At 36.7% G+C, this 56,669-nt stretch overlaps 1 protein-coding gene and 1 long non-coding RNA gene across 4 annotated transcripts; one reads left to right on the top strand and one right to left on the bottom strand.

Annotated features, from left to right (window-relative positions):
- Window positions 1-1,612: 1,612 nt before the first annotated feature.
- On the bottom strand, window positions 1,613-49,525 carry LOC140003103 (noelin-3-like). 3 transcript variants are annotated; one of them, XM_072041912.1, is made up of 4 exons: window positions 14,387-14,532; window positions 9,612-9,758; window positions 6,635-6,790; window positions 1,987-2,777 (listed from the first exon to the last, which is right to left on the bottom strand). In XM_072041912.1, the coding sequence occupies exons 1-4, from the start codon at window positions 14,504-14,506 to the stop codon at window positions 2,529-2,531; spliced, it is 672 nt and encodes a 223-aa protein (XP_071898013.1). In that variant the 5' UTR covers window positions 14,507-14,532; the 3' UTR covers window positions 1,987-2,528. The 3 variants fall into 3 exon arrangements, with proteins under 3 accessions (XP_071898015.1, XP_071898013.1, XP_071898014.1); XM_072041913.1 differs by lacking the exon at window positions 14,387-14,532 and adding an exon at window positions 49,294-49,525 and having other exon boundaries at window positions 1,999-2,777; XM_072041914.1 differs by lacking the exon at window positions 6,635-6,790 and having other exon boundaries at window positions 1,613-2,777; window positions 14,387-14,547.
- Window positions 49,526-49,601: 76 nt separating this feature from the next.
- On the top strand, window positions 49,602-55,036 carry LOC140003104 (uncharacterized). Its single transcript, XR_011811084.1, has 3 exons — window positions 49,602-49,734; window positions 50,606-50,703; window positions 53,974-55,036. It is a non-coding gene; the product is annotated as an uncharacterized lncRNA (long non-coding RNA).
- Window positions 55,037-56,669: the final 1,633 nt, after the last annotated feature.

Genomic DNA, 56,669 nt, shown 5'->3' with positions numbered 1-56,669 from the left:
GCAAGGTGTCCACTGGAGGTAATGAATCCTGCTGAGAGGCATTGCATTGCGTTATGCAAACATTCTTACAAGCAAAGTGTCCAAGTTTGTCTAGTAACAAACATCAAGAGAAGGAAACTGTAGATGATGCTAATACTGATACCTAGCATAATGTTCCCCCAGCTAGAAACACTATCACCACTAAGCTGGGCAATCCTAAATGTAGGTTACTTGGCTTCTGCATCAAGCCAAGGAGTCCAATAGCATTGTAGTGATTTACGTTATATTAAGGTCTGGTTTTAAGTTTCATCTCCAGTGTTCTGCTACTTCCAAAGTATGTATCAAAATATTACCCACCAGATTGGAAAGGGCAACTTGTCATCTTAGCTACAAAGCTGTATAAAAATTAGGAAGTACGAACATAGCCAACACCATATCTATTTCTCAGCTGCCCTCCTACTTTGACACAATCTGAACAACAGAAAGACTTGTTAAAATTCAGAGGTATACCTTTTCTAAAAATGATGTATGTCTCTGTTGTCTATTACAGTGAAAACTTGGCTGACCTGTCAGTGCCTTGTGGTTGTTGTGAAAACTTATTTATTATTAAACATTCAACATGAAAAAGCCAATGTTAACTCATCAGATACTGCTGTTTTTTTGTTTGTTTGTTGTTTGTTTATCTATCTATCTATATGTATGTAGGTATATCCATTGCTTGTTTTAAAAGTTGCAATCTCAGGTACTGATTCTTCTAATTGTTTCTGTAAATATTAAATTTAAAGCACATTTTACACTGCTTGCAGAGGCCATATTTATGAAACCTCAAAGGCAATTAAACATTCAATTGATATTTATGTCTTTGAAAATATTATCAAAAGCCATTCAATGAACACTTAATTGTAACACTGAAAATTTCCTACTGATTTCACTGAATTGCTATTTCATTCATTATTGGACATGGCATTTTGGGAGTCTTTTCAGTTCCTTTTGGCAAGATGTTGTTGAGGTGCTTGCTATTTTTATATTTCAATATTTAAGTAAAATTGCCATAAACTGTGAGGTAACTTAAATATGTTAGTAGAGTTTTTCAGATTTTCTTGATTTTCTACTCCTTTTGTCAGAAATACCCTTCTTTAAAAATACTATAAAATATATTTTGAACAGCAACGAAATTCATAATTAAGGTAATAAATATTCAAAATAACACATTTTCACTTTTATGAACAAAAATACTTTTCCTTAATGACCAATTTAAGTATTATCACTAGAATTTAATTGAAATAAGTGTAATAGAATTACCATGGAATATTATATATAAGAAAGAAAAAATTACTCCTCGATAGTTCATTATTACCATGAGAACTGCATTACTTGATAAAAGAAATTCCTAATTTCTCAGTGATACTTCATACAATTAGCATTTTGGTCCACATACATAAAAGACAATCAGAATCAGAAAAATAATTCCTCTCTTTAAGCTAATTTATTTTTATCAGGTTTCTCAAAGTCAGTGCGTGCATTCTGAGGGCAGACTTTGCATCATGGCTGCAAAGTGGGTGGGTACCAATTACCCTGCTTGCGTAATGGAAGTTAAGGTTGACACTTAACGATACTTCAGACTTTTAGTTTTGGTAGCTAATACTGAGCTAGTGCTGATTTTTGGAGATGCTGAACATCAACTTTTTCTAACAAAAGCCAGCAACATGAGCAATAAAGATGGAGGCTGCCTGATGTAAATCTAGTGCAGTGCTCATGATGGATTTTTGCTGTGTTTTCAAAAAAAAAAATCATGCTTCACTCCACTAAATTAGATATAATGCTAATTTTGTTGTGTTCCAGATGGGAAAGTGGCATATCTGTCTTAATGCTGGTATTACAGGTCTAAAGACAGTGCAGTTGGAGTGGGCTCTCAGGTGTCATAGCAAGATTTGTATCATGGACAGTGCCAAACTGATTCCAGTCTACTTCTGACTATTGTTTTTTTCACACTGATTAACCAAAAATGACTTAAATAGAAAAGCCCGTCTGAACTTTTTAGAAAGAACCTTTGTATCTCCCCAATGAGTTGTAAGTCTCTTAGATTTAAAGTTGCTATCTTTTATAATTTTCCATCTCAGTTCCTTTTGTATAAAGTAGGGTAGGTAATTATCTAAAATACGTTGGCGCAAATTTTGAGGGGTATGACTAACCTTAAGAGGAGTTACTCTTGACATTTTTTAGGGTAGCACAGATCAGAGTATGGAATTAGAGAGTCATTGAGATTGGAAAAGCCCTCTAAGATCATCTAGTCTAACCTTTTACCTAGCACTACCAAGTCCACCGTTAAACCATGCCAGTAAGCACCACATCTACACATTTTTTGAATACCTTCAGGGATGGTGACTCAACTACTACCCTGGCCAGCATGTTCCAATGCTTCACAACCCTTTTGGTGAAGAATTTTTTCCTAAATGTTTTCTTAATTTTCCTGAATATAGCTCAGACTTTCATCAAAAAAGAAAACTTCATCCTGCTATAGAGAAAACCAAAAATGTACAGCTGTGGGATCAAATCTGACAAGAAACAGTAAACTTACTGAGCTTTTTCATGCAGTCTCGAAGCCTGGTTTCTAAACTGAGCACCCGCTGGTGTAGTTCCTCATAGTCATAAGCACCAATCTCTTCTTGAATCCCAGTGAGTACAGTAGACAGATTCCTAATTTCTTCCTTGAACTGGGTGATTAGTTTGGCATCAGTTTTGTATTGTTCCAGAACTGGGATCAGTGGCAGGAGCTCATCCATCTTTTCTTTCAACTCCTGTTAAAGGTAATCAAATGCGTATTAGAGCAGTTTAAAGGAATTAAATCCTCTTATTCCCTGTTATGTAATATTTATGCCTGATTATTAAAATGACTCAAAAATGACTATTGATTTTAGTTAGAGCTATTATTTCAGTGTACTGTGAAAGTCTTAGAAATCTCAGAATTAATGGCAGTAAGCAGTAGACAAAATGTGTGAGATGATAGTTTATTTCTACTGAGGTATATGATTACCTTCCAGTGATCTGAACCAGACCTGTTGAGGGTCTGACTTTCCATCCAGAGGATATAAACCCCCATGGACTGTATCTTCCTGAGAAAAGGCGATTAGACCTGAACACCTGGTGACAGTCAAAAACATCACACCTGATCTATAGTGGGTAAGCTGTTCATTTTTATTTCACTCCTTAGAAATACTGAGTTCATTTTTTCCTAAATATCTGTTGGACCCTGTTTAGTTCTGATCTGGACACAGTGATATATACCTCTTTCTTCTGAAGTGAAAAATCCATGGTTCTTAAACTGTTTTGTACTTGTGGTACTTCTACATCACTAGGTGCCTTTGAACTTCCTCAGGCGTTCTTTGTTCTGGACTGTAGCAAATCATTTTATTGCTATGTGCAATTGGTATTTTGTCACCACTCCTGTTCCTAAATATCAATTAAGGAAAGCAAGGCTCCACTTGGGAATTCTTGGTTGCCCCTTTCTCAGACTTTTGTCATGTACATTGAGAATTTCTCTTTGTAACTTATAAAGACTGCTTATATTTTGTTTTTGTAATAATTCTTTTAAATGCAGTAAACTTAATCTTTACTAAATTAGTCTAGATTTAGGTTATTTTTTTCTTTCTTTTTATTTTTATTTTATTATTATTTTTTTTCTGTAGATAACCTCAATAATCCTTGCAATCAAAAGGTTTTGCTTTATGAAAAGCTTGTAGGTTTGCCCTTGATTTGCATATCTGTTTATATTTTGAGAAAACAGCAGGACTTCTGTGAGCAAATGCCAGAGGCATGAGGAGATGCAAGCCTGGACAAAACAAGAAAAAGGGTGGAAATAGAGACTTGTTAGGCACTAATATTAGGTGATAGTAGAGACTGAGAATGGATGAGGACACACAGGGAGAGGCTATTGAAGAGATTAGAAAATGGAGTCCTGAAGGAATAGATGGAATAGTCAGCAGATTAAAAGGGAAAGCAGAAGAGAACTAAATGGATGCCCAAGCACAAAGAAGAGGTGCAGAAGCAAATGTGGTCATTAGTTAGTATAGTCAATGAGATGCACGGAGATACGTACAGTTTGTTACATCACTCGTATAAATGGATGCAATAAGCATGGTAAAACATTTTCAAAATAAATAACATAATGTCAAACAGAATGCTTTTCTACTGAGGAGATGTGAAAGAAGCTGATAGTCAGGGTTGGCATTAGATTTGCTTGAAGATCTGCCTCTGAGTTTTTACCTCTCAAACGTGTTCTAGAACAGCTTGAGAGTTTTACGTCTCTTCAGTGCTCAGCTCATCCATGCAGTTTTAACAATGGTTTTCATATTGGAATTATTATTTGCTCAAAATAAAGGCCTATATGTGGAGTTGGAAAGAATAGTTTGCATGCAGGTTATCTTAATATCTAGGAAGTGGCATTTTAAATTACAAAGAGATATGTTGTTATAAATGGATTAGAAACCATCAGAAGTTTTCTTTGTATCTTTGGCTCTGTTCTCAAAGGGTCTTCCAATTATAGAATATTAGCAGAATTATTGAGGTGGACAGGAAGAAATGAAGAGTTTTTGTCTACAGTTAAAACTATTTTTTATTTGACTATCCTTATTAAAAATTCATCTTGAGCCTAATATATCTGTAAAAAACAAACAGTTGTGTCTTTCTTGATAACGAGACTAGGTTTTGTGATGTGGAATGCACAAAAAGCCAAAAGTTTATATTTGATTTTGAAATGATGAACTTAGGCTTTGGTTCTAGGGGCAGTAAGCAGTCAAAAATCATGGGTAAATCATGGATGGAAAAACAAAACTCAGCAAGATGATGAGTTTAGGAGAATTAGTGGAGGTAACTTATTCCTGACAGAATTTATGTCAGATGAGGTATCATTTGAGCAAACTGCTGTAACTTTTTTGGGGGGGACCAAATATCTTTTGCCTGGCATGAATGCTGATTTGACAGAAATATGACCATATTCTCAAGTGTGACCTGGATCAAATTTGTTCTATTTGGCTCTCAGAAACATGGAACCATAGCATAAAACATCCCGCTTCAGTAAATGATATAAAGATGTTTTTGGCGTTTTCATGAAAAACAAAACAAAACCAAAACCATAGTGTTTGCTGACGTTCCTAACTTGTTGCTGTGATCCGTGGCACAGGAACTAAATTGTACTGCAAAATGAATGGGTGGTAGGCATATTCTGGTGCTTTGCACCTGCTGGTGTGAGGGGTTTTGTTATATCAAGAAGTTCCTGTGTCTCAGGTAAGATAAAGCACTGGAATTTTAGTAGGCTGAATTTCAGAAAGCCAGCAGCATGTTGTGTGATGTTGACCTTCTAAATTCCTCTATCATTTGATTGGCTGGAAATCTGCTTTATGCTCCTGGCAAACTATCAAACTGAGGTTAAATGTCTGACCAATATAAATGCTGAATATTTAAAAGGTTAGAATACTGCAGGAGTCTGCTACCTTTGACATCACATATCAGACAGTCAAATTTTGATATTTTGTTCAAGAAAAACTATTATGAGGATAAAGAATATATAATGGCATTATAGAAATGTGTTGTAGCAATGAGTGATAAAAGGAAAAATTGCAGAGCTTTACTACCTGAAAATTACTAGAAGAATGTGTTCAGCCTCCTATATGAAGAGTGATGACAAAGAATAATGTTTGGTAGTCAGATCATTAAAGTATTTAATTCCTGATGCTATTAAGTCCAGAATATTCAGTGTCTCTGGAAAATAAATTAGCTATGTAATTGTTTAGGTATGTAACTTTAATGCTGATTAGAAAAGTATGTCCATTTTGTGTTTCATGAAGGGTTTAAATATAAATTTTGTTAATGTAAGCTTTGTAATATATTTTTTAGATTCTACCTTGCTGTCTTGCAACCTGAAATACTGTTTATCAGACTTGATATTTGAAGAACTTAACTATGTTTTTGTAAATTTTTCTCCTTAAAAGTACTTCAAATAGGTGTTTTGTTTTTTTTTTTTTTTCCTCTCAGAATACACAAAGCTGTTTTGTAATCTTTGCAACTCTCCTTCCTCACAAAAAGATTGGCTTGTGTTTTTTTCTTGTCATTAAAATTCCTTAGAAGTCTTTTTTTAATCATACAGATGCGACTGGGAATGATTGCCCTCCTCCCCTATCCCAAACTCAGAATAGCAAACCTTCAGACACGAAATTAGATCTTAATTCTACTGGATAAAAATTACAACAACCTGATTTATTATAGGCTTTCTTCCCTTCAACTGCAGTGAATGTCAGGCAGCAGTAAAAGTGCAGAACTCTCTAGTTACTTGCTATTAATTCCATTGGATCTGCCCATTTATCACTGGAGCTTGAATGAATATAAATTTCTCAGTATGACATGCACAATGATACAGGAAAAACAGGAATCTGTTTCTAGTGACATATCTCCAATATCTTAATAATTAATGGTTACTTCCTAGTACAATTAAATTGAACAGAGCAAAAGATTATTATCATAAAGGAAATCTTATTACGCTTTTCATTTTAATGTTGCTCTTGTATGAACATTTCAAGCTGAGATCTTAGCAGTCCATGCATTGCTGCTTAGTACATCGCTTCCAGCAGGCTTTCAAAGTTATTGTTAAAATAAAACCTACTTGAAAATGCTTTGTCATTAATGTCTTCCGATCATCTTCAATTTGCCGAAACTTGGCCTTCAGCCCTTTCATTTGTGTTTCCATTTTTAAAACATACTGGAAATCCCTCTGAGTCCGTAGATTTAAAACTTCAATAGATTGGGACATATTCTGAACCTGTTAAAGAAGAACACTCTCTAAATGCACTTTTTGTTGCTTTACTTTTTTTTTTTTTTTTTTTTCCCTGCTCAGATAGTTAAATGTCAGGCAATAAAATGTACTTATGTCAAGGCTTTAGCTGTGAGCCATTTATACCACAGTATAGGTTTTAAATTCCATAACTGCATGACAGTACAAAAATTGGGGAACAGCGCTAACAGAGGGCTAGCGGGACTGAGATCTTAGAGCCACAGAGTATTTGGATAGTTTCTTTGAGGTAGAGAGGGGGATCCTTTCAGCACCATTTTCAATGGGCTGGAAAAATGCTGTTAATTGTTAGAGGCTACTTTGTCTTTTGTAGTAGATGCTGCCTGTTCTTCAGGATGCTCCATGCACCATGTGTTTCCTCCTCCACTTGAGGAACAGGACTAAGATTAGGAGAAAATTTCTGGGCTGTTACGAAGAGTGTGATTTTCATACCTAGTAGGCATTGGTATAATAATTCACTATAAGGAATACATGAGACTGTCCAGAGATAAGCTGGGATGGGGCCATCATTAAATTGGGATTTGCTTGTGGTTTTACAAGTATAAAATTAGAAACTTCAGCCAATTGTTTTAATAGTAGAAAATCATTTTTTATAGATAAGTGACTGTTCAGGAAACTGTAGTACTGCAAGTGACCTCATTTAGCACTTTCACTAAAATGAGGCAAGGACTTTTCATCTGGAGTTAATTATATATCTATATAATATATATGGATATATATATCTATATATAGATAATTATAATTATCTAGCAGTGCCTATTATAAAAGCAATGTTTTTCCCAGTCATAAACATGACACATTTTGCAAATGCAGTTATTATTTGACAGTAAGTGTTCCGTCCACTAAAACGGGAAAAAAGTGGACTATGAAAAAAAAAAAAAAGAATATTAAGTGCTGTATTGAAGTTTTGTCTCAAAAAAAAAAATTGACCTTCCTAATAAACCACAAAAGTAGCAGTACTCCTGTTGTCTGCAAGAGCATGTAAAATTTAAACTAATATTTGTATTTGAAATTAATATGTTGTAACCTACAGACTGCGGGGATTCAGAAAAATATATACTTAAAATAGTACAAATCAGCTTTTGGACGGTTACCATTGGCAGTTCCTAGAAGTATTTTTAAGTGAAAAAGTAACGTTTTTATTTCTTCTTTGCTTTCCAACTGTTGAGCAAGCAAGTAGTTCTTCGGTTTTGTGGTGACACACATGGTCCACAGGTCTGTAGGTATTTTTGTTGACACACAAAGCCACAGGTTTTTCTCTGTGACTTCATTTTGTACCTGTTCTCAAGCTGCATCTGCTGAGTACCATGAAATCTGTAGGAATGGTGAGTAAGAGGGCAGGCTTGTTGTTAAAGATGAAAAACATTAATTAGGCTTAAAAATTACTGGCTGTTTGGCGGTCATAGCTAACACGTTTACTGAATTAGGTCTTATCCTGAATTTTGATCGTTCCTACCTCCTGTCATAGATGGTAAGTGGAAAGCCAACTAATTGAGTTTGGCTGGGATTTTTATCAGTTTTGGAACAATATGAAGGTGGTGTGAACCCCATTCTAGGAGACTCTACCCTCACCAACGTATTTAGCTTGGAAAAATTCTGATGTTTTATTTCCTTGGGACCCTGAGATGGAAAAATAGCTCATTAAAACCTGTTAATATATTCTGTGGAGGAGAGGGCAAGGAGAAATAACTGAAGATGGGTATCAGGAGCAAACATGACTGCCTGTCCTCCCATCTCCTTTACATTTCTACTTTCTACATTTCTACTTTTCTCCTTTACATTTTACATAAGTTGAAAAACTTTCTTCTGAGAAAGGGATTGTTTTTGGGAAGTTTCTAAAACTACTTAGTTACATGTCATGCTATGGACTCTGTCAAAAACTGAAATTAAGTCCCTCCTGAAGTTCATGGAGGTTTATGAAGGGAACATCTGCTGGATTTAGCATTGGAGTGATTTTTCTATAGCTGAAAAAATACTGAAAATTGTATGCTGAAAAATGCATTTTTTTGGGGGGGGTCTACATTTTATGTTGCTTTCTGCTGTTGCTGTTCAAATGCTCTGTCTCAGTCCCTCAGGGTATGAACTACTAGCTGTTACACAGTAACTATAAACTTGGTTACCTACACAGGGAATGCAGAATAATAGTTTGTGTTTTCATGGTTGCAGTGTTTTTTTCGGTTCATACAAAATAACAGTTTACCAATTTTAATATATAAACAAGAGTGGATAATAGTGGGAATAAGAATTGGGTTGTTTAGACAAAATTTGCACCACCGGAGAATGAAATAAATAGTATTAACTGAGGAAATAAGAAATAAAAATAACTTAGAATTGTTTCTCATCTGTACGGTCTGCTTTGATGGTGCTGTCATGTCTGTATCTCATTATTTGCTGATAAGAGACAAGGAATGACCTTCAAGAGACTTACATGTTTGAAGCAGGAGCTGTAGTTTAAATCCCACAACAACGAGGAAGTTTAAGGTGGGATTTGTAACTGTTTTGACACAGGGAAAGTCAGTCCTGTATGTGTGTAAGAAAGGGTTTGGGGAATGAGCAAGAGAAAACGCAACTTCAGTTTGCTAGATAAGTGGCTTGGGTTGACAGAGGTGTGCTATGAGGGAAACAGACAAATTACGATAAGTGGTGAAAACACAGGTAGGGGATATACCCTGAAGGAATGTTTTTATAGATAACGCTTCAGGGCACCATTATATATTAAACTTAGAGAGGCAGGAGTGGATTTCCAGGGAAGTTCAGTGATCAAAAGGAGAAATTCATTGGGAAGACTTACCTTCTCTAGCAGCTGTCTAAGTTGTCTGCTCTTGGCATCTCTTGAACATAGGTTTTGTTCAGGTGCAACAACAGTACAAATGCAACGGCCATCAGGATCCTGGGCTGAACTATAAACTTGCCACCCTTCCTTGGGGCTAATCTGAGTCTGTAACACAACAACAACAATAAAAATAAAGGGAACAGAATAGATTTAATTGCTGTTTGAAAACACCACCTATTTTTCTTTATTGTTTGCATTATATATTTGCAGTGAGGTTCCTCCTAGTCATCACTCATTATCCTCTTAACTAATTAGGCTGGTGATTTTGCACAGTTTTGCCATGTTGCACATCTGCAGCAGAGTCTCTGAGCATTGTTTCCAGTGTGGGTGAGAGCAGTTTCCTGTTAGTGATTCAGCACAAGTGGTTGATGTAATTCTTTGCAGAGGGACGGTAAGGCTTTTCATTAACAGAGAACAAATATGTCCTTTCAGCTTGAATGACTTTTACTTTAGACTAATGGAAACAACAAAGACAGAAAAGAACAAATACAAAATCCCAAAGAGAAAGCACAGTCTGTGTGACTCACGCAATAGGGAATTGGCTGGGAAGCGGTTCTGGAGGTGTGTTAGCAGGTTTGCAGCACAGAAAACTCTTCTTGGTTGACTTCAGCTACACGTACACCAAAGGGAAGACAGGGGCAGTACTGAAAAGTACTAGGTTAGTTTAGATGATCGGGGGTGATGGCAGGCATGGCACAGGGCAGGAAAGGCATCACACTGTCCTTTACTGGCACAGAATTTTAGGAATTCCGAACCTGTTCTTTTTCAGCAACCACCACCACAAACAAGAGCAAAGTAAAAAACTGTATTTCAGAGCAGGCCAACACTACACTGCCTTTAAAACTCATGTGATACCTTGCAAGAGTAGGTAACTGTCTGCTTAATGGGATTTATAGAAATGCACAAGATCAGAACGAGACAAAGCACCATAATCAGATGATCGAACAAATTCAGGTGAGGGAATGAAAACTAATTGGCACCAGAAATATTTTGACTGTTTTCAGGCTGTAATTTCAAGCTAATATTCTGCATTATTCTTTTCTAATAATACTATATTGGCTGCTGAATTTTACAGTGCAGTTGCTAATGGATGACACTGAAATATTTTTGGTCTGGATAAAGTTGGAATAAATTAATTTTATTCTGAAATTCTACTCGGTGTCAGCACAAAGAGTGATTGTTAAAATTGGCAAGCTTTGATATTGATGCTTAGTGAGGAGTAAGTTGCATAGTTCCGTGCCTCAGAAAAGGTGCAGTATCTCTGTAGACTGAGGTCAGACGGGAAGGTAGCAATATTTTTCTGAGTATCAGCGCAATGTTAGAGAAGAGCATAGACTTTTTGTCCCCCACAGTGTCTATTTTGAAGAAGTCATTGAAGACAGCAGTGACCTCTTTTACTGTGGAGTTAACTAAAACAATTCAGAACTGTATTGTTCCCTTGTTTTGGAAGGAAGAATAAGGTATCATAGCGTAGATGACTAAACAGAGGACAGTCAAACCTGGGTTTGACAGAAAGGCATATCCAAAGGTCAGTGCTAAATTGTTGTGCTCTTGCAGCCTTAATTTTTAGGGCACAGGTGATCTAGTTTAACACATGGAGAAGAATAAAATCTAACCAAACTTACAACTGGAGAGATAATTTAAATTAGATTTGAGCAGCTACTAAAATGGCAAGCTAGAACAATTGAAACCTTATAGCTGGTGACCCTTTGAAGTGTAAGCTCTGTTCACAAGTTTCCATGCTGCTCTGTAGAAAGGCTGCCCAGTGTGCCCATACAAGAGCAACCTCTTGTTGAAGTTCAGGAGCCTAAAGCTTGCAATTATAATTCCTACAGAACAGAAATACTCCGTATAGTTTATGAATAAACTGTGATATTTGCGATACCTGCTATTTTTGGTTGATAGCAACAGATTTTACTGCATTCAAGTGAATAGAGTTCTCTGCAGTTGAGAATGGATGCGATAGCAGGATTGTGCATGGTCTGTAGTAAAGCAATTACAGTCCACGCTGTGTTGTCAAAGGTATTTGTATATGCTAACAATATGTATTGGTGTGTTTTGTCTGAGAAAATAATGTTTATTGATTAATTTGGCTGATATTTTCTTATGGCACTTAACGTATATCTTGATTTAAAAAAAAATAAAAAATGCAGTAGCTATTTGGGAAAATATTTTTCACAGTGAAAGACCTTCAGGCATAATATGAATGCGTTGTGATGGGCTGCCCATGCAGAAATGAGTGCTGAGACACCAGCTCCAGTGTGGGCTACATTTTTTTTTCTGGTATTCTTTGTTACCTGTGTGCATGCTATTGGGGTACCTTTGTTAACTAGGATGGGTAATACGAATAATTACAGAGAAAAATAAGCATGTGCAGGTAGGTGCACTTAGCTTTTTTTTTCTCTCTCTCTTTTTTTTTTTTTTTTTAATTTTCTTTGTCATTTAATGCCTATCTCAAGCAGAAACTGCTGTGCCACATGGAAAGAGCTAGAATGCATCAAAACCTTTTGAAAGCTGCTGAATCTAGTCTCCAAACGCAGGCTTACTGCTGACAGGCCTTAGTCAACAAACGAGAAAAGAAATAACGAGTGGTGAACAGCAGCAATGAAGACAAATCATTCTAGTTCTTGGAAATCTGGGGAAAACAGAAGAGTCTCTACAAAGAGCCATATTAATCTGCCTTGGCAGGCTGCTGAGTTACAGTCACTTTACTTACCTTACAAAGATTAATTTTTTTCACTTGCACTCACATTCTGATAAAGCTGCTATAGCTGCCTCCATTGTTACTAGTAATTGGGCAAATGGAAACACGTATACTCAGTATCAGTGCTTAAATAGAACAATACTTGTCAGTCGTAGGATTTTGGTCCTGGGAGTGAAACGTTGCTGAAGAGGGGGGTCTTTCCCCTGACCCTACATTTCTTCCAGCAAGGGGAGGAGAAAATGTTAATAAAGATGGGGAGGTTTTGCTCTTTTTTCCTGGTGCAAGATGTGCAATTTTTGAGCTGTGTATAGGAGAGAACTTCTGGAGAACCGCTTGCGCAGCACTGTTCACTAGAGAAGCTGCCAGGGGATGACACTAACTTGACAGCTAACTTTAATTGACTGCTGCCAATTAAAAAACAGGTAGTGATGACCACAGCATCGCTGAGCACCTGGGCCATAAAGTCTCAGCTAGAAGCTGAAGTTTAGAAAAAGGCAGCAGAGTTGTGGTGCTAGTTCTATAACAACACGCCACCTGATTGAAGATGGTATTTTTTCCACTTGGCAGATGTTGCCAAGCTCAGATAATCGGGTTTTTGTGCTTGTGTCCCCAGCTCTCCAGGCACTCCTGCTAGCCCTCTTGAAACCCAAAATGTGCATATAACTCCAATGTTTGAGTTTGAAGAGCATTACTAAAATAATACTCAGGAGGCATTTGTAACATCAGTGTTCCGATGAAGCCAAGGGAGGCATGGCAGTTTACACTACCTGGAATTTGAAAATGACAATATATATAATCATATATTAGTGTGTAAATATACATATGCCTACATGTTGCAACAACAAGTGTGCACCTCTTTGCCACTCAATTGCAACCTTAAACTTGGATTTAAATTAGATAGGGAACCTTATTTCTTATAATATCACATTGCCACAAGAACTAGCAAACTGTATTGTAGGTCAGTGGGCATAAACTCCATTTATAGAAAACAAACTGGAGCTTTTCCTTGTCTTTTCACCTTGATGCTCTAAAACTTATAAGAATTGTTTCTTACAATATAATTAAATTTAAAGTAGTGGTATTTAAAGTCTAAACGAAGTGACTTTCTGCAGTAATGCTTTTCCTGTGTGCATATATTCAATTAATTAAATGTTGATTAGTTAATGCATTTTTATTTACAACTGAAAAATTAAGTTCTGTATATTGTGCTCTACTGTACAAACAGTTAACTATATCTTTTACATAACACACTATCATACAAACATCTGACTGCAGTTATAATAAAATTGTTTTACTAACCATCTAGAAAAAATGTGTTCTAGTTTAACTTACAGATAACTTATAACTAGGATAGTGTTCCTAGCTAAACTATTACTTTAATTTTTACACTTTTCATTAATAGCTAATCACAGCTTTTCTGTAGGTCTTAATTAACAGAGGCTGTTGGATATGAGCATCAAACATACAAGCTGATATTTGTTATTTGTACAATTACCTTTCTAAAGTTCTGATACCCAGCTTCCTAGTACCAATTTTATTTTATCAGCTATTTATTTGCTTAACCATGCTCCAATAAAGGAAAAAATAAGAAAGGATCAGGCTCCTTGAATATTGTAGTCAATAGCTTATGTATAGCACTAATCAGACAAAAATTAAAAAGAAATCTTCTGATACCTGTTTTCCTTAATAATGCAGTACATTTTTTTTTTTTCTGGAGCAGTAAACAGGCAAAATATCGAAGCAAAAGAAATGGCATTGCTGTGCTATTTTTAGCATTTCACCCTCAAGATGAAGGCATTTGTTCTTAAATATTTAAGGATGCTATTTTAAAATCTTTTCTTTCATAGTAAGACCACAACATGCTCACCAATGTGCAGATTTATGATGCCCAAAAAGAAGCATGCATTAAGTGATGATAGGAAGATTAGTACTCTAAAAAGATTCACAGAGAGGCAACAGAGTAAAGCTTTTGCTGGCACTTATATTTGCTCAGCATTCAGATGGATTGCAACACATCACAGCTACTTACTGAAGTGGGTAGTCTGGTGGTATTTAGTCCTACCAGAGATGGGAGAGTTTGGGACATCCAGTTAGAGATCATTGCCACGGTACTAAGAACAGCACCAAGCTTCAGCAGTGGAGGGCTCATTGCTGTGGAGCTAATGAGTTTTCATAGTGACTGATTATCATCCCAGTGCAGGCTGGCGCTGAGAGGAGCACACGACAGCCTCAGCGGGGAAGGAGAGCAAGGTACCCAGATTGAATCATCTGTTAAGAACACTCTTATCTTTATTTGGTCTCTTTCTTTGCTCTTACTAACAATGCTTATCAGTATTTATTTGCTATTTATGACTGTAACACTTATTATAGGACTTGGCAGTCCTTTACATGCTAATAGCCATTGCAGTTTACAGTGGGAGATGGGATGAGTGAATTACCTCTTTATAGGTGCTGGAAAGTTAATTAGCACTTCATTAGTTTAGTCCTTGCAGAATGGACTAAAACAGTACATTTAGTCATCCTGTCTGAAATTCAAAAGCACAATCACAAAACTGAAACAAAGAAAACAAAACAACAAACAAAAAACTCCCTACTCCCCATCGCTGTTTTGGTAGAAATATGCTCAGGTATACTTCAAAAGATGATACAGGAACTATACTTGTCCCGGGGGACAGGGGAAGGGTGAGAGCTGTAAGCATGCCCATGAAAAGACAAAGGCAGGCATTCCCAGAAACCTCCCCAAATACCCCTTGATTTGTTGATCTCACATAAACTACAAACATCGGCAACTTTATAATTTGCAAGGCATGTTAAGATACATGTTAAGATAGTATTTAGTGTTTTGTTTTTATTTTTTTTTACTGTGCATGTTTTACACTGAAAATTTTTGCATTACAGGGCTGGCAGACTCAGTGTGTATTCACTGTTGTTAGGAATAGAAAATAAGTTGTGGGTTGCTCATATAGCATTTGGAGGCTTCTCTTGGCTCTATCTGCTGTTAAATCTGATGTTCTCTAGTGCTGTAGACTGATCTCCAGGTTCAGTAGCAATTAATCTTTTTCAGAAACTTAGTAACTGTGGGGGAAAAAAGTATATAAATCATTGTGTTGAGGTAGCTTTCCTTTTCTTTCTTTTTTTTTTTTTTTTTAAAGAGTTATTTTAAAAAGAAGAAATGCTGAGCAGGGATTTCTAATGGCAATTATTTTAGAAAGAACTTGCTTAAAAATTTGCAGAGATGGACTACTGTGTGTGCTTCCTGAGGCAATTATGGATTTAGTTTGTTTCTGAAGTTGTGTCCAAAGGAGTATATTTTTCTTAAAGAACTTTTAAAGTTTGTATGAAGGAAACCTGTAATAAAATGGAAAGGGTTGCATTTTAGAGCAGTGTGCCATCACAAATGCAAACTTCCTATACTTACTGTAAGTATAAACTTATAGTTTACGTGTAAACTTAAACTTGTAGTATCAGTCCTGCAAACAATATTTCAGATTCTTAGGTCTTGTACACCGAAGTCAGGCTAAATTTTCTCTTCCAACATTCATTTGGGATGATTTCAATCTCTTGTTTAACAAAGACACACGGAAAACTAGTTTTTAAAAAAGAAACAGAAAACCACGTGGAGGGCTATTATCTAATCTTACAAGGGGTCTTCAGGCACAAGGATTCAGCAATGGAATGAATTCACAGAGAAATTTCTCGCATCCCAACGTTATATATTTTCTGGGAGTCACACAGTAAGGTGAGCTGCAAAATGTTTCAGGTACTCAAAACAAAAACACGCTGAATTCACTGAAGAGGTGCACTTGAAAACTGAAAGAATGAGTTTATTTGTTTATATGCAGATTCTACACAGAAAAATAAGCTCTTTGCTAATTTCCATATACATATATAGACATGAAAGTAAAAGATCTATCTGAAAAGGATAAGTTAAAGTGTTAAACCTGTTGTAGTTTTAATTATCTGATGCATGTTGAATGCACACACTTGTGTGCATTTTGACTTATTTCACATATTTTGGCAAAACTTTTGGGACAAAATAATGTACAAGGGCCATTTTCTCCAAAGAATTCAAATTGCTTTCAGATTATGAGTCAATAGCAAATAATTCTGATGTTTGAATAAGAAAGCGTTGTGATTCTTTTGTTCAGTTTGAAATAAACAAAATCCCAGGGAAAAAAAAAAAAAGAAAAGAGTTGCACTGGATCAGTCTCCTTGATTCATTTAGTTCCTTTTTTTAGCAACAGCCAGCAGCAGATGCTTAATAGAGGAGCGTAAGAGAGCAAACATACTGCAATACTTTTCTTGCTGTAGCCTTCCAGCAAAGTGTGGTGCTTACAAGGCCTGAGGTTGTAACTGTGTTCAGTGGCCTTTCCAGGAAGCTTTCCTCCGTGAATTTCTCATCACTTTTTAACTCATCGGTAACTTGGGGTGGCACATCATCTACTGATATGGAGTTCTGCGGTTTAATTATGTCCTTTGTGAAAAGTATACTTACCAAAAGTTGTGATTAGACTGCAATTTTAAGAAATGCTGTGTTTAATTCCAGTCTGCTATTTTCCAATGAAAAATGCATTTTTGGTAAGCATAACCTTGATCTAATAGCCAGAACATCTTTTGGTTACTTAGTAGAAACGAAAAAAAAATCATCAATGAGACTGAAAGGCTGGTCAGGCGTTACCTCAGCAGAAGGGCAGAGTGAGTGGAGGTGTTTGAGTGTCCAAAATAGAGTTCCTGTACCTATGGAGATACTTTGTGGCTCAAAGTTGGGTTTTGTCCTGTGGAGCAGATGGGCTTGTGTTCAGGCTCCGTTTTTCCCCTCTGAGCATGAGGTTGCTGTGCAAAGTAGTATGGCAGAAGTACAAATAAGATCTTTTTAACATGACTTGAAGGATCAAGCATAACATTTTCTTAGAGCAGCAAGAGACAGAAAATGTAATGGAACATCACTGAATTCAACCTTCAGCATTGACTTTTTTTTTTTCTCTTTCCCATTTTAGGGTGTAGTTACATAAAATGTAAATCACAAATACAGAAAACTAAGGCTATAGAGCAGATATGTGAGTGCCATGTCATCAGAATGTTGAAGACCAGAACAGCAGCGATGTTGGACCTTTAACACCTCTAAAGTTCTACGTAAGATTAGAAGGGAGTGAATTTCAGTCAAGTGCAATTGCCCAGGGCCATGATTTCAGTCAGCCTACAACATAGCATACAATGTAGTATCATGAAGAAATGTAGACAGAAACATAATAATCATTTTTTCTCTAATATGATTATAGGTGCAGAATTCAGATTACAATATCCAGGCCCTAAAAACGGAGAGAAAACATCTGAGACAGTTTTCTTCAACAAGAAAACTTAATGGTCCATGAGAAATCATTAAGACTACTGGATGAAGGAACAAGAAAGATCTGCTCTCAAGAGGCCCCTGCATTGTGTAAAGGTATTTACAAACTTTGCAGTGTTAAAACTGTTAGAGCAGCTTGTCAGAGGCTGGGCATTGAGCAGACGGTAGGACACACATTCTAAATGCCTGATAATCCAAGATATGTGTACCAAGTGCATAAGAGAAAAGTAGAGTAAAGCCCTTATGGTATATTAACATGTGCACACCATAGTTATGTAGACATATTATCATGTCCCTATACTTATACATACAATTTATATTTATTCAATAATTTCAATGGTTACTTTTATCTCTGAAATAATGAATGTCCTATAAATTTCTTCCCCTTTCCTGTATCCCCATTTGTTCTGAATGACATCGAGAGTCAGTCTCTTTGCTGAATTCTTGCAATTACTTGCCAGCCTGACAATTTCACAAGTAATTATTTTATTTTATTATTATTTTTTTAATTCAGAGCTGAATTATCATTTCTCCATGTTGTATAATTTTCTCATATAGGTTCTTCTGAAGCACTTCAGCATTCTCTCTAGATCTGACTAACCGCAAAAGATTCTGCTGTTCACCAGTTTTATCACCTTTTTTGTTCCCGTGTTCTTTAGAGGTTTAATATGCACACGAATACCCCCAGTTCCAACACATTTCCTAGAACAGTCATGCTACATTTATACCACATTGAGCTGCAGCTGTTTATAGTTTTGTTTTTCTTTTAAACATTTTCTGATCCACAAAAGACCATAGTCTGTCCCTTCCTGACTTAAACCTTTGACGAACTACATTGCAAAGACAGTAACTTTTCTGAAGTTCAGATGAGTAATTACTGCTAATTATCCTTAATCCCATGTATTGTCAGCTCCCACAAAGAATGCTGTTTGTTTGGGGGCACATGATTTTTTCTACAGATGATATGCTGCTTGGCTTTTGTGTATATTCATTATATTCATTACATACAGAATATTCATTAACATATTTTAGAATTTTATTTTCTTCCAACTAGTCTGCCTGCTGAAGTGAAAACCTGCTGATGTGTGGTTCACAGTATTGCTGCTAGATATGTCTTTAAAGGTAGCATACCAGGAGATTCTCCTCTAGTATTCTTTCTGGTTCTATAATTGCAAATTACCATGCAGGTGATATCTGGATTCCCCACGGTGCTGAAGTTAGATCTGCTGTAAGTGCATAAGGGCTTTAAAGCACATTTGCACTGCGGTGCAGTGACGTGATTGCAGATTGTAGAGAGATACGAGTCTCCTAAAGCAACCCTAGCCCAGGGATTGATGGTAGTGTAGCTTACACTGGAAAGCTGCAAAAATGCTTTTCTAGGACCTTAAGTATTTAGAAGCTGTGTCCTATGCTGCTGCTAGACTTTTTTTTTTTTTACATAGGCTACACCTTTCCCCTAAACATGGACTTGACTTGTGCAGCATCAGCATAGGCAATATTTCTTATGCCATGCACCCATTTGTCAAATAGCTACTCCAGAGTGGTATGCAAAGGAACCCATCCATGGGAACAATTAAAATATCATTTTTCCTAAACAGTGGAAGTGCTCACTGGAACTACATTTTATTTGTGTTCTTATTAGAACTGGAGGAATGCTTTAAAAAACCTTTCTGTTAAAGAACAGAAACTTTGAAATAATTTTAGCTTTATTTTGCCATAAACGTTTGGGGAAATTAAAAAATGGCAAGCAAATAGAAAATTTTCATGAGAAACATACTTGCAATCATATATACAAAGACCTTTTCAGAAACCATAGAAAAACTGAAGGGTTGTTCTCATCTAGTTAGATCATAAGTTTTTGTTTTATTTCCTATGTTTCACGGAAGCTCTGTTTTAAAGAAAAAAAAGTGCAATTTCACATTTCCAGTTCTTGATATGCTACTAAGAAATAGTCTTATGAACAAGAGCTAGAAAGCAATAATGCTTCTAAAATCTAAGCACTATTCTTTTAAAACAAGTTACTGGGATTTATTATTATTATTTTACTGGCATAGTAATTTTCTCTTTTTGGAGCCAAATTATCTTAGAGTGAAAGCTAAATTATTTATACAGAATGACTGCACGTGCCATATTTTTATCTTATATGGAACTGTCTAAATCTAACAATTTCAGTGTTGTCAGCTGAGATACTTGTATGCCAGCTTGGTACTATTCATTTATAAATTATTTGCAGTGTAAAAGGTATTACTAAGGATAGCATATGAATGCCCCAATTTATTGCTATTAAATAAGAGGTATAAGGCTTTTCTAGTCTATGATATTCAATTTACTTTGAGTTCCTGTTAGATTTTCATATGGTTTAAACAGGGTCTAATATAAATGAGAATACAGCCCTACTTTATGTTGTCACGTTGAAGTATGATAAACTCTGTATAATAAAAGTAATTAACATCAGTATTAGGAATATTAACAAAGTAAATGTTCTGAGAGTCATAAATATGGGAACACACACACAAATGCATAAAAATGTCTAATTATATCCTGGATGGAGGAAGAGGAATAGTGACTGTAAGAAAGAGGAAATAGCTAATTCAGTAGCAGTCACTTAACCCTCATATCATCTTATAAATGTGTGTGAAAAAATATGTTAGCCTCCCAAACAGTTCTTAGAATTGAAAGCTGTATTCATGGGTAAATGCTACAAAAAAAAAGTTTTATTTGGTATGAAAATATATGACTTCTGTATAAAAGCTTTGCCTAAAACTGCATTTTATGTAGACAGAGATCAAAGTGATTGCACAGTCACGTCTCAGATTTCTTAAATAGTTTCCTTTGAAGCAGAGCAAAGTCAGGAAACTTAAGCCACTCTAAGTTAGTACTTTGACAGGTTAGGTTTAGGAATTAAGCTCATGCATGGAAGTCACAGCTTCCCATGGTACCGTGGTGTTGTTCTGTAGCGTGTACTTTCTTTTTCTTCATGTAATGTATTCTGGTGGTGGCTCAGCAATATGTGGATTTAAAAAAAAAAAAGTGCATTAGTCATGTTCCTGAGCACTGGTAATTATTCAAGTGAGGCTAATGTGTGTATAAACCCAAATTCTCAAAATTTGAATAGCAATTACAGTTCTTAGTCCACCTTCAGCTCAGTGAAAGCACATCTTTGCCCTTTCAGTTCAATTCTAGTTCTCTGAATTTAGAAACCCGGGGGAATCCCGAGCTGCTTCATCTAACTCCATTTATGTTCAACAAAAACCTCTGGCTCGGCAGTGTGACTTGTAAGTAGTAATGTCCAGGCTCTTTGCAAGAGTGGATCGAGAGGCGTGTGGCCTTTCTGGAGAACATTCTTACACCAGCCTTGTCTTTGCCTACATACATGGTAGTTACTCTGGTCAGGCATCTCCACTGACGGGAGGAGTATGAGGGGAGGGCTTATGAGAAGTCTGTTCTATCCTTATCCTTATACTGGTGCTCGAGGTGACATTCTTTTTAAAGTAAGTGGCCTTTGTTATCTGTTTGTTTATTTTTCAGGATGCTCTTAGTCCCTTTGAATGAAGGGACATTGTTCTTGGAGAGCATTTTCATTTTCTTTCTCACCTATTCCCTTGTGTTGTGCAGTTAGCAACCCCCAAGTGCACAGAGTAACGAAGCAGTGCGTCTGCAGGGGGCTTAGTGGGTGGTGTGAATTGCTAGAAGTGAGGACTAACATCTACCTAGTCGAGAATGATGAAAGATTGTGCAGAGTCCTTTCCCCCCAGCAAAGGCTGAGAATCTGCATGCTTTGGAAAACCTTGAGGTCCCTCCTCTTGTCGTGAGCGACAGGACACAGGACAACTGGGTGCGATGTGATATGCTCCTGGACCTGGCGTTGCTTGGGCTCAACACAGTACTGCAGTTTAATTCTTTTGAAAACCGCTATGGCTGCATATAAGGATTTATGCATAATCCCTCCTGCGGTAATCCTCTTGCTTAAGGCTTTTAACCACTTGTAATTTTTCCCGTTCTCAAAATACGTGTTATTCTGCTGGGGAGTGAACAAAGCCTCAGTGATGTTGGCAGCTGAGGAAGCTGGCTTTCACAGAAGGTAAATTTAAAAAGGAACTTGGCTCTTCTCAGATATTCAAAGGCTGAAATTCGCTGTGCAGGTAGATCATATAATTCTGGAGTAGGGCTTGTGCCATGAAAATGAGTGAATTTGTTATAATTTAGTAAATTCAGTGTTTTAGATGGTTCTGAATTCACCTGCATGTCAGAAAACAGAGGGAAGGTATTTTCTAAGAACAGCAGTCCATCCCTGTGAAAGTGGCTGGTATAACTGAACCTTCTTCAGGTCGATGTGTGCTTGCAGTGTTTGGCAGTCGGTGATTACAGGGAGCTGGCACTGTTTGCTCAAAGGCAGGAGTGTGGTGGCTAGGGGATCAAAATGGCAAATGTTTAAAGCTTCTATAATCCTATGTACTACAGGATTACAAACATTCGGACTATGAAAATAGTTTAACTGCAAAGAAGGATGGATACAAAGAGGGAATAGATATTTATACTCTATTTTAAGGGAACTCAAAAACCCTGTGTACATTGCAATTTGTGGGTAAGGCACTCTTCCAGTAAAGAGGTCTGACTTGCCATTCTGCAGTTTAATAAGCATAATGTAGAAATGATTGCAACTATACCGTTCTTTTCTGTATTTTACAATAGTCTGTCCTGGCCAAGCAAAAATTCTGTTCTGAGCTTTTGCCTTGCGTTACTACATTCCAAGCCAAGGTTTACGTTTTCTGGCATTGAATACATCACCATATACAGAATAATTTTGTAAAGGCACCAAGAGGTTAAACAATAAATGTAAAGACTATTAAAATGAAACTGGAAAAAAAAATGCTATGTCTTAGCCAATTTGTCAAAGTGCTGGTGCTGTTAAAGCAATTAAATAGCAATAAGAAAGCAGTCATGTCCATCATTGTTAGTTCTGGAAATCACTTTTAGATTTATAACTATAATAAAATGATTTAAAATCTCTATAAAAAGAGTTGGTTTGACAGAAATAGGAAGAAGCTGAAGAAAATATTGCAGTGGTTGAGTGGGAAGTGGGAACCTGAAGAAACTACATTTCACAGATGCTTCTTTTCTTACTGACTTTTCACTTTTGATGGACTAGCAAATTATTGTTCATTGGTTTTCTTATGAATATAACCCATAGTCAGTCTGTCACAAATAAGGACAGATGGAGGCCACCTCAGCTAGTGCTTTGGGATGATGATGTTCATCATTTTCACACTAGATGAATGTCATTGGACCATTTGCAAGAAGTAGGGTTTTTTCTTTAATGAAACATAATGTAGGGGGGGAAAAAAGATGAAAGTACTTTCTCCAACTTGAAAACATGTTTGCTCTAGGAAAACTTTTGCTGCCTGTGTACTTCTCATAAGGTTTCTTGCAGTTAGGGGAAGAAAAGAGTAAAAGGAGCAAGGAAAGTAGAAATATTAATACATTACTTAAGTGATCAGTCAGTAATAACAAGAAAAGTTGCATGATGCATAGACAGTACGTAATTTTAAAGAAATTTGCTCTGTGAATAGTAATAAAATAAACAAATACTTAGCTGTTGCAGTTTCTCTATGTTAGATTATTTAGCAAACAAAGTTCTGCAGACTTTAAATTTGCAGTGGGCAATTTTTTTTTCAGGCTGAAGGCTGTTATTAATATTTTAATAAATTATCTCCATCAAGAGCTCTGTTTCTTTTACTACAACATGCATGTTTTACAGATAATAAAAGTCATTTCCTGAAAAGCACTTCAGCAAAACCCAGCTTGAATTTATGCCAGGTTTTCATGGAAGAATTTAAATGAAGTTTTAAAATGTGCTAAATTTTAGCTCTGGAGTAACTTAATTAAATGACAGTCACTTTGCAAATAGCTTTTGCTCATTATAGTCAAATAATCACAGTCAGTTTAAAGGAAAAGCGTGACTTGCATGATTTGCACAAGAGATACATGACAGTTCTTTTGGCTTGGATGAATTACTTAATTACTTTTTTAAGCTGTGCCTCTGGACACTGAGATCTTTGATTTGTTGTTCAGTGTGCTCAGGATGCAGATGACTTATCGCATGAAATGAGTTAAAGGGAAACTCAGTAGATAAAGTTAGCAACATGCACATTTTTTCATTTATAGTATGATGAATTAAAAATATTTTGGATTGGTACAGCCCAAAGCTGTTCATCTCTGTAAGCTGTTGAATGGCTATAATACTATCTGCTGGAGGTGGACAAACATCAGCATCATAAATGTAACATGGAGTTCCTGAGCCTTCCCAAAAGGTAAAAAGAGCTTTGGGTGGCCTGAGCTATATTAGTAATAGCTCAGTAATAGTTTATTAATTAGCAGTAGCTCATTAGTAATGTTGGTGCTGAAATTCTCCTGAATGAAGTAGTAGCTACCTTTGATGATGTATCTGTATTTAAACATATGAAGTGTAATGTTGTTCTTAGTTTCTGAAAATCTCAGGGAAAAAAAAGAAAAAAAGATTGAACAACCTTTTTTTAAAAAAGCTATTATATCTAAACTATTGGATGTTTAAAATGTTTAACTTCTGTTTTTTTGTTTTTTTTTTTTGTTTTTTTTTTTTGCATTTAACCAAATAATTTTTCAGAATATTGAATAACTCAGAATTGCACAAGGTCATTCAAATAACTGTTGTGACTTTCAAGTTGTTTTGGTGAGAATAATTTTGAGGAATCCAAGTAGGTGGTATGCAGAGGCTTAGATTAAGTGCTGGTAACATTCATTAGAAAATTATTATGTTCTTTATTAGACGAGCTGATACAATTAGGAGAAGCAGTCAAGTTTGTTTTTTTTTTTCTTTTTTTGTTTTTTTTTTAGGCGAGTAGCTGAAGCAGTAGCAGAAGTTGTCTCAGAAGCAAGAGCAATCTTCAAACTTCTCAACTGTTTTTAATTTTTGGAGTGGTTCTTGCTACTTTGGACTGGAAACTGAGCTTGTGTTCCCAAGAACTCCTTGAACACTTTTTTTTTTTTTTTTTTTTCTTAGTGAAATAGTTACTTTGCAAAGACTACAGAAACATTAGAGCACATAGAAGGACAAAGCTCAGCCATTTGAAAATGCATTGAAACAGAAGTGCGCTTTATTGGGACTGGGTAAATGATTTCTATTATCAAAGAGTGGGAACACCAGATTTCCTCACAAAGTCTGTCATGCTTATTATGCTGTGATGGCTACAGCAACAGTACTGCTACAACATGGAAGCCAGAGTGGTGCTCGCTGCTGTTCCTTACTCATGACTTTGGTGGGCTTCAAGTACTTTCTCTGAAGTCACAAAATGCAAGTGACTTTAAATAGTGATATTTGGAAAATAGGCTGCTTTGAAATTACAGTACATGTTTACAAAGGAATCATCAGCTTAATATTTTAAGGCAGAATCAGAAGGAAGACTGTTACTTCCATGACCCTGTGATGAATATTGCTTCTTAATAGAAGAGACTGAGAAGTTGAGATCCCCTACTATAGAACATCGAGTAGCTTTGCTCACCAAGTTTAGCACAAGTAAAAATATCGTATTTCTTTATGCTGTCTGAAGGATTAAACAGAATTCTTCAGAGAACTGTCACCCAGTGTAACACCCAGCAGAATTTCATAGTGATTAGAGGTTAAAAAATAAAAATTCTGATCTTAAAAACACATATATGGCAGCCTATAAAGTCCTGGAGCAGTGTGTTTAGTTAACATAAATCAGGTGCTGTTCTCTAAATACCATATGTATCAACCGTACCAACTTGTAAGAGTTGCTTTAGGAAAAGGATAATCGCTACATGGTCACTATGTGCATCTATACTTTATAAAGAATAGCTAAAACTATACCACAATGGTATAGCCACCGTGGTGCCACCTCTGTGCTTTTACTTAAACCATTCCATCATTTCTCTCCAGCAATGCGAAGTTAGAAAAAAAAAAATCTCATCAGGTAATAGTTACTTTGCAAAGACTACAGAAGCATTAGAGCACACAGAAGCACAAAGCTCAGCCATTTGAAAATGCACTGAAACAGAAGTGCACTTTATTGGGACTGGGTAAATGATTTCTATTATGCAAATAGAGATAGTAATTAAATAAGGACTGTATATCAAATTAATAGAGGAGCACAGAAAAAATGGAATTTCAGGAGCAGTATAAATATAATTTGCAAAGATACACAGATCATTTAAAAAATATGTAAAAACAAATCTCTTATGGATCACTAAACAAGAAAAGCTGTGTTATCATGGTGACACAAAAGCAAATCTGTTCTACTTGATTTTTTTCCAGGCAAGGGGAACTGCAAGAATAAAGTGACGTGGGCAAATGCCATATGCATAGATGTGAAAAGGGATGATGAGTTACAGTTATTAGAATACAAAACAAAAAAAACTAGCAACAAGAGGAGAAAAACTAGTGGAGATGGTCAAAAACTAGTAGGGTGAAATACCAGATTGTGTGGCAAATATTCAAGTGATAGCTGGTCACATGGAATGTGGCATGAGGTTTATTCAAAACAATCAGTGAAGATCTTGTTAAACAAGTTTGATATAAAAACAAACATTTTGGAATGCTACCTTTGAATTAATTGCTAATACATTAAAGAAGCCAGTCCCTAGGTTACAAATGGCAATGATCTGGGGAAGGCTTTCAAATCAGGTCATTACACATACATTTAATGGTTTATTAATAATATGAATAGATATTTTGGGCTGAAAAACTTTCTCATTTCAAAGGGATGAGAATAAATATCAGTTTAGACACTTCTGTTCTTTTGACAAATAGGTAGAGACTTGAAAAATTCTTTGGTCATTGTACAACAGGATACTGGATATAGCCACACTATAAACACAAAAGTGAGTCTATGGGAATGGGTTAGTGCCTGGGAAAGCAGACCACAAACACACACTTACTGGTGACACTCAAGCAATCTTGTTTTATCCTGAAATCTAACTGAATGTTTTGCTGCTGGCAGTCTTTCATGTTTGCTTATTTTTAAAATACATGCTTGAGCTGCATAGAAGCTGATTGCAGTATGCGTGCTTCTTGATTCTTCAGAACTTGTGGTTATGGTTTCCTAAGCAATATAAGTTGCCAGATTTTTTTCCCTTAGCAAATTGTTTTATCCAACTCTATCAGTTAGTTTAATGAATTATATGACTTTTTGTTCGTTTTTTGCTTGGCTCATTTACATGCTCCTGTAACATGGATTAATTTTCTGTGCTGCAGTTTGCTTTGTGCTTAGAACAATTGATTTCGGAATCAGATTCCCAGGTCTAGATCTCTTTTCACATGACTCTCCAATTTCAAATCTGTCTCCAGATTTCCCAACTTTCCTAGCAAAATCCAATATGTTAATAAGGTGTTGTAGCTTGAGGATACCCGTATTAAGAAAGCATAGACTTAGATTTCCTAAAGCCCAAGCCTTCCTTATGTGGACTTCCCTAGTAGTTCCTTGAGGGTATGATTAATTACCTAAAAATGATTCTTGGACTGTGCAGTATGTTTAGAATAACAAAACATAAAGCAGAATCCCAAGCAGTGTGCCTTGATGACTTTCATTCCTGCTACAAATTTCCAGATGTTTACAGGAAAATGTCATGGCTCTAAATCCCTTGAGATGATTGTCAGTCCTAGAAGGAAATAAAACATGTAGAATTTGTAAGTATTTATTCTGAAATACAATAAGATATTGTATTTTAATGGAGCTCATGTGTTTGATGCTATCCCTTCTCAATGCGTATAGTTAACTTGAAACTTTTAGGAAATGAAATGTTAGTAAAAGTAAGGCTGAGGTAAACTGCTTTTAGTGGGCTGAAATAACAATGACTTGATTATGAGTATAGAAGAAAGTATGTCTGACTCCTGCAGCCTTAAATGGAGTATTTTCCTGAGCCTGAATTGTGGGATCACAGGCAATTCTATACCTGAAAATATCAGAGCAAGGAGGTAGAGTGGAGGAGGTAGAAAAGGACTGGTTTATACAGAAGATGAGAGGAACTTCAGCACCATTTCTCTCCGTTCTGTTCTACTTTAGGGATAAAGTTGTAAAGCCAGAGTTACAAATATAAATATAAAGGTTACAAATACTGTCTAGCTACAAAAGCCAGTTATTGTTTTTGTTCTTTCTTTTTGTACTTTGTGCCTTTGAGGAATTAGCGTTTAATTCAGAAGACTTTGTTCCTGTGTTGCTGCAAGTTTATGTTGTCCTGGACTTGGTAAGCAGGCCAGAGCCAAACGACACCAATACAGGAGTGAATGCTGGGAATCAGGAGATCAAATAGATTCGTCACAGGAATGGCTGGATCTCTTGATTTGACTTAGAAGTGAGGTATTAGAAGTCAGATGCATTAAGTATGCATTTAAGAGGGAATGAATGGAGTCTCTAGTGCAGCTCGCTTGGCAGTCACAAGAATGTAATTATAATGGCTTTTTAGTAGGGTGGAAATATCCAATTTCCCCAAAGACCAATCTGTCTTAGCAATGCAGACTTTCTGACCTCACAGTCTAATGCTTACTTCACAAGATGCCTCATTTCTCCTTATGTAATGAATTGGAAATAACATTGTTTCAGAGCACAAAATGCAAGTACTGCTTCATTAGACAAAACAATTCTTCAGGAGCTTGCTAAACAGAAGAAGAGAGAAAACTGGCCCTGCAGTCTACCCATGGACTTAAAATTTTAAGTATTAGATAATTGTAGAGAAGATAATTAAACATATTACCCAGCACTGAGATAATCCGGAGAAAATTGGCTAAAATGACCACACAGACCCTTTACAAATGAAATAGAAACTGAAAGGATTGACAGTGGCAAATATCAGTGTTTTGGAAAAGAAAAGCATCCCTGAAGGAGAATATGGCTTATCAGATGTTGAAGGACAGATGATAAACCCCATATTACTTACAGCCAAAGGCATATGAACTGCAATGCAACTGTAACACGGTTTGCTGTTTCATGCATTGTGCATGTAGCTATTAGGATAAAAGCCTTCCAGCATTCTGTATGGACAGTTACATTAATGCACAAAGTCAGTCTTCAGTAATTTTGAAGAAACTAAGAAAATTCACAGGCTGTATTTGTACTTCAGTTTTAGCCTTCTGGGTCTGGGACACAGTCTGCCATCTATTGTAAAAGGGGAAAAAATATACTACGTAGGCAAAGACTTACAAGATTACATGAAAAATAGGGAAGAAGGAAAACAGAGCTATCCCAATAAAATAGCAAATTAAAATGGAAGGAGATGTATGCAGTAATAGAATAACCTGAGATTTAATGGATAATTCCCTCTTTTCAGCTAGAGGCAGTCAGGGTAAAGAAACAAGAGAGGCAGTAGGTGTATGGGCTTAGAGCAATTGGTGGAATGTAATTATGGAAAGCCAAATGAGGTAATATTCTTTATTCGTTATTATAGTGACCCTTTTTAATAAGATTTTTCCTCAGTCTGGCATAATATTCCCACTAGGTAATATATTAACAATCTACGAAAAGAAAACTACTGTAGCTGAAAATTGAACCCTTTCACATTGAGGCAGAATGAAACAGAAGAGTAAGAACTGGGGCTGACATAATTCAAGAAACAGACACCTTCTGGTTTGTTTGGATGCTTTGGGACTCTCAGGCTGTCCTGAGCCGGCTGAGGAAGGATGTCTCTGCATGAAGAGGTCTCTAGGCTATAATAATGTGACTCTTTTGCTCACTGTTTTCCTGGACCTCTAAGATGATCATTTGTTGGTGTTGTGTGCTTCAGTCAGCTCTGATTTATGTTATGACAAGCAGGTTCTCCTGGCAACACCAAGACTTCAGTAGTGCAAGTGATTTATTATTATGTTAGTCCTCCTCCTCTGGTCTTTTATTGGATATGTGTCAATGGTTCGTGAAAAAGCTGTAATCTTTAGGAAACTGCAGCGCAAATGCCAGGTTCTAGTGCTAAAATACAGTTTAGAAGGAAAAGGAACAGTGTTACCATTTCTTCTGAGTTCCTTATCAATAGTAAAGGAGTGTGCATGTGTCACTAAAAAGTCTTGTGTATAGTGTTGTTTTTTGATGTTTTTTATTCCATGCATAAAACAAACAACCCAAGTTAGATTTAGTTTTACTGAAGCATAAATTTAAATGTGAATAACATTTCCTACAACCAGTACCCAGTGAAACCTCTTTCACTCCTACGAAAAACTGGGGAGAGTTTCCTGCTACAAGTTGACTGTATTTCAAGAATCAAATTATGGCAGAAAACCTCTTATTTCACCATACAGAGCCATGACTATTATTGCTTTTTTTTTTTTTTTCCCTGCTTGTGATACAGTCTTTGATATCTTCTAATTAACAGAATATGCTCCAGAATGTGAAATACAAATTCTGCCTCTGCTCATAAACATAAATTATGGGTTACTCACAGGAACTGAAAAGAATACTTAGAATTGAGGAAACTGTGTATGGAACTTCCCAAAGCGTTTTGTAAAACACAATATGAATTTCTAAAAATATAGGACATTATTATCATCACTCAATATATTGGTATTTCAATGTCACATGATCAAATAACATTGGTTTCAAAGATGTGTACTTGTGTTTAGTGAAACAGAAGCACTGAGGTAGACCTTTCCAGGCACATGTGTTTCCTGTGCTGTGCAGGTGAGAAGAGCACTTCCAGAGGGCAGCAACACCCCAGCTTCTTGCCCTAGACCTTCCACGGTGCCGTAAGAGGGAGGATGCATCTGTGAGAGTGGCTGAGGTTGTTTTAATACAAGTAGCTTCATATCAATTGAAATATAAGTGCTCTAAGAAACTGTTGTGGGAAACAAATGGAGAGTCACTACTGTATTTAAAATAGAGTCATAGGATAAAGTATAACTATAAATATGGTATATCTTCTTTTATAATTCAGGCAACACTAATGAAGAAAATAATGAACTGGAAGTAACTTAAAGCCTAAAGGGAGCACAGGGTGTGCCAGCTGTGTGTTCAGAATAAAGTTTGTGAACTTCAGGCCACACACAATTTACAGCACTGACTGCATGACTGTTTTTCCTCTCTCTTCCATAGCACCAGCTTTTAGATCTGCTCATTCCCAGTGGCACATTCCATCACATACCCCAGTGCATAGTTACAAGTTGCAAGTGACAACTCTGTAACTCGTAGATGATAAATTCCATCAGGTGATTTCAGAGACTTCAGAGCAAAAGGAAAGATCTGCATGGCCTGAAGTCTTTGTTAGTTTGAGGCAGATTTGCTCATTTCCAATTTAAGGAAAAAGGTCTTATGACAGCCTCTGTCAGCATAAAGCACTCAAAGATAATTCAGTTCAGTTGTATTTCTAGGATGATGCAGGGCTCAGAGTTTAAGAGAAAATGTACCTGAAAAAGTCAAATAGAAAGACTGTGTTATCTTAGTATATGTAAGTTAGCCATGCCTCTTAGCTTCTCGTCAAACCAGTTGTTACATTTTTATCCCTTTAAGACTTTCTGGCTTGTGTTCATCTTTTCTTTGTGTTTGCATGTGTGCTCAGGCTATGAGCTGCAGAGATGGCATAATGAAGGTTAATGGAGCTCTCAGATTCATGTAACTCATATGAATTAGAAATAACTACTAAAACAGAGAAGGCTCAACAAAATCAATTCTAAAAATACTTCATGCAGAGCTCATAATGGACTAAATAACACTTCTAAACAGCTGCATTGTGATTTTGCCAAACTGAGATAAAATAAATGCCAAAGAAGTGTCAGAGTGAACAAAGGAAGGATTCCTCCTGTTTCCCTTTACAAATATTTTTTCCACATTACTCCTTTAGTTGTCAGAGATGGAGTAAGAATAGAAACAGGAAGAAACACTCAAATCCAAGCAGCTCTGGATGATTCCCTCCTTCCTCCAGTTGATAAAGGAATATATATTCCTGAAAACTCTCATCTGAAATCAAACAGTATTCTCTTCCTTATTTTGTTAAACACTGCAAGCATTAAAAACTCAGCCTTATATTATGAAATCAGCTATGTGCCTGCTGAAGGAAATAAGGAAGAATGAGTCCTGTTCTTCCCACAGAGAGCTATACAGAATTACAGAGCAGGGAGGGATTCAAGAACAGATATAGCTTTGCCTTTTCTCTCCCCAAGATACCTGCCCTTGCAGATGAGCCAGTGTGACAAGAATAATAAATTTTCTTATCACTAATAGCTATAATTAATGCCATTGAAAGGAAAGGGGGAAACAATTATTTCTTTGTGCTGTTCATGTAATAGTAAAACAACGTAATGCTCATTAAGAACTGCATCCTGACAGTGTAATTTAGATATAGATGACCTATATAGTTTCCAAAGGCTTAATCTTATAATGACAGGAAGAGTGCTCTTAGATCATCCGGAAATGAATTGTGCCCTACACACTAGAAAAGCTTGAAGGGTTTGGAACACAAATTTCATTAAGGATAAGGGATCAATTTGTGCCACTTGGAAAATAATTCTACTGCACTTTCAACTTCTCAGGTTCAGTCAGTAAAGAGCAGACTAATTTTACAGTAGGATTTCATGATAGGCATGCTGTGGGAACTCCAGGGAGGTGGAAGCTGGCCCAGCAGCCCAGTTAATGAGCCAACCTCCCCAGTACCATGGGATTTCCTCAAAGGGACTCCACAGAGCTACCGCATATGGGTTACTTGTAGGTTATCCAATCTCAGGTTCTTTGTTCAGCGAAATTTTAATTCACAGAAAGACATTAAGCATTTAAGACCAGAATAAGTTGGACTGAACTCTTACCATTTCATTGACTTTCACTTACAAATTACTCCTTAATTTCTCTTTGTTAGTAACAATAATTTTAATTTAAATATCAACTTTAACCTAAGGATGTCATAGTATTTCAAAATGGTCAGTCCAGCCACCCCCCCCCCCTCCGCCCTTCCCCCCCCAAAAAAAAGCAGTTCTAAAAGCCTCCAATATGACATGAACATTGTGACAATGTGTTCTTGTCATGGGGATGGAGCTACAGTTAAATTCCTGAAGCATGGGAGTGACTGCAATAGTGATAGAACTAAATGTCAAGTTTGTTGGTTGTACTGGAGTACTCCTGTGATGAAATCTAGCCCATAAGCTGTAGGTTTGGGATAGAAGGAGTGCCCTAAACATGATAAAAATGTATGCTCTGTGTGACTCTCAGCATGTCTATACACTACTTCATAGTGTATGAAGAATATATGGGCATGTGTGAGACATCACCTAAATGCGCTTTGTTTCTAAATTATGCAAATACTAGTCACTAATGACACCATTACCTTATTAAATGTGGTAAAGGCAGTCAGATATTAATAATGTGAAACAATTGTTATGGAGAGCTAAATCTCTAAACTCTTATTCAGTTAAGGATTGAGGATTTTGCTCCATATTGTCTCTCACTAAATGTACTTTCTTGACTGCAAGTGTGCCTGGTAGGAGAAATGGTGTTGCCTGTCACTGTGTAGAGAGACAAAAGATCCCATTCCATTTTTCTCATCCTGCTATTGCACTGTTCTCCAAATAGTCTTTGAAAATTGAGATTCAAAACCACCATATTTGTATTTCATGGATTTTCAGTCCTAGTGTTAGCAGATAGGGAAACAGTGCCTGCATGATAACTGACAGGAAAAAAGGAAGAGCAAAATCTTCAGTATCAACGAGCCTAGCATTGTAGGCTTTTCTGTGTATGAAACACAACTCTGAGCTTACCTTAAGGTGATCATCAGTGGTGCCTCTGAGTATTAAATGAATGCAGATTATGTAAGTTCATCTGTCTTTAAAAACAGAGCCCTGCTGTGTCTTTAGCTATTTGGGAGCAAACCTGAGAGCTGTCATCAGAATACTGCCTTGTTTACACACCCGTTTATGGGATGTTAGAATTTTGTTCTCTTGGACATTGCTTTTGCTTGTTGGCTCACCAGATACACAGAATGAAAACACTCTGGGTGATTTATCCCTTCCAAAGCATAACAATTCTGTTTACTGTCTAGGGGAAGAAAATCTTTATACATGTCTGGTCAGCTCAGAGCAACCTGTAATAATGGACAACTGTTTGTCACAAATGGTAGCATTGTTTTCTTTGTTAAAAATCTTTCAAGCAGAAGAGAAAAGATGATCAAGAATTTTGCCGCACATGAAACAGTCAGACTGCTCTTTAGTGCTAGAATGGGTGACAGAAATGCCTCCCAGAACATCGTTTTATTTCAGTGTAGTATTACTTTACTGAGGAGAAGGGAATGTGGGCTGGGAGGTTAAATGGTGGCCTGATTCTGTACCATTCCCTGAGCTTTTTAGTGATGGGTAGGTGTCATTCCACGTATAACCAGTAATTACTGGCTTGGGGATGGCAGGATCACCTTAGGACTTGGTAGCACCACAAAATTATGGCAGAGGTTGGTTAGGGTCAGACCCTCAACTGGTACAATTCTGCCTGCCTGACTGCTAACAGGGCTTTTGGGCTGGAGCACCTTCCAGCTAGAAGCAGAGGCCGGAGAGAAGAGAAGATGATTTTATGTTATTCTCTTGTACCACATACAACCTGAACGGCCAAAGCAAAAGGGCTTATCAGAAGGGTTACAGCTTCTGGCATCCTTAGTAAAATTCTGGTCTGTTCTTGGAAATATCCAAAGTCACAGAATGATTCAAGCAGTATGCTGTCTGCATTGATCTGCTGTGCCTGGCTTCTTCCCTTTGGGCACAGTCACTTCATCTGGTGTTAATGAAGGAATTAATTTCCATTCTCCCTTTCCTGCAGCACTCATATGTTGGCTTTTACAGTTCTCAGTGTAAGAGGGCTTCCCCGTCAGTCCCCCTTTTGAATCTTCAGAAATCCCAGAGCAAAAGTAACTAAGCAATCTGAAGTTTGAGAAACTTTCAAAAAGTTTTATTTTTTCAGGCACTAAAAGAAAAAGAGCTCTGAAATAGGAAAATAAAATCATTCTTTCCCCCAAGGACTTGCTTTGGAGTGCAGTGTGATTGTATTTTTCTGATACAATGTCTTTATAACTTTCCAGCATAAATAAATAAAAGCTGTAAAACAGCTCAGGCCTTTGCCTCCCTTGGGTAAACAGAACTTTTAGAATCAGATGCCTGTCTGATGTTCTGTGGTCATAAGTCAATCCCTGGTCTTTGCCTCTATTTGCCTGCTGCAGTGCAGATACTGTTTGCAACTATCGATCCTCAAGCAGAAACATTGGCCTAGGTGTTCTAATGCTTTTCAACTGTACCTCAGACTAACTTAACTCCAACGCACGCCTTTTGTAGCTACAGCATAAGGAAACTTATGACTTTGAAATTGTGCTATATGCATCCCCCATGGATCCCAAAATAGCAGTCTTCTTTACACTTTCTCATATGGAAGTTATCTGTAGTTTATTCTGCCTACTGTAGGATTTCCTCAGGAGGAAAAAAAAATTGGACAGACACAGAAGAGGATGGGTTAGCATCTCCCAGGAACATGATTAAAGATTTGGTTCAAGTTCTTTTAGCTTAAAGATTGAGTTCAAGACAAATCTACACACCGTATCCATTCATAATTATATATTCACTTACATATCCCATATAATAGTTATATAATAATATTACATATAATAATAATACATAAATATATGTTATATAGTAAGTCCATGGTATGGTATTTGTTTCCTAGATGGATGAGAAAACATAGAAGTTGCCTTCTTGCTTTTCTGCGAGTACTGAAGCTCACAACTTTGAAATTGTATGTATACATATTTTAGTGAAAATCTAATAGAAAAATGGTCTTGAAATAAACAAAATGAGTAAGATATAAAATAAGTAAGAATTTTTTATATATATATATTATATATATATAAATTATATATATTAAATATTAATATTAATATTAAATATTAATATTAAATTATATATATATAAATTATATATATATATATATATTATATATATTTTGTAAATATTGGTGGTATTAAGGTATTACCTTAATGTTTGCTTAAGTCAGTGCAATGTGAGAGAATACTAAGACTTAGAAATGCTATTTCATGTCTTGGTAGCAGCAAAGAAAATGCCATTTCATCTTAAAGTAGTGTTTTCATTTATGACAACACCTAATGAGACTTTTTTCCTTCTGTTCATGAATATCCAGCTATCTATCCGTATAGACACTTCTTTCAAAGATCTATATAATTACAGAAGAAAAAAATAAGCAAATAAAAGTGAAAAAAAAATAAATTTAAGCAGCTAATTATTTCCACTTATCCTTGTAAACATATTTATGTAATTGTGCACATTATTTAAAGGTTTGAATAAATGACTTCAAAGTCTATTGTGGCATGAAAGTAGAAAAGTAGCAGGAAAGAACATTTTTTTCCTTGTTGCAAGGTACTTTAAAGTGATGGCTAAAGAGAATGATAAAAACTTGGGAGCAGCTGTAAATCATACTGTGTAAGATTCTATTTCAAATAGATTGTAGCTTGTTCCTTGCTTTGTTTGTTTTTTGACACACTTCTCAGATATATTTTGAAGAAAAAGCAGTTACCCCTTACTCGTTCACTCTTCCCTGCCACTGAATAGTACTTGATATTTTCCTGCAAGGTTTCAGTGACTGTACCTTTTCTATCCCTTTTTATCCTTGAGTCTACGCAATGAGTCAGAGACCCCTTGCCTATTTTCTCTGCTGTCTTCCATAATGGTATGGAAATACTTTTTAGCAAGAACTTTAGGAGAATACATTTCCCTTCCCAGCAGTGAGTAAAAACAGATATTGCTTTGTAAGTGTTACTTAAGTGATACTTACAGGTTCTGATTTTGAAACGTTAGATAGTGGAATGAGAGAGAGGTAATTGTTTCCACATAAACTTTGGGTGGTTCTGCTACAAACAGTAGTAGGGAATATTGAGTATTTATACTCAATACCTGAGTATGAATAACTGGGAAATAAAAATTGCAGTAGTAGAAGTGTTGTTGTATCATAGGCTTCTAAGAAGTGCTGAGAAACACACTGCCAGCAGAGTTAAAAATAGACTGCACTATATACTCAAAATAAATATAAAGATACTGTGATCTAAACAATTTAACAAAATTAGCTTCCTTTTTAACTAGAGTCAGTCTAAACATAGAGTACTATTTTCAGCAACATTTCCATAAATAGTTCCTGATGTGTAGCTTCTATGAATAATTCACAAATCTGAATACTAAAGTTTGAGTTACTCTGGGTTGATAAGCCATAAAATGTATTGATATTTCTTTAATGAGCAGGCAAAACTGTACATATGCAAGTACAAATTATAAACTCGTTGTCAAAAATATTTTACAATATTCACATAACGTTCTCCTCTGTCATTAATTTTGCTTGCTAAAAAAGGAGCACAAATATTTTTAAGCTATGCTTGTTTAAAACTGGAATGAGTATTTGTGGAAGATTTTATTTCTGGTTTTCTTCCTATCTACTGTGGACACTGCATTAGGAAAGGAAAACATTGAATCACTTCATCTTGTTCATCCTCATTTTCTTTTATAGGCATCTTGCACTGATGTGCTCGTCCAGTAGGAGATCATCTTTGATGGGCATGGGCTGGCTGACTAGTAATAGACACAGTAACATATTCTAACTCAGGATTGATTGATCTGGAAGTGAGAAGTGAACCTAGCTTTGCTACTGTGGCTATTTGCTGGCCAAACAGTAACGTATTTTTAAATTAAATAAATCCCAGTTCCAATTTACTTTGGTACTGTATAGACCTATTTTTAATATGCTCTTTTATTAATAGATGAGTACCTTTATGAAAGACAAAACAGTCCTGAAGATACGTTTTTTCAGATACTTAAAATTTCAGTGTTTCCAGCAGAATTATTTACTTTAATCTCACACTATGTCATTTGGCAGGACTATTCTTTCCACTGTTCAGTGTACTTAGTGCCTTTTTCACAGTGTGCCCACTGTTCAGAACAGTGTGCTAACTTATACCTGCCATCCTTCTTCCCATCACCAGCTATCACTGCATCACAGCCTGCTATTTAAGATTGATCTTGTAGTCTGCCCTATAGGATAGTCAGATATCTCATATATTTGGCATTTATAATGCAGGCATTGTTCCAACAACATGCTTCAGAAGAAAAAATTTCTATGTGCCATGTGACAACTGAAGTAGCAAAGAAGTGTTTGAATGCATTTTTCTGCTAAACTGACTTCCTAAGCTTGGGTTTTTGAGAGTGCTTGCAAGCTGTGAGCCTTGGGTATGTGCTATGGCTACAATGCCACATTGGAACAGTTACGGGCATTTCATCAGGCTGCCCTTGGACCTTGGTTTCAGTGGGTGACAAACCTGAGGGGAGCTGCAAAGATGTCTCACTGCTCACAGGCCAGGTCGTCTCTGACTGATCAATGAGCAAGTCAATCCTTTGGTGGAACCCTAAGCACTATTTAAAATAATCAAGGAGATTATTTAAGACATTTGTTAAGCTCGTGTTTAAACGGGTGGTGGTAGGTATGCTGATCATAAGTTCCTCCTCCTACGGTCACTGCTATTTTAAGCAGGCTTGTGTTAAAGCATGGCCTCCTCACAGCAACAAATATATATATTGGGGGCAGCGATACCCCGCCTGTCATGAGACATTTTAGTTTAACTGATATTAATTGGAGTAACAGTTTCAGAGTTTGGATACATGCCCTTGCAAGGATAGCTGAATGTCCTTCCAGTCCAAGGAACAAGTTATCAGATCAGTCTGTTTTGTCCTTTTTAAGTAAAATTAGACAAGTATGGTGCATGAACCAGAATCAACATGAATTCTTGACATCTTGGGATGTCTTTCTTAGCTGCACTTACATGTAGCTCAGAAGATTTGGTTTTAATTTTTATTAAAATAAATTTATTAAATAAATTAAGCACATTAAGTGACTTGGAGACAACTGGAGGAATTTGTCAAAACAAAATGCTTAGGGGTCTCCTAAAACTGAAAAAGATCAAAAAGATTCCTAGAAAATGAGGCCATTCTTTGAAGGCAACTGAATATAGCAGAAGCAAATGCTTAGCAGCTAAAAGGGCTTATAAGGAACACAGCTGGTCAGAAAACATCCCGATTGCAAACAAGGAGTATAACAGCATTCTGAAAGGTGAAGAAAGGAGAAAACTAAGGGCTTTGGTATGAAATTAACTAATAATAGCATATTTTGCACAGAAGAAGAAGAAAAAAAAAAGATAGAAAAGAAGGATATCACTTGTAGTAGTAGTTTATATTCCTAAAAACTATGAATGTTTGGGAAACCAAAGATGAGATGATATGGCAAGTCTTCAGAACCTGAACTGAAATACACGACAGTGGATAAGAAAACAATGATATTTTAACAAGAAAAATATTGCCTAAGAGACTAATTTCTGGAGAGAGCGAAAATAATTAGCAAGTGAAAAGATAACATTAGTGCTTAAGAGTTAGGGTCAATTAAAACAGTCAAATCACACAGTGCAAATGTTTTATGTCCAAGAATACTAATGAGAAGGAGAAAGTAAGCATTAGACAATACTTAATTGCATGTGCTTCAGGAAAATCCCCAAAGAGAAAAAACATGACTGTTTCTATTTAACAGAAGAATTGGGCAGTTAGGTCATATCAGGATTTTATCTTATTTATTCTTATTCTTATTCTTATTATTATTATTATTATTATTATTATTATTATTATTATTATTATTATTATTAAATTTTAATTTATTTTTATTTTTTATTATCTACCACTATTGTTACATTCATTTGGAAACCGATTTGTGGAAGCATTTGAGAAAACATTAACTGGTTGTTCATTTCCACTGTATGGAGATGAACTCAGTAACTTAACCTGCTTAACCTTATGTCTTCATTTCTGCAGCATCCAGCCTCTCATAGGAACATGGTCAGCTAGAGCAGGTTGCTCAGGGCTCTGTCCAGTCAGGATGGACATCTTCAAGGATGGTGACTCCACAGCCTTCCTGGACAGCCTGTTCCAGTATTTGATCACCCTCACAAATAAAAAGGAAATATTTTTTTGATGGAGCACCAGATTGAATTTAAAGTGTAGCTGCTGAAAGGCATGTTAAACATCATACCCGTGGGTATTAAAAAGGAACAGGGTTTATCCCTCAGATACTAGCCAGGAGATGGATTCCAAGTCTTAATACTGATTTCCTACTTCTGGTGTGTGTCAGAATTATCTTCTATTGAATGAGTCAGAATGTTCAGTAAGAAATCTAAGATCTTTTTTTTAGCTCAAGATTTTATAGGAATGTTAGTAAAAAAAGGGAGTTTTCAAAGTTGAATGAATCATTCAAAATTGTTTAGAAATAAACATATAGAGATATAGCTTCAACTGCATACTCCTAAATAAATCTCATTTCTAAATGGAAGAGAGCTATAAGCAAGAGCAATTTATTCTATTTTTGACAGTCACCTGTGGATATAATCTGAATACCAGTAGCATCTGGTAATTTTTTTCTTCTGTATACACAACAGAGGTGAACCTTACCATTAGCGTAGCTTTCTGACTTGTCAAATCTAAAGCTTAGCAAATCCGAATACTACAGCTACTGCCAGTATTACATCAAGATCCTTCTTTCATTTCCCCCAAAATTTCAAGGCTCTCACTATTGCCTAGTCGCTTCTTGTACAGTGGTTGTATCAGAGACTTCTGCAGGGGTTTCTTTTTGCCCGGTGCAGAATTCCACGAACTATTTCCCGGTGACACCCACAAAAGCAAAGTTACTGGTCTGAAAGCACGTTGAGTAACTGCTGTTCAATATAAATCAGTTACCAGAATAGCAACGATGCCCAAACTGAATAAAGTGAATATAACGTTGTAACTGACACTTTGAACAAGGTTTTTTGTGTATCTGAATAATAGACACTGATTTAAAAAGTAAATCAATGTGTGTATTAGGAAGGGTAATTCAAAAGAAAAGTATGTCGAATGATGCTGATTCCATAGGACATGTAATTTTACCTAGAAGCCAACAACCACAATTTTGAACATTCTTTGAACAATGAAACTTATATTTTAAAATAATTCCTTGGCTAAGCTGAGGTGTCAGACTCAACTCTATTTTGCAGAAATCTTTTCTCCGAATAAGGTGTTTCCAACAAGCTCTCCATTTGTTGTCAGTTTGAGGACTATTTGTGCAGGGAGCGTTGTAAATAATGCACAAGGTCACAGTTCTCCAGGAATGTCAAAGCTTAGCAGTTCTGATTTTGTTGACTTTTTTTTTTTTTTTTTGCCATTCATTTCTGCAGTAATCTTAATGATAGACTAATGTGATTATTACTTAATAACATTTTTTTCTTTATTAATTTAGTTGAAGCTTTTTGTCATGTCTGAGCTTATGTGACTTTTGTAATAGGATACCAGACTTAATTGGTTGTTGATTTCTCCTGATCTGAATTACCTATTAGATATGAAAAGTTCCCTACTTTATGCTTGGGAAGGATCTTGTTCGTTACTCTGCCTGATATGCATCTCAGGCATAAATACCTGCGATGACAGCAAATAATATTGATCTGAAATCTCATTATAAAGGCAAACCAGTCACCTGAATTTTTCATACCATCATCTATATGATAATTCATATCACACTCAAAAGTTAAGATACTTACCTTCAGGGCACAGAGCTGAAAGGACCTTTACTGTAAAAACTAGAGGACAGCAGGATCTGTGGTCATGTTTAGTACAAGTACTATATATGTACTCTTGCAGTGGCAAGGTTGAAGAATTAGCCAGCTCTTGCTAATATGCAAGAAAAGAAGAAAAGCAAAGAACAAAACAAAAAAAAAAAAAGGAAAAAAACACCCTCCAGCATTACATGGCTTAGTAAATTATGATATGTAAGAGAGATCTTGCCTTTAAGACAATTTCTTTGTAATTTTTCTGCCAAGCTCACATGCCATAGCCTCTGGAAATTTTATGACCATGCAAACAGAATGAATGTCATAAGTACGATCCTGTGTATCTTTAGAATTATTAAAAAGTTGAGAATAGTGCAGAATAGTGAAAAAGAAGACCATATCTCCCTTCTAAAAAGGGCAGTGCTGTGTAGATTTAGTGCCTTAAAATGGACAGTGAAAGGTCTAATGAGTTTGGTGAAGCAGAGGTGGAACAGGGATGGGTCAGGAGGTGATGCTGGGCCTGGGGCAATTTGCAGTGTGGTGTTGCTGGGGAACTTCAGCTCTTAAGAACTTGGATTCAATGATGTTAACAATAGATAATTTGAAAATAATGATCTGCCACTAAGCTACAACTAATGGGCTGTCTTTACCTCTACAAAATAAGAACGATGAAATGCCTATTCAGTTCAGGGGGTTCACTTCAGCTCTGGTTCACTTAGACCCAGAGCAGCCAAAAATGAAAGCAAATTACTGATAGCTCACATTGAAAAGCAGGTAAGTTTCACTACAAAATTACATCTAATCTGAGAAAGCTAATGCAGTTGTTGGAATCGCAGTCTGTACTCCATGTATTGTTTGTTTCTTGGTAAAGTATCTTGGTGTTACAGCTACACTGTTTACTTCATATTTTCTTGGAGAAGTCTCAATACCGTATATTGAAAATGCTCAGAATCTTATTAGAAGGTGGATTTGTTAGAATACTGTGTAAAAGGCTATATGAAAAAATGAATAAGAAAAAAATAATTGCAGTACTGAGGCTAGGACTTGCACAGAACAGTTTAATTTGAGTAAATAATGATGTAGTAATATATTCTAAATACATTGAAGTTTGTATATCTATAAAACCAATTTTAAGACTAATGGCCAAACTCAAATAGCATTTACAATTTCGGATGTGGAAAATGATTTAAATGCTTAGTTATCACCTTGAAAGCAATACACTGAAACACATTTTATAGTATTTTCCTAAAGCAGGAGTTCTAAACAAACAAACAAACAAACAAAGAAGCAATGGGTTCATTAAAATATCTTTAAACTGCATTTTTTAATAACATGCACCAATAGTTTAACATTATTTACAATGTAGTGATAGGCACTTAATTGTAGAGCTCACGAAGATGCAGTCCTCTGAACAGAATCTTTTCCACTTGTTCTACCTGTTCCCCTTCCCTTATGAGTTACTTAACAGCTGCAGGAGGATGTTAACAGTATTTCCCCAAACCACAGGAGTGAAGTGGGTTACTTGCTTCCAGCATTTGCTTAAGCTATTGTTCTGCTGATGAACATACGTTTTTCAGTGAAATAATAAATAGAAGGAATAAAAAGATTAAATCTGCATTCCACAGTTGCAAGGATTTGTTTGTTTAGATGGCAGTGCAGCAGGCAGATGACTTTGTTCTTGAAGGAACTGAAGGATGAAAAAATTACATTTGTGTTATTTGGGGCTGCTTGAAGTGGTTTAATTTAAGTGAGAAAGGCTCAGAAGGGGGTCAGAATATTAAAATTATTTTATTTTTTTTCTTGAGGAAGAAGTTTTAATAAATACTGGATGTTTTGTGAATAATTTCATATTACATTTTTATTTTCTGTGGGGAAAAAAAAAAGTACATAAAGTGCATACAGAAGCAGCTAGGTAAGAGTTTACAAAATTCCTACCTGCAGGCCTGGTATTTCCTATGCAGCCTCCTTTTGGCTATAACTGAAGTTCCAAGTTATGATTGTTTAGTGAGTTATGACAAATATGCCTGGCTGTTTCTTTTGCTTTTGTGATAGGTCAGCTTCTGTCATGAAATTGAAGAGGGTATAGGATGGTATGGAAAAGCATATAGTACGTGTGATACCACAATGAAACTTCAAGGAATCAAATTGCTGGGTATACCCTATATACCTATACCCTATACATCATTAACAGAGTTCTGTCCTTAATGTTAACTGCTTATACCACCAACATTTTGTGTTCACTGTCACCTCCTCTAAGTATGGAAGTTGCGTGGTATGTTGAGTTCATTAATATGAATCACTCGTATTGTGAGAAAAAATATTAGGAAACTATTTCTAGAAGGTGGTCAGTAAAAATGAAGGCCACGGGTCATTTAGTTTTAGTCTACACAGAGCTAGCTAGACAAATGGTAACGATTTCCTTTGTCCGGTACACACAACACACGGTATTTCCCTGTTAATAAAAAATCTTTTAGAACTGCTCCCAACAGGGATAAAATAATCTGTGTTACTGTAAACAAGGTTACATGCCTCTTTTATTTGCATATTAAACAAGTTATCTGCTGGCCAGTAGTCCAGTTTGCCACAAAACAAGTTTAAAAATACTGAGAAGTGAGTAATAAAAGCAGGACACAGTAACAAAGGGCCTTATAATTTAGTATTCTGGTGTCCTTTCAGGCAGAGACATGAATTCTCTAATTTCAGATAAACCAAGGTTAGACCTTAAACACCTTTAATGACAGGAATAAAACAAAGACACTAAAAACAGTAACATTTTGGAAATAGTTTCAAGTGTTCTGATAAATTATGCTGCTGACAGGAGTGCAATTACCTTTAAGATTGGAACCACTTAATGAAAATAACTGAAGCTGCAGTCCATGCTCGGAGTGAAGTGTCTCTGATTTCTCTATGCTCCGACATAACAGGTAACATCTGAGTTCACTCCTTTTTTTCTGAGATACATCTCTCAACACTGTGCTCAACTTTAAGAAACAATCTAAGAATTGTCCTAGGCTTCACCATCACCCAGACATTGTAATGTGAATTTTAAATTCCCAGAGGCAAATGCTCCCTTAACTTGTCATGCTGAATTCCTTCATTTTGAATTAATTTTATCTCAGCCTGTGAAAGGTATAAAGTGGCCATCAGTGGTGGATCAGTGTCCTTCAGATAAATAATGTGTCATAATCAGAATTGTTAAAGTTGCAACTTTTTATCAATTTCTGAATAAGAGTTCTCCACAAAGTTGTACACCTTTGCACTTTTGTTTTACTAATATTCTTACTTCTTGGGTAAGATGTGCCATTCTTTGCAGTTAATAGGCAGTGTGTCCCAGAGCAAATATGATGAACAGAAGAATCGACTTTCTGAATGGCTGGTAAAGATAATTTAGTACTGAAGTAAGAGGAGTTATGTCCTCTAGAAAACGTATTTCTTTCTAGTATTAGGAAAAATTCCCAGTTGACTGAATAAAGGAATGGCTAAGATATTTATCATCCATTTTTTCTTCTTAGCAAACTCACCAAAAACATCATTAATGCCAAGACTAAGTATATGAAGATTGATGTTGTGCACTTCAAGGGTTCTTAAGAGATCCCCTTGTGAACACATTAAGATCGTTACCTCTTAGAAAAATAAAAAGTCAGTAAAAAAAAGCTGAAGGAGGCAGATTCGGAGCTGTCATATTTTGAAAAAGATTTTTTTGAAAAATGACGGTCAGATCGATCAGGTGAACAGCAAATTGTTCTGTTCTGCAGGTGCACCAAGTGCACATTTATTAGCTGACCATGTGGAAAGTAGTACACATGACCTCATTATGCTAAACAAGTACAACATAAGCTCTTTGATCTTCTTTGGGCATTCTTGAAGTACATAAAAACATCTAACTCTTGAATGTTTTTCTATCTGTAAAGCTATCTGTGTGTTCCTGCATGCTGGCATTCTCCTTTGTGGAAAGAGTTCTGTATTTATACCCAGGCATACAAAGTCCTCACTTCTCTCAATTTCATCTTAGACAAGAAATCTACTGCCCTGTGAAGTGAAGCAGTACAATAGATTGACGTTTTGGTGAAAGATGGTCTTCAAAATACTATTGCTGCAAAGATTTACACAAGGATTTTTAAATTTTACTTGGTTTTCAGTGAAGATCCAGTAAGAACGCTGAAGTGATGCCCTGAAGCATTTGTGTCATACTAAAGTATTGAAAAAGGGTATTTCAGTGCCCAAAGTAAACTGGGGCTTCTCTGAGGATTTCCTGTTCATTTCTTAATAGGTCTCTTACGAATTGCAAGGATTTGAACTGGAAATTTATAATTGCTCAATCTGTAGGCAACTAGAAACACATTTTTAGAGTTATAGCTGGGTGTTGTTTCGACAGCTATTAAACTGCATTTCTGCAAACTGTTACCCATTGACTGAAGTTACTGGACTGAGAGTAACGTATCTGGGAGAAGACACGGGACACAGACAGCTCTGGACTGCTCTTCACTGGGTTTTGAATCACATTGCTCAGAAATGTTAAGGCAAGAGTTGACCATATATATTCAGCAATTCTTTATTTAGAGCATTCTTAAATCCTGTAGGTTAAATAATTCTATACGATTTTCATATTGACTAATGACTAATACTGTGGAAAACAGTGTCAATTAATTTCCAAAAAGATAATGAGATTTCCACACAATTTTGTGCTGTATTATAGTACTATGACTCAGTATTTCCAACAAAAATTGTGTATTACGGTAACCCTTGTTTGTACATAATATCCTTGTTATACACTCTCACAGTAGAGATGAATTAAATTATACTCTGAAGCAGTGTTAAAGTAATGCACTCTTCCTACAAACAAGTTCTGTTGGTCTCTGGGAAAAAGAAGGATTTTAGCAGCTAGTTGCGTAGTCTGCTGATGTGTGAAAATTGTGGATTTTTGAAATCTAGAAACATGGCTGTTCCAAAGATCAAACTGCAGAAGGTACGAATGCACTCAAAAACAGTTAACTTTTCAAATTTGCTTTTTTTTTTTTTTTTTATGTTAATGCTCCCAAAGATCCTATTATCGCAAGCAATGAACATAGACAACAGATGCTTTTTGCAACTGTCCTTAATGATACTACACATAGCTCCTGTTTGGGACTGGACCCACCAGTCTTCCTTTGAAACACTTCTTTTGGCAAAGTTCAAAGAATAGAAACCCACCAGGTGTAGGATATACAACCATTATAAAAATTAAAGACATAAATTTTATTGACTGCATTGAAAAATACCTATTTTCAGATCTGTTTAAATCTTCAAAAATCAAACTTAAAAAACAGCATCTAGACCTGCTGAGCTTGTTCCCTGTCTGGTGCAGCATTACATTACTCTAAAATGCTCACTTGGTTATACTGCTGTGGTTATTTGGATATAGCGATCAAATGATGGCCACCAAAATAACACTTACAAAAGAAATCCACTTTGTATACTATGAAGGTCATTTCAGAAAACTCCAGGCTTGCAGAAAAGCAGCACAGAGATGCCATCTAGCAGTAACTCTTAGAAATTTCCTAGTACTTAATAGATCATTCTTTCAAGATACTGCTTTTGCATGTAGGAGAAAGGAAAGATTTTATATTCCAAGTCTTTTTATATAGTTGGCTTCCTGCTGAATATCTAATCATCCTGCTGGAAATAAAACTTTACTGAAACACATTATAATGAATAGTTTCCTTGTATTTTTCAGTATAAATACAGAGCAAAATTAGAATCAAATTAACAGATGTGACATTTTAATAAGTGTCTTAAAATTGATATTCTACAATTAGCATTAAGAGTATTTAAAATTAATCATTAGTGAGCTGTCTTCCATTTGTTAAAGGCTAATTTCCAGAGCAGGTCAATATTCTACATCAAGCTTAGCAGAAAAAAAGACATAAAAATACAACATGGGCAATAAGTTACTGCAATTGAAATAAAATTTTAATGTGCCAGAAATTTAAGAATAAACTATACATATTTTTAGCATATATTACCATAAGATGGCAATACTTAAATACTTTACAATGAGTAGATAACACAGTAAGTTTAGCATAAAACCCCTGTCATAGTAAGAGTGCCTGTGGACAACAGTCTTTAAAGTCAGTGATAGCTAGTTCTAAATCAAAGCTTTTTTTTTCTTATTTTTTTTCTTGGAAATATTTAAAAGTAATAGATGAGTTACAGAAATTATTTCTTTATTACTTAGATATTATGCAGAACATTAATAGGAATGTACTGTGGCATGCTTTGAAACATCTGTCATGATTTATTTTCATTTGTGTGTGTCAAGGGCATCTAAAAAGTTGTGTCTAGTCATGAGCATGTTGCACAATTATTTGTAAAAGAAGGAAATAATCACCTCATTGTTTCCTAATACTAATTTCACGTAATATATTTGCTTCCAAACCTGCAGGGCAGAACATTGTTATTCCATTTAGCATAAAGTAAGCTAAATACCTGAGGATTGCTTCCATTTTTAAAGTGATTTCAATCATAACTTGTATTTATTTGCTGAAAACAAACAAACAAAACCAAACCCACAGACCTTGTAGTCATTTTGCATACATCATTTTTCACAGAAATACATCAACAAAACTCAACTATCATCTGTCATCTATATGTGGCACCTTTTCATATGCTTAAAGTGGAGCAGTATCTTAATCAAGGATCTGAATAACCATTTGTTCTCCTGTTTTAATTTCTGAAAACCCAATTTATCTCTGATAAAAAGCAGACTTGGATTAAGGGGCTCTTGTTTTTACATATTCTTAAGGACTTTAGAGCTTCTGGCTCATGACCTCTTCACGGAGTTAAAAGGGCCTGCAATGAACATTTTAATATCCCTGAAAATGTCACACACAGCAATGACTAAAAGGCCATTTTTCTGCCCTCTGCACAGTGTGCCACAGCACAAAGGACTAGAAGCAAAGTTTCAGAGATAATTTATGCAGTTCCATTCCAGTGGTGCATCCTGCTTTTCAGTGCTCGATGGTAACAGACACCTATGATGGAACATTTCTTCCCAGTGTTGTTATGGGGCATATCTCTGACACCTAAACTAAGCAAAATTCTGCCAGCTGAAGGTCATCCACTTCATTAGTGGTTTTACTCTTCTGTGGATAGACAGTGATACAAATTGTGTTTATCCTGTCTTCAGGCAGCCTCTTTGCCTGCAACAGATCTAAGTGTACCAGAAGACAGAGCAATGACTGGAAACCTGTGATTGCGATGTGGCCATGTGCTCGGGCTCACACAGCTGAGGAACTCCTGTTCCCCGCCTGATACGAGTCTCTGCAGAACACAGCGATAGCGATGCTGTCAAATAGCTGCTATTTAATATCAGATGGCTATAATTCATTATTAGCTAATGTTATTAATCATATATCATCTCCTTTTATGTTGTCACCGTATCTTATGATTACTGCAGCTGTAAATCTGTTTTTCACCGAATTGCTTATTAAGTTCTGTCTTTATATTTTCGTAGGAGGAATACCCTTTTCACGCTGTTGGAAATTCCGTGCGTATTTTATACGACTATGTCAATTATTTAAAAGGGAAAAGCAAACTGTCAGAAGAGCCAAATCCTGTCTCGCGGGGCTGCCTGGCACCCGAGCGGTGCCGCGGGGGGGACATTCACCCGCACAGCGGAGCGGGCTGCTGGGGGGCTGCCCGCAGTGCCCCGCGATCCTCTCCCTCTCCTCACTTTGCCGGGTAGGAGGCGGCACGGCACCAGGAGGCGGCTGGCAAGGTGTGAGCTCCCGCAGCGCCGCAGGCCCGCCGGGTTCAGCCCACCGCGGCGATTTCAGCGGCGCAGCGCGGTGCTGCTCCTCAGCCACCTCCTCCAGACCCGCACCGCCGCGGCTTCGGCACCTGCCCCGGGGGAGCCCCGGGGGAGCCCGGGGCCGCTCCTGCTGCCGCGATCCCCCCCGCCCCGGCCCGCCGAGCCCCGTCGGCCGCGGCACCCGGCCGGCTCCTACCTGGGCAGGGTGCAGGGCGGCCAGCAGGGACAGCAGCAGGAGCCTGGGGACGCTGCCGGGCGCCCGCATCCTGGCGCCGGGGCCGCCTCGCCTCGCCTCTCGCCTCGCCTCACGCCGCTCCCCCCGCGGGCACCGCGCCTCCCGCCGCAGCCCGAGTGGAAGCGGCGGCGGCAGCGGCAGCCGCCCGGGGGCCGCTCATTCCGCGGGCGAGCGAGGACGGCGCTGCCCGTGGTGCCGGAGCGGCTCCGCTGCCCTGCCCCGGCCCGCCTCCGGCCCGCCCCGGCCCGCCCCTCCGCCAAACTTCGGGCCCGGGAGGCGGTGGCAAGGATGCGACATCATGGCTGCCGCCCGTCCGCTGCCCGCCCGCCCTCAGGCGCCCCCTCGCGGGGCAGCTCCTGCGCGGAGGAGCTTGTGGCGGCTCCGTCCTGTAACAAAGCGCTGGTAAAATGGGTTACGGCTTTAATTAGTTGCCCTTACAGCGCTCGAGTTCACGACCCATAGTCAGCATAACCTTAGGTTTCATGCGTTAGTGGTTCTCAGACGGGCTGGGGCACGCCTGAGGTGCAGCTGGAGAGCAGCCGCCCGAGCCCGCGCTCCGCTTCACCCGGGGGCTGCCTGAGGTGGCTGCCAGAGCCCCAAGGGGCTGCAGAGCCCCGGTACCAAGCGGCCCCAGCGGGGTGCCCAGAGGCCTTGGGGTGTCCCCTTCCGTGCTTTCTCAAGGGCTTCTCTCCTACAACTGTTACTGGTATTCGTTAATTTTAAATACCTGTTTTATATGCATACAATACTGAGTTCCTTTTTTTTTTTTTTTTTTTTTTTTTTTAATCTGATAATCTGATTTGGCCAGAGAACTTAAGCCTAGCTGGTCATCAGAAAAAGCGAGTCTTCCTGCTCGCTTCATCCTAGTAGTTGATGACCAGGAAACATTTCTTCATTCTCTCCGCACAGCTCTATCCTATAGCAGCAATTCTAAATGCTGTTGTGAACTTAACAGTATTTGCTGTTCTGTTTGAAAGAGCCCCGGGTCCTGGATGCGGTGTAAGATTTACTAGCTTTTATTAAAACACATACAGCAGTTCCAGTATTCAGTGGTAGCAGACATCCTTCTCTTCACCAAAACCAACCTGAGGGTAATTTAAGTACTCACAGAGAGGAAATAAACTTGGAACTGATGAAAAGATGTCATCTCATGAAAAGATGTCATCTTTTCTGAGGGATTGGCACATTTTTACTACTTGGGGCTGATTGAAAAGGAAAAGTTTCCATATTTTCCTATTACAGTGTGATTGGAGCACCATTCCTCTCTCTTTAGGAACCTGCAGGAGGCTTCCTTTTCATCTTCCCATGAAAGTAGAGGAAGAAACAGCTGCTAACTGGGGACTGAGCTCCTGTGTGCAGGCAGTAGAAACAGTAAGTAGGTAGAGGATTATTTGTCTGCGTCCCCATTGTTTTGGTTTGATTTGGTTTTATGGGTTGGGGTCGTAGGAAGTGAAACGAAAAGAAGCTCCTTTTGTATCAGGCTTGGTATTAGGATTAAAGAGGAGAGAAGGGAATTGATTCAGGGAAACTAATAAGACAGACCAGTCGCTTCTGTTGTGAGATACAAATAAGTTTTCCAGTTTTGCATGGCAAAATGTATCAGCTTTACTGTTGGCATGTGTTTGTTGTTTTTGGTTGGTTGGTTGGTTTGGTTTGGTTTTGGTCTTGATTAGATGTTAACTTTTCTGGGGTCTACATTTTCCCTTTGTACTTTTTCAGCAGCTACCACAGAAAAGCTAATGCTGTCATGGATTTTCAGGTGCTGTGTAATCTTAACAAAGAAAATAGGATCAAAAATATTCTTAAAGAAAGAAGAAAAACATCACAATAAAAAACAAAATAGCAGTGCAAAATATTATTTAAGGATGTTTTTAGGTACAGTATGTTGGTGAGTTCTCAAGCCCAGGAGAGTGTTTTGGTTAAGTGCTCATTAGAATGAGTATGAAAATGGCACTGTTTTCTAACCTGTTTCCAAATCTACAAGATTGGTGTCTTATGTCTTCAGGAGTTCTGCTGAAAGATACATGTAACAGAATCTGTTCTGCCCACATGCTATCTGAAAGGATTGTATATCAGTGGCATAATAATTGGATCAAGGATGCCAGTTTTCCCTACAGTGATTTATTATCTTTCTGCGTTCTGAATTTTTTACAGGATAAAAATAATCAGGTTTGCTTTTGTGAGTGAATCAAAATGTATGTTTTATGGTAAGATGACTTAGAGAAGACTTCTTTCAGTCATAATTGTCTTTTTCAAAGATATGGTCTTAAATTTCTATGTAAGGTAGATCTGCAAAGTGTGGATCAAAATAATAATAAACTGCAGAATTTATGAATGAGTTTCTATTGAAATTCTATGAATTTACAATGGAAAGAGAATACCCTCTGATACATACCCTATTTTAGAGTTTCCATCTATAAAGAAAGTACAAAAAGATACAGAAAGGAGACTGGTTTCAGCCATTTCTATTCTCTATGAAATAAGGATAAGAGCCGATCAAGGGGATAGCTGCGTATATGTGGCTTCAAGCAAAGGTAAAGTAACAGTACCAAAACACCAAAACTCTGACAGTTCTCCAAAGGATGAAGTGAATGGTGTTTTCAAAATAGCCCATTTCTTACAAAAACAAAACAAAACAAAGAAAAAACACACATAGATTCTAAAACCACAAAGGTAGATATAAAGGTATTTAGAATTTTACTAGAATATGTCAGTGACTAGTTCTTTAATTTTCCCTTCTCTTTCTTCCTCTACACTTTATCACTTTACACTCTTCTTTTCCTTCCTTCCTTCCTCCCTTCCTTCTTTTTTTTTTTTTTTTTATTGTAGATGAAATTGGCAAAACGTATGAACTATTAATCATGGCATGCAAACTTTCTGAGGAGCTTCAGAAAAGCTCTATGTTTGCCCACTTCCTCATGCTGCTTGGAACATCTGTCTATGAAATCAGTAAAATATTGAAGAGTACAAGTTAAAAATAAAACAAAAGCTTCCCAAGGCCCCCGAAAAAAAGTGAGACATCAGATCTCCTGAACTCTTCAGATACTTTTCACCTGTTATAGAAACTAATTTGTTTGGTACATGCAAAAGCACCAAAATGTGTTTTAAAAGAATACATAAGGATGACATAAAGAGACCCCATTCTATTCTGTTTGATTTTAATGGTTCATTACAGAGAAAAAGAAACTACCTAATAGACTAACTCGTCCATCCTCCTGCAACCTGACAAGTAATTTCTGAGTCAGAAAAGACTGCAATCAGACTAATGAAAATTACTGACAATTGCTACCTGTAATTGAGTAATAATTGAGTTTGTTAAAACATATCTGAAAAATTAAACAAAATTCAAGCTAATATGAGAAGGTTTTGTTTTTGCTGTGTCTCCTATAGTGGCAAGGGAATACCTCATTCTGAGCATTTCCTTCTAACAAAGCTTTTACTCATATCCTTAAAACCTATCAAATTCTATCTGTATGGCATTTCTTCTTGAATTCTTTGTATGGAGACAGTTGGCAGTCAGGGTAAAATACTCAGTCTTGAGAAAGAAGAAAAAGAGATATCAAAAGCTTTCCTGCAGGCATCAATGACGGCGTATTAGCAAATTGGTGGCAAGCTGAATACAGCTTGTCTAGACAGTGAAGGATATTCTCAGTGTGTGGCTAGAGTTATAACAACTTCTTTTTGACACCGTATTGCAAGAAGCATTGCTAGCACTTGGAATAAAGACAGATACTTGTTCACTTGGGTACACTGGAAACTGAAGTTGATAAATTGGAGGTAGGTACTGAATTATATATAAATATGTTCCAAGTTCTGCAATCTGAATTTGACAGCTCAAAAGTACTGACTGGAACTATGATAAAAGACGGCATATATACACATACCTAGAAAGATACTACTAAAATTATTTATGGCAGGTCATGTCTGAAAGCTGGTTTTAATTGCAGTGCTATCAAAGGTTTTTCTAGAAAAGAAAATATTTTATAAAATCTGTCTATCTTACACTCTCACTGATTATTTTGTGGGTGTTGAATATTCCACCAATTCAGGAAGGTAGTCCAAAATTGGAATTTGAGGCATTCTCTATGTTTATGATAAGGATGAAGAATTTAGGAAATTGGGAAGAGAGGGGTTAAATACTGACCCTGTTGACTTTAATGAAGGTGAAATGTCCTTGGAGAGCATTATTACATCTCACATTAAAGAAAAGATTTTGATTCGAAGAGCTGAAAATGAGATAAAAATGAAAACAAAAACTACTATCGATGCAGAAGCTGAACTTCTGTGATAGGTGACTACATTTGTAATAAACATTAGAGACACAGATTGCTTAAAGTGTTGTAAACTTGGGTGAGTAGAGGATTCAGTAAAGCACTAATTCATTGAGTTTAGTGAAGAGTACATAGATGTTAAATGAAATAGAGAGACATTGTAGGTCTCTGGACAGAATTCTGGACTACTGTAAATCATTAAATTTGCCTGTGTAGATTTTACCATCATATATATATATGTATGTATGTATTATGTATTGACCAGCTCATAATTATTTAAAAGCACACATACTTAGAAGAAATATTCAGTCATAATTATAAATTATAATGCAAACATTCAGATGAATTTTGTGTTCTGATCTGTTTTCAGGTTATGTGTGTTATCTTCATACCTGTTATATTTCCCCCAAAAGAAGAGTCAGTGCATCTAGTGTCCTATGTATCTCTTCAGTGCAGAGATTTCTGCTGGACTGGAGAAAGAATAGTTTGAACAGGACTTGCCACAAAGACAAATGAGCTTAAGATTTTTTTTTTTTTTTTTTTCTGTAAGACAGTAAGCCATTGCTTTGATTTTTAATCAGTTTCTGTTTTAAAAAGAATATAGCAGTACAGAACTCTCTGCGGTACTATTGCAGTATTTGTGGTTCTGTCCCATATAGCCAAGGATGCTTGTTATAGCTGATGACATAAACTCAGGTACTGTAAGGTACTCTAATGATAATTTTTTAGTTGACATGTATTAGATATTTTAATTCCAGCTGAATGCTAGAATGTAACTGATCTAGAAAAAAATCATTGTGTAAGCTGATGCTTAACAGGCATTCCCCTGGTGCTTCTGTAGAGCTTGATTTTGAATACTGATGTAGGAAAGGTATATATTGGTGTTCTTTTTGAGATCAGTTTAAGAAGGAAGACAGCTTTTTAAAGATAAATGTGAGGAAAAGAATTAAGAGAAATATTTAAAAAAAGGTCTTTCAGTTTACTTCGTACAACATTTGTCAGGTTCTAGTGCAAGTCTCTCTGTAAAGTGAGTTGATATGTCTCCTGGCAGTTATCAAATGGTATCTACTATTCTTCATCTGTGAGGTTATCCAGGTGATACACTTTGTTGTGAATGAAGACATCTGCAAACTGGTGCCAGGCAAGTCTCAAGGCAGTGTTTGCTGTGCTCACTGACAGATGTACTGGGTTGTCTGAACAGCTCAGCAAATTCAGCGTCCCACAATGTACGGTGTTATTTGTTTTCTGTTTTCTTATTACAATACAAAATTTAGGAAACCATAACTTTTACTTTTTTGTTTGTTTGTTTGTTTGTTTCATTCATCCAGTGTTACCCCAAATACATCTTTACTGTTGGCTCTAGTTTTGTTTTGATTTTACTCCTACCCAGTTTCACAGCAGGAACAGAGGAACAAATTAAATGATTCTATTCATTTCAATGAATATATTCTGAGTATATTTTTATGGATCAATATAATATGTGCTATATAGCTTTAAACAGTTTTACCTACATACAGTTTTATGTATAAATAGTTTGGGGCCATTTTGAGGTATAATATTATTTACAGGAATAGTAGGGTACAAATCACTCAGTTTTCTAATCTGATGTGGTTTTGTTGAAAATCAAAAAGAAAAAAGATTATGGAAATAAAAAAAAAAATGGTGATAAGAGATATCTAATTTTTTTCTTGAAAAAATGGTAGCCTGTAAAAATGGTAACAAGTTTTCTCATAATTACTTTTTTTTTTAAGTCAAGCCAGAGGACAGCTTTTTAAATCAGGGTGACACTGAAGCTTGACAAGTGAGGTGTATAAACTATGAACCCCTTATGAACATCTGCACTGCATGAGTGTTCCCGTAAATCTCATGAGCTTTTTGAATATACCCTAGCTCTTGCTGTTAAGCTGTGGGCTCAAAACCAAAGTTTTAATGAATACTCTAAGATAGTTTCCTTTTCCATTTTAAACATGTAGGTCAAAAAATCCTAAGATACTACCAGTTCTCTTTCAGAACCAGAAGACTGTCTTTATTTGACTTGTTAAATAAGCTGTGAATGAGGGGTTTGGTAGCATATTTCTTGGAAGGCTCTACACTACTTGTCTTCCAGAGTAGTACAAATCCCTGGCTGTCATATTCAGCAGATGGCAGCATGCATGTTAGTCGGCTGGGTATCTGCTCGTATCTTTAAGCTGCCATGCCATATTGACTAGCAAAGTAATTAATTTGTCAGTGTCTTTGAGGTCAATCGCACTGGAAGCTTCCTGTCTGTTAATGTAAAAATATCATCTTTACCCTGAGGGGGCACTGTCACAGCAGGTAGGAATTAATTGTGGAATTATATCAGTTTATTCCTAGGGTAGAACTGTACTGGGAGAAGGAAAACATATCAAACCACAGGAGTGCAATTCAGGACTGCAGCATTTAAAACATTAAAACAAGGGTTTCATGTTTGCACTTGTGCATATCAGAATCAGGGCCTGAGGATTATGCAAAGCTCATGCAAAGCCATGCAAAATACATATGTCGTGACCAAACAAATGTCTGTGTGGGACTTTTTAAGAGCAATGCCTGTGTGCTTTGAATTCGGCCAGGTTTTTTGTGTCCTGCCAGATCAAGTGTGGTGTAGTTGCCATACTGTCAACCCCTGAATAAGATCAACGAAAGCATATGATAACTGTTTAAGACAAACTGCCAGGTAAAACAAACAAACAAACTTGTCTTTCTGATACAGACAGGGCATTGAGAGGCTTTGCATATTAGTGTTCATAGCCTTGCAGAGACAGGAATAATGAGATACTGAACAGAAAATCTGGAACAACATGTGAATTTTTCAGCTACGGTGAATTTTGGACAGTGGCCAGTGCAATGTGGGCATTTTATCACTTAAATATCCTTTTTGTAAATAGCACCATTTCTAGCCTCAGTATTTGCAATCATTATTAAAAATGAATCTTAGAAATGGGAGACATAATGTTGTTTTTTTTTTTTTTTTTAACATAAATTTTTCATCTGTCAGTAACCTCATAGAAGTTTTGTGAAGAAAAGGCAATGGGGAGTTATGAATCT

Source organism: Anas platyrhynchos, chromosome 8 (genome assembly GCF_047663525.1).
Source record: "Anas platyrhynchos isolate ZD024472 breed Pekin duck chromosome 8, IASCAAS_PekinDuck_T2T, whole genome shotgun sequence".
Taxonomy (NCBI): domain Eukaryota; kingdom Metazoa; phylum Chordata; class Aves; order Anseriformes; family Anatidae; genus Anas; species Anas platyrhynchos.
This window is presented reverse-complemented; position numbering and strand designations above follow the sequence as displayed.

Coding starts and splice junctions, on each gene's coding strand:
- LOC140003103 (XM_072041912.1), bottom strand. CDS start 14,506: ATGAGCCCTCCACTGCTGAAGCTTGGTGCTGTTCTTAGTACCGTGGCA. Junction 6,791..9,611: donor TTAGACAGCTGCTAGAGAAG/GTAAGTCTTCCC, acceptor CTTCTTTAACAG/GTTCAGAATATGTCCCAATC. Junction 2,778..6,634: donor TAATGACAAAGCATTTTCAA/GTAGGTTTTATT, acceptor TACCTTTAACAG/GAGTTGAAAGAAAAGATGGA.